The sequence below is a fragment of the Saccoglossus kowalevskii genome, unplaced genomic scaffold (genome assembly GCF_978046115.1).
Source record: "Saccoglossus kowalevskii unplaced genomic scaffold, keSacKowa6.1 SCAFFOLD_89, whole genome shotgun sequence".
In the NCBI taxonomy this organism is placed as follows: domain Eukaryota; kingdom Metazoa; phylum Hemichordata; class Enteropneusta; family Harrimaniidae; genus Saccoglossus; species Saccoglossus kowalevskii.
This window is the reverse complement of record NW_028188634.1, coordinates 101,713-173,801: the sequence shown is the minus strand read 5'-3', so window position 1 is coordinate 173,801 and position 72,089 is coordinate 101,713. Positions and strand designations below refer to the sequence as shown.

Genomic DNA, 72,089 nt, shown 5'->3' with positions numbered 1-72,089 from the left:
GGCCATAGCTCTACAAAGTGACTGAAGCAGATTTTTGAAAAATGGCTTCCTTTGGCAGCCATCTTGGATTTAGTAAAAAGTGAAAGTACGCTATAACTTATGAACAATTTGCCAGATTTAAACCAAAGTTGGCATACAACATCCCTTCAATAAGATGATCATGTGTTCATAAAAATATTTCCCATGATTCAAGTGGTTTTGGCGGCCATATTGAATTTATCAAAAAATTGCAAAAAACCTCAAAAAATTATCTTCTTAAAAACTGCTTGTTTGTTTGACAATCAATTTAGCATATAGTATCTCTGTTGATAGCTCTACAAAGTTACTGTAGCATATTTTCGAAAAATGGCTTCTTTTGGCAGCCATCTTGGATTTAGTAAAAAGTGAAAGTACACTATAACTTATGAACGATTTGCCAGATTTAAACAAAACTTGGCATACAACATCCGCTCAATGAGATGATTATGTGTTCATGGAAATATTTCCCATGATTCAAGTGGTTTTGGCGGCCATGTTGAATTTATCACAAAAATTCAAAAAACCTCAAAAAATTATCTTGTTAAAAACTGCTTCCTTGTTTGAAAAGCAATTCAGCATATAGTATCTCTGTCGATAGCTCTACAAAGTTACTAAAGCAGATTTTCGAAAAATGGCTTCCTTTGGCAGCCATCTTGGATTTAGTAAAAAGTGAAAGTACGCTATAACTCATGAACAATTTGCCAGATTTAAACCAAAGTTGGCATACAACATCCCTTCAATAAGATGATTATGTGTTCATAAAAATATTTCCCATGATTCAAGTGTTTTTGGCGGCCATGTTGAATTTATCACAAAAATGCCAAAAAACTCAAAAAATTATCTTCTTAAAAACTGCTTGCTTGTTTGAAAAACAATTCGGCATATAGTATCTCTGTTGATAGCTTCACAAAGTGACTGAAGCAGATTTTTGAAAAATGGCTTCCTTTGGCAGCCATCTTGGATTTAGTAAAAAGTGAAAGTACGCTATAACTCATGAACAATTTGCCAGATTTAAACCAAAGTTGGCATACAACATCCCTTCAATAAGATGATTATGTGTTCATAAAAATATTTCCCATGATTCAAGTGGTTTTGGGCGGCCATATTGAATTTATCAAAAAATTGCAAAAAACCTCAAAAAATTATCTTCTTAAAAACAGCTTGTTTGTTTGACAATCAATTTAGCATATAGTATCTCTGTTGATAGCTCTACAAAGTTACTGAAGTAGACTTTTAAAAATGGCTTCCTTTGGCAGCCATCTTGGATTTAGTAAAAGAGAAAAAGTTCTATAACTCATGAACTATTTGTCCTTGCATTAAGTTTATCACATTCCTGTGAAATCAAATCCATATGTTGTGTAGTTTGTCTGCTATCTTGCATTCTAGACATGAAACGTTCGTCAAATAATCACATCGAGCAAGTGCAATTTGTCATGAGCCACGCAGGCTCGAAACCCGTCATCGCTGCTATGCAGCTATATTTAGGGTTTCGAGCCCTATGGGGCGAAACCCTATTGTAATTGCTTTGATTATTATTATTATTATTAGGGTTTCGAGCCCTATGGGGCGAAACCCTTTTGTAATTGCTATGTTTATTATTATTATTATTCTTATTATTTTTCCACCGTTTTTTAAAGCACTGTAACTTGAAAAATAATGCTGCAATTCATTTGCTATTTTCCATGTTCATAAAGGGCCATGAGTTGTGGTGCATATCCAAAAACCAGCCATGTAGGTCACATGACCTGGCCGCCATCTTAGGTAGAACACAAACCGGAAGTGCTCAATTGCACCACTTTCTGAGGGTCTAGGAACTTCCGGTTTTTTTGTGTGGCATCATTGGCTCATGTCTAGCAAATATCAGCAATAAAATCTTTAGCGGTCATGTGACCTTGGCCGCCATTTTGGATTTTGTGAAAATTGACAAAAAAATTTTAAAATCTTCTTCTCAAAAATGGCTCGTTCATGTGATTAGACATTCGCTTTGCAGCACCTATGGCCATAGCTCTACAAAGTGACTGAAGCAGATTTTTGAAAAATGGCTTCCTTTGGCAGCCATCTTGGATTTAGTAAAAAGTGAAAGTACGCTATAACTCATGAACAATTTGTCAGATTTAAACCAAAGTTGGCATACAACATCCCTTCGATAAGATGATTATGTATTCATAAAAATATTTCCCATGATTCAAGTGGTTTTGGCGGCCATATTGAATTTATCAAAAAATGCAAAAAACCTCAAAAAATTATCTTCTTAAAAACTGCTTGCTTGGTTGACAATCAATTTAGCATATAGTATCTCTGTTGATAGCTCTACAAAGGTACTGAAGCAGATTTTTGAAAAATGGCTTCCTTTGGCAGCCATCTTGGATTTAGTGAAAAGTGAAATTACGCTATAAATTATGAACAATTTTCCAGATTTTGACAAAACTTGGCATACAACATCCACTCAATAAGATGATTATGTGTTCATAAAAATATTTCCCATGACTCAAGTGGTTTTGGCGGCCATCTTGAATTTATCACAAAAATGCCAAAAACCTCAAGAAATTATTATCTTAAAAACTGCTTGCTTGTTTGACAATCTATTTAGCATATAGTATCTCTGTTGATAGCTCTACAAAGTTACTGAAGCCGATTTTCGAAAAATGGCTTCCTTTGGCAGCCATCTTGGATTTAGTAAAAAAGTGAAAGTACGCTATAACTTATGAACGATTTGCCAGATTTAAACAAAACTTGGCATACAACATCCGCTCAATGAGATGATTATGTGTTCATGAAAATATTTCCCATGATTCAAGTGGTTTTGGCGGCCATGTTGAATTTATCACAAAAATTCAAAAAACCTCAAAAAATTATCTTGTTAAAAACTGCTTCCTTGTTTGAAAAGCAATTTAGCATATAGTATCTCTGTTGATAGCTCTACAAAGTTACTAAAGTAGATTATCGAAAAATGGCTTCCTTTGCCAGCCATCTTGGATTTAGTAAAAGAGAAAAAGTTCTATAACTCATGAACTATTTGTCCTTGCATTAAGTTTATCATATTCCTGTGAAATCAAATCCATATGTTGTGTAGTTTGTCTGCTATCTTTCATTCTAGACATGAAACATTCGTCAAATAATCACATTGAGCAAGTGCAATTTGCCATGAGCCACGCAGGCTCGAAACCCGTCATCGCTGCTATGCAGCTATATTTCTTATTATTATTTTTCCGCCGTTTTTATAAACCACTGTAACTTGAAAAATAATGCTGCGATTGAATAGGCATTTTGCATGCTGATGAAGGGCCATAAGTTGTAGTGCATACCCCAAAACCAGCCATGTAGGTCACATGACCTGGCCGCCATCTTAGGTAGAACACAAACCGGAAGTGCTCAATTGCACCACTTTCTGAGGGTCTAGGAACTTCCGGTTTTTTTGTGTGGCATCATTGGCTCATGTCTAGCAAATATCAGCAATAAAATCTTTAGCGGTCATGTGACCTTGGCCGCCATATTGGATTTTGTGAAAATTGACAAAAAATTTTTAAAATCTTCTTCTCAAAAATGGTTCGTTCATGTGATTAGACATTTGCTTTGCAGCACCTATGGCCATAGCCCTACAAAGTGACTGAAGCAGATTTTTGAAAAATAGCTTCCATTGGCAGCCATCTTGGATTTAGTAAAAAGTGAAAGTACGCTATAACTCATGAACAATTTGCCAGATTTAAACCAAATTTGGCATACAACATCCCTTCGATAAGATGATTATGTGTTCATAAAAATATTTCCCATGATTCAAGTGGTATTGGCGGCCATATTGAATTTATCAAAAAATTGCAAAAAACCTCAAAAAATTATCTTCTTAAAAACTGCTTGCTTGGTTGACAATCAATTTAGCATATAGTATCTCTGTTGATAGCTCTACAAAGGTACTGAAGCCGATTTTTGAAAAATGGCTTCCTTTGGCAGCCATCTTGGATTTAGTAAAAAGTGAAAGTACGCTATAACTCATGAACAATTTGCCAGATTTAAACCAAAGTTGGCATACAACATCCCTTCAATAAGATGATTATGTGTTCATAAAAATATTTCCCATGATTCAAGTGGTTTTGGCGGCCATGTTGAATTTATAACAAAAATGCCAAAAAACTCAAAAAATTATCTTCTAAAAAACTGCTTGCTTGTTTGAAAAACAATTCGGCATATAGTATCTCTGTTGATAGCTTCACAAAGTGACTGAAGCAGATTTTTGAAAAATGGCTTCCTTTGGCAGCCATCTTGGATTTAGTAAAAAGTGAAAGTACACTATAACTTATGAACGATTTGCCAGATTTAAACAAAACTTGGCATACAACATCCGCTCAATGAGATGATTATGTGTTCATGGAAATATTTCCCATGATTCAAGTGGTTTTGGCGGCCATGTTGAATTTATCACAAAAATTCAAAAAACCTCAAAAAAATATCTTGTTAAAAACTGCTTGCTTGTTTGAAAAGCAATTTAGCATATAGTATCTCTGTTGATAGCTCTACAAAGTTACTGAAGTAGATTTTTAAAAATGGCTTCCTTTGGCAGCCATCTTGGATTTAGTAAAAGAGAAAAAGTTCTATAACTCATGAACTATTTGTCCTTGCATTAAGTTTATCATATTCCTGTGAAATCAAATCCATATGTTGTGTAGTTTGTCTGCTATCTTGCATTCTAGACATGAAACGTTCGTCAAATAATCACATCGAGCAAGTGCAATTTGTCATGAGCCACGCAGGCTCGAAACCCGTCATCGCTGCTATGCAGCTATATTTAGGCTTTCAAGTCCCTTCAGGCTTGAAAGCCTATTGTTTTTGTTAAGTTTATTATTATTATTATTATTATTATTATTATTATTATTCCGCCAACTTCAAACGACTTCTTCTCTGAAACGGCTGGACCGTTTTGCCTGAAAATTTGTATATACCTTCTACATGTCATGCCATTAAAAGTGACTGAAACAGATTTTCGATTAGTCACGTGGTTCGGCCGCCATCTTGAAACTCATTAAATATGCATGTCTCTTGTATCTCAAAAACTATTGCATGTACAAACATGGAACGAACGGTATGTTAAAGGCAACGGACAAGAGAATTGGCCAAAATATTCATTGACCGTATATGGTCATAGAACTCATTAAATATGCATGTCTCTTATATCTCAAGCACTATTGCATGTACAAACGTGAAACTAACGCTATATTGAAGGTAATGGTCAAGAGAATGAGCCAACATATTCGTTGACCATATAAGGTCATATACCTCATTAAATATGCATATCTATAATATCTCAGGCACTATTGCACATACAGACATGGAACCATTGCTATATTGAAGGCTTTGGACAAGAGAAATTGTCAACATGTTCAATGGCCATATATGGTCATATAACTCATTAAATATGCATGTCTCCAATATCTCAAGCACTATTGCATGTATAAACATGGCACCAATGCTATATTGAAGGCACTGGGAAAGAAAATTGGCCAACATATCCGTTGACCATATATGGTCATAGAACTCATTTAATATGCATGTCTCTAATATTTCAAGCAGTATTGCATGTACAGATAGGGTACCAACGCCATATTGTAGGCAATGAAAAAGAGTATTGGCCAACATATCCGTTGACCATATATGGTCATACAACTCATTAAATATGCATGTCTATAATATCTCAAGCACTATTCCGTGTACAAACATGGAACAAACACTATATTGAAGGCAATAGAAAAGAGAATTAGCCAACATATCCGTTGACCATATATGGTCATAGAACTCATTAAATATGCATGTCTCTAATATTTCAAGCAGTATTGCATGTACAGATAGGGTACCAACGCTATATTGAAGGCAATGGAAAAGAGAATTGGCCAACATATCTGTTGACCATATATGGTCATCGAACTCATTTAATATGCATGTCTCTAATATCTCAAGCACTATTCCATGTACAAACATGGAACAAACACTATATTGAAGGCAATAGAAAAGAGAATTGGCCAACATATCCGTTGACCATATATGGTCATAGAACTCATTAAATATGCATGTCTCTAATATTTCAAGCAGTATTGCATGTACAGACAGGGTACCAACGCTATATTGAAGGCAATGGAAAAGAGAATTGGCCAACATATCCGTTGACCATATATGGTCATAGAACTCATTAAATATGCATATTTATAATATCTCGAGCACTATTGAAGTTAGAGACATGGAAATAGCGCTATAATGAAGACATTGGGCCAGAACGTTGTGTAACCTACACGTATATACATTGCACAAATCAAATCTTCAAACTTTTTTTTACAAATTTAATGGTGTTATGGCCCTTCAGGCTTGAAAGCCGTTAATAGCTGCTCTGCAGCTATATTTATTATTATTATTTTTCCGCCGTTTTTTGTAACCGCTGTAACTTGAAAAATAATGCTGCGATTGATTTGCTATTTTGCATGCTGATAAAGGGCCATGAGTTGTGGTTCATACCCCAAAACCAGCCATGTAGGTCACATGACCTGGCCGCCATCTTGGGTAGAACACAAACCGGAAGTGCTCAATTGCACCACTTTCTGAGGGTCTAGGAACTTCCGGTTTTTTTGTGTGGCATCATTAGCTCAGGTCTAGCAAATATCAGCAATAAAATCTTTAGCGGTCATGTGACCTTGGCCGCCATATTGGATTTTCCGAAAATTGACAAAAAACTTTTAAAATCTTCTTCTCAAAAATGGCTCATTCATGTGATTATACATTTGCTTTGCAGCACCTATGGCCATAGCTCTACAAAGTGACTGAAGCAGATTTTTGAAAAATGGCTTCCTTTGGCAGCCATCTTGGATTTAATAAAAAGTGAAAGTACGCTATAACTCATGAACAATTTGCCAGATTTAAACCAAAGTTGGCATACAACATCCCTTCAATAAGATGATTATGTGTTCATAAAAATATTTCCCATGATTCAAGTGGTTTTGGCGGCCATATTGAATTTATCAAAAAATTGCAAAAAACCTCAAAAAATTATCTTCTTAAAAACTGCTTGTTTGTTTGACAATCAATTTAGCATATAGTATCTCTGTTGATAGCTCTACAAAGTAACTGTAGCAGATTTTCGAAAAATGGCTTCTTTTGGCAGCCATCTTGGATTTAGTAAAAAGTGAAAGTACACTATAACTTATGAACGATTTGCCAGATTTAAACAAAACTTGGCATACAACATCCGCTCAATGAGATGATTATGCGTTCATGGAAATATTTCCCATGATTCAAGTGGTTTTGGCGGCCATGTTGAATTTATCACAAAAATTCAAAAAACCTCAACAAATTATCTTGTTAAAAACTGATTCCTTGTTTGAAAAGCAATTCAGCATATAGTATCTCTGTCGATAGCTCTACAAAGTTACTGAAGCAGATTTTCGAAAAATGGCTTCCTTTGGCAGCCATCTTGGATTTAGTAAAAAGTGAAAGCACGCTATAACTTGTGAACAATTTGCCAGATTTAAACAAAACTTGGCATACAACATCCGCTCAATGAGATGATTATGTGTTCATGGAAATATTTCCCATGATTCAAGTGGTTTTGGCGGCCATGTTGAATTTATCACAAAAATTCAAAAAACCGCAAAAAAATATCTTGTTAAAAACTGCTTGCTTGTTTGAAAAGCAATTTAGCATATAGTATCTCTGTTGATAGCTCTACAAAGTTACTGAAGTAGATTTTTAAAAATGGCTTCCTTTGGCAGCCATCTTGGATTTAGTAAAAGAGAAAAAGTTCTATAACTCATGAACTATTTGTCCTTGCATTAAGTTTATCATATTCCTGTGAAATCAAATCCATATGTTGTGTAGTTTGTCTGCTATCTTGCATTCTAGACATGAAACGTTCGTCAAATAATCACATCGAGCAAGTGCAATTTGTCATGAGCCACGCAGGCTCGAAACCCGTCATCGCTGCTATGCAGCTATATTTAGGGTTTCGAGCCCTATGGGGCGAAACCCTATTGTAATTGCTATGTTTATTATTATTATTTTTCCGCCGTTTTTTGTAACCACTGTAACTTGAAAAATAATGCAGCGATTGATTTGCCATTTTGCATGCTGATGAAGGGCGATGAGTTGTGGTGCATACCCCAAAACCAGCTATGTAGGTCACATGACCTGGCCGCCATCTTAGGTACAACACAAACCGGAAGTACTCAATTGCACCACTTTCTGAGGGTCTAGGAACTTCCGGTTTTTTTGTGTGGCATCATTGGCTCATGTCTAGCAAATATCAGCAATAAAATCTTTAGCGGTCATGTGACATTGGCCGCCATATTGGATTTTGTGAAAATTGACAAAAAACTTTTAAAATCTTCTTCTCAAAAATGGCTCATTCATGTGATTATACATTTGCTTTGCAGCACATATGGCCATAGCCCTACAAAGTGACTGAAGCCGATTTTTGAAAAATGGCTTCCTTTGGCAGCCATCTTGGATTTAATAAAAAGTGAAAGTACGCTATAACTCATGAACAATTTGCCAGATTTAAACCAAAGTTGGCATACAACATCCCTTCAATAAGATGATTATGTGTTCATAAAAATATTTCCCATGATTCAAGTGGTTTTGGCGGCCATATTGAATTTATCAAAAAATTGCAAAAAACCTCAAAAAATTATCTTCTTAAAAACTGCTTGTTTGTTTGACAATCAATTTAGCATATAGTATCTCTGTTGATAGCTCTACAATGTAACTGTAGCAGATTTTCGAAAAATGGCTTCTTTTGGCAGCCATCTTGGATTTAGTAAAAAGTGAAAGTACACTATAACTTATGAACGATTTGCCAGATTTAAACAAAACTTGGCATACAACATCCGCTCAATGAGATGATTATGTGTTCATGGAAATATTTCCCATGATTCAAGTGGTTTTGGCGGCCATGTTGAATTTATCACAAAAATTCAAAAAACCTCAAAAAAATATCTTGTTAAAAACTGCTTGCTTGTTTGAAAAGCAATTTAGCATATAGTATCTCTGTTGATAGCTCTACAAAGTTACTGAAGTAGATTTTTAAAAATGGCTTCCTTTGACAGCCATCTTGGATTTAGTAAAAGAGAAAAAGTTCTATAACTCATGAATTATTTGTCCTTGCATTAAGTTCATCATATTCCTGTGAAATCAAATCCATATGTTGTGTAGTTTGTCTGCTATCTTGCATTCTAGACATGAAACGTTCGTCAAATAATCACATCGAGCAAGTGCAATTTGTCATGAGCCACGCAGGCTCGAAACCCGTCATCGCTGCTATGCAGCTATATTTAGGGTTTCGAGCCCTATGGGGCGAAACCCTATTGTAATTGCTATGTTTATTATTATTATTATTATTTTTCCGCCGTTTTTTGTAACCACTGTAACTTGAAAAATAATGCTGCGATTGACTTGCCATTTCGCATTCTGATAAAGGGCCATGAGTTGTGGTGCATATCCCAAAACCAGCTATGTAGGTCACCTGACCTGGCCGCCATCTTAGGTAGAACACAGACCGGAAGTACTCAATTGCACCACTTTCTGAGGGTCTAGGAACTTCCGGTTTTTTTGTGTGGCATCATTTGCTCATGTCTAGCAAATATAAGCAATAAAATCTTTAGCGGTCATGTGACCTTGGCCGCCATATTGGATTTTCCGAAAATTGACAAAAAACTTTTAAAATCTTCTTCTCGAAAATGGCTCATTCATGTGATTATACATTTGCTTTGCAGCACCTATGGCCATAGCTCTACAAAGTGACTGAAGCAGATTTTTGAAAAATGGCTTCCTTTGGCAGCCATCTTGGATTTAGTAAAAAGTGAAAGTACGCTATAACTTATGAACAATTTGCCAGATTTAAACCAAAGTTGGCATACAACATCCCTTCAATAAGATGATCATGTGTTCATAAAAATATTTCCCATGATTCAAGTGGTTTTGGCGGCCATATTGAATTTATCAAAAAATTGCAAAAAACCTCAAAAAATTATCTTCTTAAAAACTGCTTGTTTGTTTGACAATCAATTTAGCATATAGTATCTCTGTTGATAGCTCTACAAAGTTACTGTAGCATATTTTCGAAAAATGGCTTCTTTTGGCAGCCATCTTGGATTTAGTAAAAAGTGAAAGTACACTATAACTTATGAACGATTTGCCAGATTTAAACAAAACTTGGCATACAACATCCGCTCAATGAGATGATTATGTGTTCATGGAAATATTTCCCATGATTCAAGTGGTTTTGGCGGCCATGTTGAATTTATCACAAAAATTCAAAAAACCTCAAAAAATTATCTTGTTAAAAACTGCTTCCTTGTTTGAAAAGCAATTCAGCATATAGTATCTCTGTCGATAGCTCTACAAAGTTACTAAAGCAGATTTTCGAAAAATGGCTTCCTTTGGCAGCCATCTTGGATTTAGTAAAAAGTGAAAGTACGCTATAACTCATGAACAATTTGCCAGATTTAAACCAAAGTTGGCATACAACATCCCTTCAATAAGATGATTATGTGTTCATAAAAATATTTCCCATGATTCAAGTGTTTTTGGCGGCCATGTTGAATTTATCACAAAAATGCCAAAAAACTCAAAAAATTATCTTCTTAAAAACTGCTTGCTTGTTTGAAAAACAATTCGGCATATAGTATCTCTGTTGATAGCTTCACAAAGTGACTGAAGCAGATTTTTGAAAAATGGCTTCCTTTGGCAGCCATCTTGGATTTAGTAAAAAGTGAAAGTACGCTATAACTCATGAACAATTTGCCAGATTTAAACCAAAGTTGGCATACAACATCCCTTCAATAAGATGATTATGTGTTCATAAAAATATTTCCCATGATTCAAGTGGTTTTGGGCGGCCATATTGAATTTATCAAAAAATTGCAAAAAACCTCAAAAAATTATCTTCTTAAAAACAGCTTGTTTGTTTGACAATCAATTTAGCATATAGTATCTCTGTTGATAGCTCTACAAAGTTACTGAAGTAGACTTTTAAAAATGGCTTCCTTTGGCAGCCATCTTGGATTTAGTAAAAGAGAAAAAGTTCTATAACTCATGAACTATTTGTCCTTGCATTAAGTTTATCACATTCCTGTGAAATCAAATCCATATGTTGTGTAGTTTGTCTGCTATCTTGCATTCTAGACATGAAACGTTCGTCAAATAATCACATCGAGCAAGTGCAATTTGTCATGAGCCACGCAGGCTCGAAACCCGTCATCGCTGCTATGCAGCTATATTTATTATTATTATTTTTCCGCCGTTTTTTGTAACCACTGTAACTTGAAAAATAATGCTGCGATTGACTTGCCATTTCGCATTCTGATAAAGGACCATGAGTTGTGGTGCATACCCCAAAACCAGCTATGTAGGTCACATGACCTGGCCGCCATCTTAGGTAGAACACAGACCGGAAGTACTCAATTGCACCACTTTCTGAGGGTCTAGGAACTTCCGGTTTTTTTGTGTGGCATCATTGGCTCATGTCTAGCAAATATCAGCAATAAAAACTTTAGCGGTCATGTGACCTTGGCCGCCATATTGGATTTTCCGAAAATTGACAAGAAACTTTTAAAATCTTCTTCTCAAAAATGGCTCATTCATGTGATTATACATTTGCTTTGCAGCACCTATGGCCATAGCTCTACAAAGTGACTGAAGCAGATTTTTGAAAAATGGCTTCCTTTGGCAGCCATCTTGGATTTAATAAAAAGTGAAAGTACGCTATAACTCATGAACAATTTGCCAGATTTAAACCAAAGTTGGCATACAACATCCCTTCAATAAGATGATTATGTGTTCATAAAAATATTTCCCATGATGCAAGTGGTTTTGGCGGCCATATTGAATTTATCAAAAAATTGCAAAAAACATCAAAAAATTATCTTCTTAAAAACTGCTTGTTTGTTTGACAATCAATTTAGCATATAGTATCTCTGTTGATAGCTCTACAAAGTTACTGTAGCATATTTTCGAAAAATGGCTTCTTTTGGCAGCCATCTTGGATTTAGTAAAAAGTGAAAGTACACTATAACTTATGAACGATTTGCCAGATTTAAACAAAACTTGGCATACAACATCTGCTCAATGAGATGATTATGTGTTCATGGAAATATTTCCCATGATTCAAGTGGTTTTGGCGGCCATGTTGAATTTATCACAAAAATTCAAAAAACCTCAAAAAATTATCTTGTTAAAAACTGCTTCCTTGTTTGAAAAGCAATTCAGCATATAGTATCTCTGTCGATAGCTCTACAAAGTTACTAAAGCAGATTTTCGAAAAATGGCTTCCTTTGGCAGCCATCTTGGATTTAGTAAAAAGTGAAAGTACGCTATAACTCATGAACAATTTGCCAGATTTAAACCAAAGTTGGCATACAACATCCCTTCAATAAGATGATTATGTGTTCATAAAAATATTTCCCATGATTCAAGTGTTTTTGGCGGCCATGTTGAATTTATCACAAAAATGCCAAAAAACTCAAAAAATTATCTTCTTAAAAACTGCTTGCTTGTTTGAAAAACAATTCGGCATATAGTATCTCTGTTGATAGCTTCACAAAGTGACTGAAGCAGATTTTTGAAAAATGGCTTCCTTTGGCAGCCATCTTGGATTTAGTAAAAAGTGAAAGTACGCTATAACTCATGAACAATTTGCCAGATTTAAACCAAAGTTGGCATACAACATCCCTTCAATAAGATGATTATGTGTTCATAAAAATATTTCCCATGATTCAAGTGGTTTTGGGCGGCCATATTGAATTTATCAAAAAATTGCAAAAAACCTCAAAAAATTATCTTCTTAAAAACAGCTTGTTTGTTTGACAATCAATTTAGCATATAGTATCTCTGTTGATAGCTCTACAAAGTTACTGAAGTAGACTTTTAAAAATGGCTTCCTTTGGCAGCCATCTTGGATTTAGTAAAAGAGAAAAAGTTCTATAACTCATGAACTATTTGTCCTTGCATTAAGTTTATCACATTCCTGTGAAATCAAATCCATATGTTGTGTAGTTTGTCTGCTATCTTGCATTCTAGACATGAAACGTTCGTCAAATAATCACATCGAGCAAGTGCAATTTGTCATGAGCCACGCAGGCTCGAAACCCGTCATCGCTGCTATGCAGCTATATTTATTATTATTATTATTATTCTTCCGCCAACTTCAAACGACTTCTTCTCTGAAACGGCTGGACCGTTTTGCCTGAAAATTTGTATATACCTTCTACATGTCATGCCATTAAAAGTGACTGAAACAGATTTTCGATTAGTCACGTGGTTCGGCCGCCATCTTGGAACTCATTAAATATGCATGTCTCTTGTATCTCAAAAACTATTGCATGTACAAACATGGAACTAACGGTATGTTGAAGGCAACGCACAAGAGAATTGGCCAAAATATTCGTTGACCATATATGGTCATAGAACTCATTAAATATGCATGTCTCTTATATCTCAAGCACTATTGCATGTACAAACGTGAAACTGATGCTATATTGAAGGAAATGGTCTAGAGAATGAGCCAACATATTCGTTGACCATATAAGGTCATATACCTCATTAAATATGCATACCTATAATATCTCAGGCACTATTGCACATACAGACATGGAACCATTGCTATATTGAAGGCTTTGGACAAGAGAAATTGCCAACATCTTCAATGACCATATATGGTCATATAACTCATTAAATATGCATGTCTCCAATATCTCAAGAACTATTACATGTACAAACATGGAACTAACGGTATACCGAAGGCAATGGACAAGAAAATTGACCAACATATTCGTTGACCATATATGGTCATAGAACACATTAAATATGCATGTCTCCAATATCTCAAGCACCATTGCAAGTATAAACATGGTACCAATGATATATTGAAGGCAATGGACAAGAAAATTGGCCAACACATCCGTTGACCATATATGGTCATAGAACTCATTTAATATGCATGTCTCTAATATCCCAAGCGCTATTCTATGTACAAACATGGAACAAACACTATATTGAAGGCAATAGAAAAGAAAATTGGCCAACATATCCGTTGACCATATATGGTCATAGAACTCATTAAATATGCATGTCTCTAATATTTCAAGCAGTATTGCATGTACAGACAGGGTACCAACGCTATATTGAAGGCAATGGAAACGAGAATTGGCCAAAATATCCGTTGACCATATATGGACATAGAACTCATTAGATATGCATATATATAATATCTCGAGCACTATTGAAGTTAGAGACATGGAAATAGCGCTATAATGAAGGCATTGGGCCAGAACGTCGTGTAACCTACATGTATATACATTACACAAATCAAATCTTCAAACTTTTTCTTCCCAAAAATTAATGGTGTTATGGCCCTTCTTTCTTGAAAGCCGTTAATAGCTGCTCTGCAGCTATATTTATTATTATTATTATTTTTCCGCCGTTTTTTGTAACCACTGTAACTTGAAAAATAATGCTGCGATTGACTTGCCATTTCGCATTCTGATAAAGGGCCATGAGTTGTGGTGCATATCCCAAAACCAGCTATGTAGGTCACCTGACCTGGCCGCCATCTTAGGTAGAACACAGACCGGAAGTACTCAATTGCACCACTTTCTGAGGGTCTAGGAACTTCCGGTTTTTTTGTGTGGCATCATTTGCTCATGTCTAGCAAATATAAGCAATAAAATCTTTAGCGGTCATGTGACCTTGGCCGCCATATTGGATTTTCCGAAAATTGACAAAAAACTTTTAAAATCTTCTTCTCGAAAATGGCTCATTCATGTGATTATACATTTGCTTTGCAGCACCTATGGCCATAGCTCTACAAAGTGACTGAAGCAGATTTTTGAAAAATGGCTTCCTTTGGCAGCCATCTTGGATTTAGTAAAAAGTGAAAGTACGCTATAACTTATGAACAATTTGCCAGATTTAAACCAAAGTTGGCATACAACATCCCTTCAATAAGATGATCATGTGTTCATAAAAATATTTCCCATGATTCAAGTGGTTTTGGCGGCCATATTGAATTTATCAAAAAATTGCAAAAAACCTCAAAAAATTATCTTCTTAAAAACTGCTTGTTTGTTTGACAATCAATTTAGCATATAGTATCTCTGTTGATAGCTCTACAAAGTTACTGTAGCATATTTTCGAAAAATGGCTTCTTTTGGCAGCCATCTTGGATTTAGTAAAAAGTGAAAGTACACTATAACTTATGAACGATTTGCCAGATTTAAACAAAACTTGGCATACAACATCCGCTCAATGAGATGATTATGTGTTCATGGAAATATTTCCCATGATTCAAGTGGTTTTGGCGGCCATGTTGAATTTATCACAAAAATTCAAAAAACCTCAAAAAATTATCTTGTTAAAAACTGCTTCCTTGTTTGAAAAGCAATTCAGCATATAGTATCTCTGTCGATAGCTCTACAAAGTTACTAAAGCAGATTTTCGAAAAATGGCTTCCTTTGGCAGCCATCTTGGATTTAGTAAAAAGTGAAAGTACGCTATAACTCATGAACAATTTGCCAGATTTAAACCAAAGTTGGCATACAACATCCCTTCAATAAGATGATTATGTGTTCATAAAAATATTTCCCATGATTCAAGTGTTTTTGGCGGCCATGTTGAATTTATCACAAAAATGCCAAAAAACTCAAAAAATTATCTTCTTAAAAACTGCTTGCTTGTTTGAAAAACAATTCGGCATATAGTATCTCTGTTGATAGCTTCACAAAGTGACTGAAGCAGATTTTTGAAAAATGGCTTCCTTTGGCAGCCATCTTGGATTTAGTAAAAAGTGAAAGTACGCTATAACTCATGAACAATTTGCCAGATTTAAACCAAAGTTGGCATACAACATCCCTTCAATAAGATGATTATGTGTTCATAAAAATATTTCCCATGATTCAAGTGGTTTTGGGCGGCCATATTGAATTTATCAAAAAATTGCAAAAAACCTCAAAAAATTATCTTCTTAAAAACAGCTTGTTTGTTTGACAATCAATTTAGCATATAGTATCTCTGTTGATAGCTCTACAAAGTTACTGAAGTAGACTTTTAAAAATGGCTTCCTTTGGCAGCCATCTTGGATTTAGTAAAAGAGAAAAAGTTCTATAACTCATGAACTATTTGTCCTTGCATTAAGTTTATCATATTCCTGTGAAATCAAATCCATATGTTGTGTAGTTTGTCTGCTATCTTGCATTCTAGACATGAAACGTTCGTCAAATAATCACATCGAGCAAGTGCAATTTGTCATGAGCCACGCAGGCTCGAAACCCGTCATCGCTGCTATGCAGCTATATTTAGGGTTTCGAGCCCTATGGGGCGAAACCCTATTGTAATTGCTATGTTTATTATTATTATTATTATTTTTCCGCCGTTTTTTGTAACCACTGTAACTTGAAAAATAATGCTGCGATTGACTTGCCATTTCGCATTCTGATAAAGGGCCATGAGTTGTGGTGCATATCCCAAAACCAGCTATGTAGGTCACCTGACCTGGCCGCCATCTTAGGTAGAACACAGACCGGAAGTACTCAATTGCACCACTTTCTGAGGGTCTAGGAACTTCCGGTTTTTTTGTGTGGCATCATTTGCTCATGTCTAGCAAATATAAGCAATAAAATCTTTAGCGGTCATGTGACCTTGGCCGCCATATTGGATTTTCCGAAAATTGACAAAAAACTTTTAAAATCTTCTTCTCGAAAATGGCTCATTCATGTGATTATACATTTGCTTTGCAGCACCTATGGCCATAGCTCTACAAAGTGACTGAAGCAGATTTTTGAAAAATGGCTTCCTTTGGCAGCCATCTTGGATTTAGTAAAAAGTGAAAGTACGCTATAACTTATGAACAATTTGCCAGATTTAAACCAAAGTTGGCATACAACATCCCTTCAATAAGATGATCATGTGTTCATAAAAATATTTCCCATGATTCAAGTGGTTTTGGCGGCCATATTGAATTTATCAAAAAATTGCAAAAAACCTCAAAAAATTATCTTCTTAAAAACTGCTTGTTTGTTTGACAATCAATTTAGCATATAGTATCTCTGTTGATAGCTCTACAAAGTTACTGTAGCATATTTTCGAAAAATGGCTTCTTTTGGCAGCCATCTTGGATTTAGTAAAAAGTGAAAGTACACTATAACTTATGAACGATTTGCCAGATTTAAACAAAACTTGGCATACAACATCCGCTCAATGAGATGATTATGTGTTCATGGAAATATTTCCCATGATTCAAGTGGTTTTGGCGGCCATGTTGAATTTATCACAAAAATTCAAAAAACCTCAAAAAATTATCTTGTTAAAAACTGCTTCCTTGTTTGAAAAGCAATTCAGCATATAGTATCTCTGTCGATAGCTCTACAAAGTTACTAAAGCAGATTTTCGAAAAATGGCTTCCTTTGGCAGCCATCTTGGATTTAGTAAAAAGTGAAAGTACGCTATAACTCATGAACAATTTGCCAGATTTAAACCAAAGTTGGCATACAACATCCCTTCAATAAGATGATTATGTGTTCATAAAAATATTTCCCATGATTCAAGTGGTTTTGGGCGGCCATATTGAATTTATCAAAAAATTGCAAAAAACCTCAAAAAATTATCTTCTTAAAAACAGCTTGTTTGTTTGACAATCAATTTAGCATATAGTATCTCTGTTGATAGCTCTACAAAGTTACTGAAGTAGACTTTTAAAAATGGCTTCCTTTGGCAGCCATCTTGGATTTAGTAAAAGAGAAAAAGTTCTATAACTCATGAACTATTTGTCCTTGCATTAAGTTTATCACATTCCTGTGAAATCAAATCCATATGTTGTGTAGTTTGTCTGCTATCTTGCATTCTAGACATGAAACGTTCGTCAAATAATCACATCGAGCAAGTGCAATTTGTCATGAGCCACGCAGGCTCGAAACCCGTCATCGCTGCTATGCAGCTATATTTAGGGTTTCGAGCCCTATGGGGCGAAACCCTATTGTAATTGCTATGTTTATTATTATTATTTTTCCGCCGTTTTTTGTAACCACTGTAACTTGAAAAATAATGCAGCGATTGATTTGCCATTTTGCATGCTGATAAAGGGCGATGAGTTGTGGTGCATACCCCAAAACCAGCTATGTAGGTCACATGACCTGGCCGCCATCTTAGGTATAACACAAACCGGAAGTGCTCAATTGCACCACTTTCTGAGGGTCTAGGAACTTCCGGTTTTTTTGTGTGGCATCATTGGCTCATGTCTAGCAAATATCAGCAATAAAATCTTTAGCGGTCATGTGACCTTGGCCGCCATATTGGATTTTCCGAAAATTGACAAAAAACTTTTAAAATCTTCTTCTCAAAAATGGCTCATTCATGTAATTAGACATTTGCTTTGCAGCACCTATGGCCATAGCTCTACAAAGTGACTGAAGCAGATTTTTGAAAAATGGCTTCCTTTGGCAGCCATCTTGGATTTAATAAAAAGTGAAAGTACGCTATAACTCATGAACAATTTGCCAGATTTAAACCAAAGTTGGCATACAACATCCCTTCAATAAGATGATTATGTGTTCATAAAAATATTTCCCATGATTCAAGTGGTTTTGGCGGCCATATTGAATTTATCAAAAAATTGCAAAAAACCTCAAAAAATTATCTTCTTAAAAACTGCTTGTTTGTTTGACAATCAATTTAGCATATAGTATCTCTGTTGATAGCTCTACAAAGTTACTGAAGCAGATTTTTGAAAAGTGGCTTTCTTTGGCAGCCATCTTGGATTTAGTGAAAAGTGAAATTACGCTATAACTTATGAACAATTTGCCAGATTTAAACAAAACTTGGCATACAACATCCGTTCAATAAGATAATTATGTGTTCATGAATATATTTCCCATGATTCAAGTGGTTTTGGCGGCCATGTTGAATTTATCACAAAAATGCCAAAAAACTCAAAAAATTATCTTCTTAAAAACTGCTTGCTTGTTTGAAAAACAATTCGGCATATAGTATCTCTGTTGATAGCTTCACAAAGTGACTGAAGCAGATTTTTGAAAAATGGCTTCCTTTGGCAGCCATCTTGGATTTAGTAAAAAGTGAAAGTATGCTATAACTCATGAACAATTTGCCAGATTTAAACAAAACTTGGCATACAACATCCGCTGAATGAGATGATTATGTGTTCATGGAAATATTTCCCATGATTCAAGTGGTTTTGGCGGCCATGTTGAATTTATCACAAAAATTCAAAAAATCTCAAAAAATTATCTTGTTAAAAACTGCTTCCTTGTTTGAAAAGCAATTCAGCATATAGTATCTCTGTCGATAGCTCTACAAAGTTACTAAAGCAGATTTTTGAAAAATGGTTTCCTTTGGCAGCCATCTTGGTTTTAGTAAAAAGTGAAAGCACGCTATAACTTATGAACGATTTGCCAGATTTAAACAAAACTTGGCATACAACATCCGCTCAATGAGATGATTATGTGTTCATGGAAATATTTCCCATGCTTCAAGTGGTTTTGGCGGCCATGTTGAATTTATCACAAAAATTCAAAAAACCTCAAAAAAATATCTTGTTAAAAACTGCTTGCTTGTTTGAAAAGCAATTTAGCATTTAGTATCTCTGTTGATAGCTCTACAAAGTTACTGAAGTAGATTTTTAAAAATGGCTTCCTTTGGCAGCCATCTTGGATTTAGTAAAAGAGAAAAAGTTCTATAACTCATGAACTATTTGTCCTTGCATTAAGTTTATCACATTCCTGTGAAATCAAATCCATATGTTGTGTAGTTTGTCTGCTATCTTGCATTCTAGACATGAAACGTTCGTCAAATAATCACATTAAGCAAGTGCAATTTGTCATGAGCCACGCAGGCTCGAAACCCGTCATCGCTGCTATGCAGCTATATTTATTATTATTATTTTTCCGCCGTTTTTTGTAACCACTGTAACTTGAAAAATAATGCTGCGATTGACTTGCCATTTCGCATTCTGATAAAGGACCATGAGTTGTGGTGCATACCCCAAAACCAGCTATGTAGGTCACATGACCTGGCCGCCATCTTAGGTAGAACACAGACCGGAAGTACTCAATTGCACCACTTTCTGAGGGTCTAGGAACTTCCGGTTTTTTTGTGTGGCATCATTGGCTCATGTCTAGCAAATATCAGCAATAAAAACTTTAGCGGTCATGTGACCTTGGCCGCCATATTGGATTTTCCGAAAATTGACAAGAAACTTTTAAAATCTTCTTCTCAAAAATGGCTCATTCATGTGATTATACATTTGCTTTGCAGCACCTATGGCCATAGCTCTACAAAGTGACTGAAGCAGATTTTTGAAAAATGGCTTCCTTTGGCAGCCATCTTGGATTTAATAAAAAGTGAAAGTACGCTATAACTCATGAACAATTTGCCAGATTTAAACCAAAGTTGGCATACAACATCCCTTCAATAAGATGATTATGTGTTCATAAAAATATTTCCCATGATGCAAGTGGTTTTGGCGGCCATATTGAATTTATCAAAAAATTGCAAAAAACATCAAAAAATTATCTTCTTAAAAACTGCTTGTTTGTTTGACAATCAATTTAGCATATAGTATCTCTGTTGATAGCTCTACAAAGTTACTGTAGCATATTTTCGAAAAATGGCTTCTTTTGGCAGCCATCTTGGATTTAGTAAAAAGTGAAAGTACACTATAACTTATGAACGATTTGCCAGATTTAAACAAAACTTGGCATACAACATCCGCTCAATGAGATGATTATGTGTTCATGGAAATATTTCCCATGATTCAAGTGGTTTTGGCGGCCATGTTGAATTTATCACAAAAATTCAAAAAACCTCAAAAAATTATCTTGTTAAAAACTGCTTCCTTGTTTGAAAAGCAATTCAGCATATAGTATCTCTGTCGATAGCTCTACAAAGTTACTAAAGCAGATTTTCGAAAAATGGCTTCCTTTGGCAGCCATCTTGGATTTAGTAAAAAGTGAAAGTACGCTATAACTCATGAACAATTTGCCAGATTTAAACCAAAGTTGGCATACAACATCCCTTCAATAAGATGATTATGTGTTCATAAAAATATTTCCCATGATTCAAGTGTTTTTGGCGGCCATGTTGAATTTATCACAAAAATGCCAAAAAACTCAAAAAATTATCTTCTTAAAAACTGCTTGCTTGTTTGAAAAACAATTCGGCATATAGTATCTCTGTTGATAGCTTCACAAAGTGACTGAAGCAGATTTTTGAAAAATGGCTTCCTTTGGCAGCCATCTTGGATTTAGTAAAAAGTGAAAGTACGCTATAACTCATGAACAATTTGCCAGATTTAAACCAAAGTTGGCATACAACATCCCTTCAATAAGATGATTATGTGTTCATAAAAATATTTCCCATGATTCAAGTGGTTTTGGGCGGCCATATTGAATTTATCAAAAAATTGCAAAAAACCTCAAAAAATTATCTTCTTAAAAACAGCTTGTTTGTTTGACAATCAATTTAGCATATAGTATCTCTGTTGATAGCTCTACAAAGTTACTGAAGTAGACTTTTAAAAATGGCTTCCTTTGGCAGCCATCTTGGATTTAGTAAAAGAGAAAAAGTTCTATAACTCATGAACTATTTGTCCTTGCATTAAGTTTATCACATTCCTGTGAAATCAAATCCATATGTTGTGTAGTTTGTCTGCTATCTTGCATTCTAGACATGAAACGTTCGTCAAATAATCACATCGAGCAAGTGCAATTTGTCATGAGCCACGCAGGCTCGAAACCCGTCATCGCTGCTATGCAGCTATATTTAGGGTTTCGAGCCCTATGGGGCGAAACCCTATTGTAATTGCTATGTTTATTATTATTATTTTTCCGCCGTTTTTTGTAACCACTGTAACTTGAAAAATAATGCAGCGATTGATTTGCCATTTTGCATGCTGATAAAGGGCGATGAGTTGTGGTGCATACCCCAAAACCAGCTATGTAGGTCACATGACCTGGCCGCCATCTTAGGTACAACACAAACCGGAAGTGCTCAATTGCACCACTTTCTGAGGGTCTAGGAACTTCCGGTTTTTTTGTGTGGCATCATTGGCTCATGTCTAGCAAATATCAGCAATAAAATCTTTAGCGGTCATGTGACCTTGGCCGCCATATTGGATTTTCTGAAAATTGACAAAAAACTTTTAAAATCTTCTTCTCAAAAATGGCTCATTCATGTGATTAGACATTTGCTTTGCAGCATCTATGGCCATAGCTCTACAAAGTGACTGAAGCCGATTTTTGAAAAATGGCTTCCTTTGGCAGCCATTTTGGATTATTTCGAAAGTGAAAGTACGCTAATAACTCATGAACAATTAGCCCGATTGAAATTAAAGTTGGCATAAAACATGTGTTCAATAAGATGATTATGTGTTCATGAAAATATTTCCCATGATTCAAGTGTTTTTGGCGGCCATGTTGAATTTATCACAAAAATGAAAAAAAACCTCAAAAAATTATCTTCTTAAAAACTGCTTGCTTGTTTGAAAAGCAATTCAGCATATAGTATCTCTGTTGAAAGCTCTACAAAGTTACTGAAGCAGATTTTTGAAAAATGGCTTTATTTGGCAGCCATCTTGGATTTAGTAAAAAGTGACATTATGCTATAACTTATGAACAATTTGCCAGATTTAAACAAAACTTGGCATACAACATCCGCTCAATAAGATGATTATGTGTTCATGAAAATATTTCCCATGATTCAAGTGGTTTTGGTGGCCATGTTGAATTTATCACAAAAATGAAAAAACCTCAAAAAATTATCTTCTTAAAAACTGCTTGCTTGTTTGAAAAGCAATTCAGCATATAGTATCTCTGTTGAAAGCTCTACAAAGTTACTGAAGCAGATTTTTGAAAAATGGCTTCCTTTGTCAGCCATCTTGGATTTAGTAAAAGAGAAAAAGTTCTATAACTCATGAACTATTTGCCAGACTGATACAAAATTTGGTATGTGGAATTCTTGCATTAAGTTTAACATATTCCTGTGAAATCAAATCCATATATTGTGTAGTTTGTCTGCCATCTTGCATTTAGTTAAAACAACAAAGCTTCCTAAAACTATTGTTACGACATATAGCATGTAGTGAGTTGATCATGTTCGTGAATTTAATGTCAACTAGAAATGCCCTACAGCATATGAATGAAATACTATTTATACGATATTTTGCATATTTTATCCTTATATATTTATAACGTCTCGAATGTACTTTTAATGATGATGATATGAAAATAACGAAAATAATCATTTTTATTAACCAAAAGTATCACAGAATAAGGACTGTCATTCCCAGTGGATATATAGATATATTTGCAAACATGTTAGTCAACAGTATATTATTCATTAAGTGTGCCTGAACCTAATGTTATGAAAACCATTGTATATAGAGAAGGGAGATTGAAAATAAATATGGCACAATATGTGGGAAACCGATTAGATGGATATGGTTATGTGGTTCGTCAAATATGCACAATTATAATATCCTGAATAGTTTTTAGTATGCATATGCATCTATTGGCATAATTGTGTCATGCATTCATTGTGTTTGTCAAGCCAGGGTACAGTACTATAAGAAACATTTGCTTCGGAGATTCCTTAACATATAACTGAGTAAATCACTTAGTTTTGTTATTTCAATAATGAGTCATTTATTTTGCAACATCAATAACAATATGTACAAAAACTATTACATGTGGTTTAGGGTATATATAATACAGTCATCTAAATAAGCAAATGACATTATATATCAGTAAAGAAGCTCATTAGCTAAGTTCGTAATGTGAAACAAAAAGAAACTGGTTTTCAAAATCTAATGGAACATTAAAATTATAGTGAAATCATGTATATTCAACAACACTAGAATATATCTACAGTTACATGATTATAAAATCAATACAATGCAGATGATGCGGTATTCATTGTCTTTCTTAGATAACTATGTCTATCATGTCAGATTTCATGTTTTTAACGTTCTGATGTATACATACGCACAAATAATTTTTTTACTGACACTATAATAGACGCTCCTAGTACTTCACTAACTATATAATATATGGTTACATATTCAGAATATATATGGCAAATATGAGTGCACAAATTCAGAGAACGCATGCTCGGATTTCTTCTGTGAAAATATGTTTAACATAACATTGAGAAACAACAAGGCTACAGGATTAAAAATGAATCTTTACATTTCGTTGCTTTGAAGACATTGTTCTAACCATATTAAAGTTTCATTTATTTTACCTATATATATTGTGTATTTCTGATAATAATTTGGCTAAAAGAAATAAGGACTAATTTACATCCCAGAAAAACGATAACTAAAGTACTCAAAATAGTTTAGGGGACACTGAAATAGCCTGATTCAAACATGATTTCTTTTTTTCCAGTTACAACTACAATAAATCAGATCAAAATGCATGTTATGATAGCACATTCCACAGGAATGAAAATTATAAAAAATGAATGTATTATAATTGGTGATACAACAATGTACAACACATACACGATAATATGAACAGTTTATCCATCACACGACAGTAAATTCTATGAATAGTTAATTGGGTTCATATTAAATGAATACCAAATTGATCCAATTAGAAAGTTTTGTCCAGTATTCTTGTCGTTGGCCCCCGTCCGTCTAGGAAGATGATGGGTTGCACTGTGGTGGCTGTAGAGCTCAATCCTTGAGTGACAGTCCCCGCAGAATAAAACTGAGTTGTCGAGTGAGCTGGTAGATGCTTCACTCCTCAGTCACTTCTATCACTGTCTTCCGTGTCTGTCCTCCTCCACGCCCTGGATGCCCATGCTGACTGCTTGTCTCCATGCTGAGCAGTCATCGGCTGTTATCTCCCATGACTGTCTGTCTATGTGAGTAGCCTTGGGGTCTCTTTTACAAAACCAAAGGCGTGGCCGACCAACTGGGCATGCTCCTTCTTCTAGTTGACCGTACAGCAAGTTCTTTGAAAGACGTCCCTTGTCCATACGAGCATTTATCTGCATCAAGGGACAGGTTCTGAGAGATGTTTGAGCCCAAGTATCTCAAGTTGTCGACCACAGCCAACTGCGAAACATCGATTTGAATGGAGGGTGGTATTTGAGGGTCCTTTTCCATTACCTCTGTCTTTTTAATGCTGATTGTGAGCGCGAACCCTTTGCAGGCTTTAGAAACGCGATCCATAAGTTGTTGAAGACTGTCGTGGGCGTGACTCGCAAGAGCAGCATCATCAGCAAACAAAATTTCTCTGAGAGGAACACATGTGATCTTGGACTTAGCCCGGAGCCGAGACCAGTTGAAGAGTTTTCCATCGTGCCTGGTGTGGATGTTGACATTGTCAGATGAAGAGTCAAAGGCATAGTACAGAAGGAGAAAGAAGAAGATCCTGAAGAGTCTGGAGCGAGCATGCATCCTTGCTTAACACCGCTGCAAATGTCGAATGGTTCAGATGAATCCTCGTCGAAGCTGACAGTGCCTTTCATGTCTGTATGGAAAGACTTGATGAGGCTTAGAAGCTTTGGTGGGCAGCCTATGCACTGAAGAAGACTGAATAAGCCACAGCGACTTACCAGGTTGAAGGTTGGTAAGGTCAACAAAAGCCAAGTATAAAGGTTGTCGCTTTTCACTGCACTTTTCCTGGAGTTGTCTCCCAGAAAAGGTCATGTCTATGGTGGAGGAACCTGAACTAAAACCACATTGTGATTCTGGATATACTCGTTCTGCAAGGGAACCAGTATTGACATGTGGCTCGGTTTACCATTCTAAACTTCTACAGCATATATTCGTTGTCCAGCAGGCTTATATGTTATATGGAGAGGGGAGACATTAATCAACTTGTATCATAATGCTGTCATCACATTAAGTGATTATACTATTCTACTGTGGTATCGATGAAGTATTCATCAGTCTGTATGAAATGATATTTCGATCACATCATCCATGAGATCATTGACTTGGTTTGGTCATTCACTTTGGTATGATTTATGTTCCAAAGGCGCTGAATTTGACATTGATGGCCATAGTTTGGCTGTTAAAACCTGTGACAAGATGGTATCACTCTCATCTAAAGTTGTTGCAAATGGGTGGCTTAACCTTAGTCATTTCTGTGCTGTTGAAAAGTTTTGAAAAATATAGGTGTCACAGTTATTATTAGTCCACTTCCATGCTCAAATTATTAATGACGAGGTGTCATGCTTATAGAATGTGTGACAACATAACATGCATTTCGAGCAGGTTTATGATAAACTTTTCAATTTCATTGCTATATTAAATTTTCCTATATTGGAACCCAAACCAAACATGTAAGGTTGTGTGAATATAACAGTTACATAACATTAAACAATATATAATTTCAGAAGCTAGTGTTTCCTAGATTGTTTTGAGTAGTATAGATAAATTATATTTGTATTGGGAGGGGGGCACTTGATGGATACTGTGTGAATAATTGAAATTATAAATGATGTTTTAAAGTAAAGTTGCAATTACGTTACTGCTTTCCTGAAATTATTAGACCTCACAATATAGATTATATATTCAAAGTCGTTAATTACATTATATATCTTGCATAACGACCTATACTAAGCACGTTTAAACAATGACATCATGGTGGGCAACATCATTACATTGATCAGCAAAACAATTTAACATAAAATGGATACAATAAATAAATGTCACGTAACTGCAACTATCTCCTCTGTTAAAAAAAACATTCAAAATTATTTTTTGTTATAAAAAATAAGTTAGCGAAATATCCATGTCAGTAAGTGCCCCCTCCCAATCCTATAATGAGTGAAGTGGAGTGGGGTGGGTGGGCGTGTCCCTTAGTTTTACTTTCACGCCCTGTAATGCTATTCGCGCAGTAAACATAGGGAGAGAATCTGAATATCTAAATACATTGGAATATTTTTCCCTATAATAGACTCATCACTTAAGTGTAATTCTAGCATTCCAGTTGTAGCAATGTTGACATCCATATGAAGGTAGGAAATTGGAATTTCAATAATAATAAGTCCAGGTTGAGTGTACCAAAATATTGATACTTTCAGAACTGAATATTCACAGCATCATGGAACCCATAATATGTTTGTATAACTTCAACATTAAGAATGTCAGCGTTTTTAATGTATACATGGTCAATCAACGTTCCACTTTCTGTAGTTGGTAAGGCTACACATTGTTTGAATCCTTGCTTTTCCAAAATGTTCTGCACACTGGAAGACACAAGTATATTTTCGTTGAAATCACCAATAATAATGTTACTTGCAGATATTTTACTCATTTCACTAACCAGACACAATAGGTTTTCTCTAAACACATCAGCTTTATATGACCGCGGTCTATATATAACAGCTACTGACACACATAAGTCTTTCACATAAAAAGCTAAGTACTCCAAATTAGACACATGTAGCTTGAGGAATTCAGTACTTTTATGAATGCTAGAATAAACTGCTACACCTCCATGTGCCTGTTGTTTCAAATCTGATGTTATCTCATTAGATGTATCATAAGATAATGACCGTGGTTTGTGATGAAAATCAAAATCTTTTAATTCTAATTCACTATATAGTTGCCCATCCAGTAGCCAGGTTTCTGTCAAACACATAAAATCAACATTAACAAGTCTTTTATCGCATTTGATGTCTTCAAAATGAGATAATAATCCTTCAACATTGTATAGCAAGATAGTACATTGGCAAACCCTGTCTGACACTGATTTTGACGTCAAGTATTTTGGCATGCTTAATAGAGCTGATTCAATCTTTTCATTGCAATACATACTCGATTCCTTGAAATCTTGAATAATAAGGCCATCTAATGACTTAACTCTACTCAAGGCTACATAAGCTTGCCCTGGAGAAAATATTTTATTCAATGATACTACAGCTTTCTCTACTGTTAATCCTTGTACTTTGTGTATAGTGCATGCATAAGCTAGCTTTAATGGATATTGTCTTCTAATGCCTCCACCATTGTTTACTCTGTCCTCTGATGGTTTTATAGGTGTGCTATTTGGTGATAATACAGAGAAGCTTCCAGATTTACTGCGTAGTTTAGTACCAACCTTCACGTTATCAAACACTACATATATACAGGATGGAAATATGTTATTGTCTTCAAAAGAAATATGTGCAATTTTGCCAAAAACACCATTTACTAGACCATCAGATACATCAATGTTTTTAATTAACATCACACGAGCATTTATAGCCAAAGTAACCGTCTTTGCCAAGTTTGTATTGTAGACTTTGACATAGTTCCTCTCTCTCTGTTCTAGTTTTTTAGTTTTAGTATTTCTAGAAAAGTCTTGAGCATTAATACATATGGGGTTTGAACATGTTAAATGAAGCATGTTTATATTACATAGATCCACATCTTTATTTGTTGCAAATATATGCATACCATTGTACTCTTCACCAGTTTCACACAGACGAAACATGTTCACAACATTTGCTGGTAATTCATCAGATTTTCTTCGTGTTCTGACGCTATTTAATGCCTCAGCAAACTGTTGATCTTGCTGCCTTACTACATCTGTTAATTCAGCAATGGCGAAATAATCATTCCACAGATCCATACCTTCGCTACTAACATATAAAGCTTTTCCTTTTACAGGTGGTAATTGATAAAAATCGCCTACAGCAATCACAGAAACATTTCCAAATGGTGAATAGTCACCAGTCTGTTTGATTTGCCTTAATCTCCCATGTATATAACAAAGCAACTTCTTGTCAACCATTGAAATTTCATCAATAATAAGAATCTGCAGACTACTTAGTTTGGAACGAATGGTGGTTAATGTATCTTGTCCTAGTGGTTGATATGGCAATTTGGCATCAACTGCTATTGAGAAAGTACTATGGACAGTGGTTGCATTTATGTTGAACGCAGCTACACCGGTCGGTGCTGTCAACAGAACAGAAATATCATCTGGATTTGGTAGAATACGAGCAAGAATTCTTGAAGCCTCATAATACACAGCTTTGATAACATGAGATTTTCCTGTTCCTGCTCCTCCACTTAAGAACATGTGAAATGGTGCAACATTCTTGCCATTAGCTTTATCTAAACACCATTGTCGAACAGTGTAGAATATATCACGCTGTTTATCATTAAGTGATCTCATCAATATTTTAGCCTCATCTTTGGACATTCCACACTGACTATATACTTCTTTACAAACGTCTTTTTTATCTTTGTGCAACAAGTCTGGAATTGAATCTTCACTTTCTGATTCATTAGATACCGAATTCGTACTAACTGATTCTAAACATTCTAATCTTTCCTTCTCGGACTCTGGGTGAATTTGTGCCCATGCATCTTCTAAAAGAGGGCATGACTCAAGCATTTGCTCAGCTGCATCAATAACATCAACATCTTTCTCAAACATTGCTTTATTTCTGTCAACTATAGATTTAACTCTTTCAGGCCAATTGTTCTTGTATTTCACAGCACCAGTTTGATAAAACTCTTCAAATGAATGGAATTGTTTAGGTTTCAACTGGCATTCAGCCCTGTATGGTAGAAAAAGTTGCAATATACTTTGATAATGCTTCTCTGGTTGCTTAGTTACTGAAAATCTTGCATATCTAACAACTGCAGGATCAGTTCTTGTTCTCTTTTGCATAAAACCTAGACCATTATTAAGTTTAATAACTTTATTGTTATCAATATTTCTTTTTCTTTCTACCTCTGATGTAGGTACAATTCTGTATTCAGAAGCAAAACTTGCAAGACACATGGTATTAATTTCATTTGGTCTATTCTTATAACGATCAAGCATACTTGTCATCCAAATGTTTTCATTGTTGAGATCTCCGCCTTTACTCATGCTCTTTAAAATTGCTAGTGGAAGACTCATTTTAATTGGAGTATCGCCTGTAGGAATAAATTGTACTTTTCTTGAGCATTCTTTTAACCTTAAATTACAAACTCTGTATACAGCCTCCTGAGCACTCAACTCACGGTTGTGAAGATATACACCTCCAATTTTTTTCATTGCAAGTTTTGCATCCATATTCCCTTCTTTTGATGCTTCCCTCTGTGCATGATCTAACAACAATCCCATTTCTCGTTCTGCTTTTGAAATGTAGCTAATAATGTACACAACACAACTGTAGGCATCCACAATATATTGTATGTCCATATTTGCATTCCAGCATCTCAGAAGATCTTTGTTATATTGATTTACCCAAACATCAGAAGGTTGGCGTTTTAAAACTATGCTTGTTTTCTTTGTCAACACGCTAGACGCTTTCTCGAAGTTTTCTTGGGTTAATTCAATGTACGCAAACAAGGATGAAACAGATGTGAAGTTCTTTTCAGAATTGAGTAGTATATTCCAGATTTTTGTCAGAATTGCCATGGCTGTATCTTTAGTCATCTCATTTTTTTGGTCTGTTTCTTGATATTCTGATTCACTATCAACATAATTCTGTATGACATCATCAGTTTCAATTGTTTTCTCTTCTTTGTCATTAGATTTGTCTCCATCAGTTTGAACAATAAAGGTTTTTCCTGAAGGTGGGCGTGGGAAATTAAATCTACAAGTAGTACCAAGTTTTCTGCAAGTTTTTGAATGTCTTGTACTGTGTTTTTGTACACTATTCACAATCTCATTAAGTTCTTCATCTTGTTCCGGAGATGGCATTTCACAAGTGACATATTTGTCCACAAAAGCTGTTACTTCTTCATCATCATCTTTATCAATAATTGGTGCATCCTTTACCCAGAAAAGACAATGTGTATGAGGAGAACCACGTTGCTGAAATTCAACACGGTAAAAATAATCTACTATTTCGCCAATAGGTGCTGCAGGTGACATTATTACCTGTTTCAAAAAAGAGTGGAATCTGTGTTCAAACATTCGAGCTGCAGTTACAGGGTTGCTTCTTAATACAGAACATTTTTCAGACCAATCAAGCTCTTCAAAACTTCGTGTATCACCTTCTTCTCGAAGAATACATTCAATTATTTCAGGCCATCTCGTGTCAGCAGATGAAAATGAACAAAACCATGTAGGTATACCAAGCTGTCTTAACATTGCAAATAAATCTTTCTGTGCACTTTGCCAAAAAGGGGGTGTTCCACGGATGGGTTTCAAAAACTTGTATCCCTCATTGTGCTTAAGAATGTCAGTCAATGATTGTGAATTTGTTAAAGTTGCAGCTGTTACAGATTGACCACCTGCTTTACCAGAACCTTTGCGTAAGGCAATAGACACATTTGAGACAACTTGTTGTACTTCTGACAAATACTGAGCATAAAATATAAAATCTGTATTTTTTGCAAATCTACCATCTGCATTCATCAAACGAGTATGCAGATATCTTGACAATGTTATTTTTTCACTGCGTTTGTCATGAAATGTTGGTGATCCTTCAGGATACAATACAGGAAAAGACTTTGCTTCATTACCCTCATCCATTAACATTTTAACTGGACTATTTCCTTCAGCAGGGGCAATACAAGATATTTCATCAGAAGGTTGATCAAGAACTTCGGGTCCAACATCAACTGGTTGAAGACATGTATCTAAAAGTAATCCATCTTTTTCTTCTTCATTGTCCTCAAAATCTCTATTTTTTTCTTCAGAATGTTTTGAGGCACTATCTTCGCTATCTGGTGTTTCAATTTCTTCTTCAATTTTTGCTAAAGGATTAACCCAATCTTTGTTAAAACAAACATCACTATACCATTTATTGTTCTTCTGCAGATATACTAATGCATTTTTTATATGAGCCTCATTTACAAAGTGATACTGATAATGGCCCTTGTATGTTAGTTTCCGCTTCAGTTTTACTTTTATCATTTGGTCATCTGATTCACATCTTGGTAAAATGGATGTAGCTTTATCAATGCTAGAAGGGACACATACAACAGGTCCATGAACACCATTCTGTCCACCTTTTGGTAAAGCCAACATTTTCATAAAAGGTATGTGCAATGCCACCAAATGTTGTTCAAGGGAGTTTAAGCATTTTAATTCATCTGGAATAGGCTTCAGATTAAGATTGTTGGTAACTGCTTCACATGGAATTTTACCACTAAGGATTTTTCTTTGACAAGTAAAACAAATCCATAATTTACACTGTCCATTTTTCAAATATAAACATTCACTATCACTAGAACACACACTGCTACATTTGTGTAGATAATCTTCGGTAATACACTTATCTGCAATTAATGCAACATTTCCACCTTTTTTGGTGTACACCTCTTTTTTACAGTGAATAACTTGATTTCTGAAAAGTCGCCGATGGCATACTGCACAGACAAAATCTGGACCATTGGCAATTTCATTTCTAAACATAGCCAATACATTTCTAAAATATTGTTTCTTATTTGATTCTATTAATCTCTTGGTGGTTATTCTATTTAAAAGATCTTTTCTATGCTGTTCATTCTTTTTATATGTTGTAGTACTCCTTTCCTTCACAGCTTCTCTGTGCGACGGATTATATTTATATTTAGCAATGCTTCTAGATTTCACAGAATCCCTGTGTAATTCATCTTCTTTATATTTAGTAATGCTTCTAGTTTTTATAGACTCCCTGTGCATTTCGTCATATTTATATTTTGTAGTGCTTCTTGTCTTCACAGCTTCCCTGTGAGACTTATTATTCGCATAATGTTGAATCATGTTCTTTTTTTTTCTTTGGCAAAAACTGTTATCATTGTAATATCGCTTTTGCTCTTTCTCTAGTTTACGTTTTTTAGCCACATGTTGCCCAGTTTGTTTAGCACTTCGTTTTCTTTGAACATATTCTTTCAAACATTTAAGGTAGGCACGTCTGCCCTGAGATTTTGTAATTTTTGGTTGTTTAGTTAAAGTGTTTGGTGCATCATCTGACTCTATATTGCTATCATTTTTAAATAATTTCATTGTTGCTCCAATATTAGTTTCTGTGCTTTCTAAACGTCTTTTTTTCGTTCCAATTTTTGACACCCTGTCTTGTTCTATAATGTTGCTCTGGGAGCAGTCACACAACACATCACCAGCATGCTTGACACATTCAACCACTTCATAATGTATTTCCATAGCGTGTTTTAAGTATATTGCTTTTCCATTATTGGATACACTCTTGTTAAGCTGATAGTTGGAATATTTAATCCATTTACCTCGGCTAAATGTGCAAATATCTGTTCTTAATAGATCAGCAGCTCCAAGTATTTCAACTTCTGTTGCCCATGTTTGAGCATATTGCATACCTGATGCTATAATGTAATCATCAACAGACACATGGCCTGGTCTTAAAAAGGGGTAAAACACAGGGTTATTCTTCTTTAGATGATTTACAATGGCAAATCTGATTCGCATGTGGTTATCCTCACTTCCAGATAGTACATATGACAAAGCCCGGAAAAAACAATTACCATCCCCTTGGATAGATTTGGTTTTACATGGTTCACCCATTTCAAAAGTTTCAGTATGAAACCCAAATCTTTCTCTTTCATTTTGTAAACTAAGTTCAGTGCACAATCTTTGACGCATCTCAGAGGACAAGGGTTGATATAAAAAAGGTGTATGATCTGATTCAACTAACTCCACTTCATTATCTGACTGAGTTTCAGTGTCAATAACATGACACTTTTCAGCATTAACATTTATACCCGTAACTTCAAACTGTTCATTTTCATGCACATGCATGGATACAGCAAGATCACAACAATGTTTATACACCATCTCAATACTACTGAACTGGATTGCTATGCTTAATCCATCAGGTGCTACCATGCCTTTGGAATTTCTTGAATGTGAATCAAAGATCCAATAAAATCCATCATTCTTGATCACAGCAAATGCTGCTCCACCAAATATGACAAAGCATGAATTATATTCAGTTAATGATATATCAAGAGCATTGTCAAATGGTGTAAGAAATGTGTTCTCATCATCACTTTCACCAATAATACCAAATAATGAGTCACCAACACTCAAAGTAAACTGGGTGTCAAATAAATCAACTGTTTGTGGTAATTCTGTCACTAATAACAGTTCTGAATTAACAGTTGTAGACTGTTGTAAAAAGCCATACAATTCATTACCAGTTTGCAGTATTATATCCAAATCTTCCGAATCCCATGAATCTACACATTTGATTTGACTGAATATCATAGAAACTAAGCTATTTGCAACACACTGTTTTCCACTGTTATCTAGAAATTGATGATGACCTTGATGAAAGCTTCCTTGTACTGAAGTTTTTAGCATGAACTTATTACCTGTTGTCTGATCATTAACATTTCCAACTGAATCATTTAACAAATGAAATTGCTCTAATGAGAAACTCTCTGCAACATTATTTGTTTCTTCATCATGTACTTTATTAAAAATACTTCCAGCACTAATTTGCGACTCGTTCTGATCCCGAAAGATAATACTTACAGATTCATTCTGATCCCGAAGGACAATACTTTCTGATTCATTCTGATCCCGAAGGACAATACTTTCTGATTCATTCTGATCCCGAAGGACAATACTTTCTGATTCATTATGATCCCAAAGGACAGTATTGCTATGATCCCGAAGGACAGTATTGCTATGATCCCGAAGGACATTATTGCTATGATCCCGAAGGACAGTATTGCTATGATCCCGAAGGACAGTATTGCTATGATCCCGAAGGACAGTATTGCTATGATCCCGAAGGACAGTACTTTCTGATTCATTATGATCCCGAAGGACAATACTTTCTGATTTATTATGATCCCGAAGGACAGTATCGCTTTGATCCCGAAGGACAGTATCGCTTTGATCCCGAAGGACAATATCGCTTTGATCCCGAAGGACATTGGTTGGTGGGTTTCTACCCAAGGCCAACCTCTTCTTCAGAGCTTCACCTCTCTTCCATCCTTTCTTTCGAGGCATCTGAAAGATACAATTGTCAAAATACGAGTGATTTATTTAATATATTTGCTAAATTGAGCACTGTTTTTACCTACAAGAGATAGGTACATTGTTATTAAAATACAGATGCTACCTGTGTTAATTTCATTAGCAATACTGCTAATTTGCAAGCAAAACAGTGAGATAAATTGCAAACTTGCATTGTGAGTTTTTTTCCTTCACAGTTAAATACCACACAGCTGTCTTGAATTGCATCATCACACAAATGCATGTACATAGGTCTGATGTCTGTGTTTATGATTTTTGAAGTTTATACAGTTGTTAATAAAGAGCTAAACATACACTCATATCTACCCCTAAACATGTTCAAACATGATCAAAGTGTTTGTGTGAATGAGATCTGGTTGTAAAAAATGGTTGATTTCAAAAATATGCTACCTAAAAATTGTGGACATACAGCTTTCTTGAATTAGAACACTATAGAACTTTATTTACTGCTTAGAATGTCTATTGAATTACTAAACTAAAAACCTGATTGGTCCAGATATGTATGCATAGGCTAGAAAAATTGACACATATATATATCAATTCCCCAGTTGAGTGACAAAATGATCTACATATAGCACTAACTCCCACAAATCATGTGAACTTTGATATATTTTACCATAATGCTGACATGTAGTAATAATGTGTATAAGTATCAATACATACTGAGCAGTATATAAGCATATATCCAGAATTCACACTTCATTATTAACGGCTAAAAAAATGTGCACATGTTTGATACATAATTTTTAACCAAATTATAAAACTATATAAGGTATAGATCATAACAAATTCAACTTTCATGCCTAGACATATCTTACCTTTCAATATACAGGAATAGATTGTTATAGACTGCAAGTGAAATATAGAGAACTGTTAAATTATGCAACATAGTGAATTTACAATTATTATAGTAATGTGACGGTCAACACAGCAATTATTGGTATTAATACAGATAAATGGCAAACCTACACAGGAAAGTGTAACAAACAACTCTTTAATAAACATAATAAAAAATATTCACTGAATCTCTATTCACTAAACTATTCACTCTTCGCTACAAATTATTTAAAAAATTGTTCGCCCTGTTAATTGATTCAGGTTGATTTCAGGAAACATGAAATAGCAAATCATTACAACCAATGATTATTGACAAGGGGTCATTAACTTGACCAGTGGCTGAAACCGCAACATGCAGTTAGTACTATAGGTCAAAGGTCACAATACAAAATAAAACAAGTCATTGTCAATGACACGTCCCCGTTCCGTTCATATTTGAGTGACATATACATTCAAAGCAGCAACAATATGGATGTTGAACTGCATTCAGTAAAACAAAATAGCCACCAGTCAGCCAATTTTAACACAATCCAAACAAAAATTTTAAGTAAATTTGCCCACGCATGACTAAGACTCAGTTCCGGTATGGTGAAAATGTGCAATTTTTGACCTTAAAAGGACTAGCCCAAATGCACAGGCATATGTATGATGTGAAGTTTGAACTTGATCTGTCCAGGCATGTCCAAAATATGGATCGAAAACTAAATTCTTTAAAACAAAATGGCCGCCAGTTGGCCATTTTGAACTTGATCCGAAGAAAAATTGGTATGCATCAAGCTTATATTATGTTTAATATATGCACTAAATCTGAACAAAATCCATCCATGCATGACTGAGATCCGGTTCCGGAATTGTGAAAATACGTGATTTTGATGCATTTTCTGCCTTAAAATGGCCATCATTCAGCTATTGTTAAGCGGATCATGAAACAAATGCACATATCTATTTGTGACATGATTTACCATGTGTGTGTGAAGTTTGAACTTGATCAATCCAGACATGTCTCGGATACGGATCCAGAACTGAAATCTTTAAAACAAAATGGCCGCCAGTCGGCCATTTCGAACTTGATCCGAAAAAAAAATGACGTGCATCAACGTCCTATTATGTTTAATGTATGTACCAAATTTGAACAAAATCTGTCCATGCATAACTGAGATCCGGGTCCGGAATGGTGAAAATGTGCGATTTCAATGCATTTTCAGCCTTAAAGCAGCCGCCATTTGGCTATCGTTAATGAGATCATGAAACAAATGCACATACATATTTGTGACATAATGTACCTTGTGTGTGTGTGAAGTTTGAACTCGATCAATCCAGGCATGTCTCAGATACGGATCCAGAACTGAATTCTTTAAAACAAAATGGCCGCCAGTCGGCCATTTCAAGCCCGATCCCCCCCCCCCCAAAAATGACGTGCATCAAGCTCCTATTATGTTTAATGTATGTAACAAATTTGAACAAAATCCGTCCATGCATAACTGAGATCCGGGTCCGGAATGGTGAAAATGTGCGATTTTGATGCATTTTCGGCCTTAAAATGGCCGCTATTCGGCTATCTTTAATCGGATCATGAAAAAAATGCATGTGCATATGTCCCATATAATGTGTGATGTATGAGTGAAGTTTGAACTTAATCGACCCATGCATGTTCGAGATACAGGTGATCACGGACGCACGGACGCACACAGGGCAAAACATAATTCCCCGTTTTCGGACTACGTCCGAACGGGGACTTACAAGCAGCCTGTCAGCTGAGATAGCCCCGATGTTAGCTGTTCAAAATTAGATATCATCATGAATTGAACAAATCTCAGATAGGTATACCTGAGGTACCTATATGTATGGTATCCAAGCAATAGGCTCAAAATCAACCATTAGATAGTCAAGTACACACAAGATGATTGAAATATCAATGCAACATACCCACAAATAACAAAAATAGCAATTAAGGACCAGCAAGAAAATTTGGTAAAAAACACATGTGCAAAGAACCGGATGACTCCAGGTTTTGAAATTGTTAACACAAACATTGGGGTAACCGTGAATCTCTGGCCCCCGGCCAATGGGTCCCCGGCCAAATTGAATTGGCCCCCTGGCCAATGAGCCATTTACATGTTTTTCTCACATATTTTTATATATTTAACACCACTAGCCAATCTCTGGCTCAGGCCAAATTGAATGGCATACATATAAAATATGTTTTTTGAAATTCAGTCCCTCATCCCCTTGGCTTTTATCGCCAATTTTTTCGTCCCCAGAGTGATTTACCTCATCAATTTTGTTTCACGAGCGTCTCTAATAAATAATCTATCTAACCGCTGGACTGAATTAATGATATTATCAAAAAATCATAGAAGATTTGGCGAAAATCGGTCGTTTTTGACATCAACATATTTTTGCTCAGAAACGCAATGGCGATAAGACTCATTTTCAAGGACGCAGGTAGTTTAGATCGGAATGTTTCCTTTGTTTTGGTTTCGTTGTGAGTCTAGAGACATAACAATGTTATTTTTAGAGAATATAGAAAATGTTCTGTTTCAATACAGGATTTTGATATGCCAATCGGGCAATTTTAACAATTTCCTACTATTTCCAAAAATTGGCAATGGTACTAGCACAGAATGGACTTCCTGTTCTGCGCGTCTTTGATTGTAGCAATGTTCACGCCACTGTACGAAAATATGCACACTCGCGAATTTGACAACATTCACTTGAGCGTTTTAATATGGTGGAGGAATATAAGAAAATAGATGGAAATACCATTTACATCACTCATGCCGATTGATGATTCAATTGCTGGCTGGGATAGATGTATTTAGTGTTTATTTCTATGCTATATGTCTACACTTGCGATTCTCAATTTCGATGTGTAAAATTATATTTTTAGGTTTCTTCTTTTAGTATTCTCACATTTACTTGGTCATATTTTGTATATACCAGTCAGACACTGACAACAAGTAAGTAAATGGGCCTGAACTCGAGGTCCCAGAGAAAGCGTCAACGTACAACATTAATGAACTAAATTTACATTACAATCTCATGCTTACACAATCTGATTAAAATCTGATGTAGTGTACGGGCTTTAATTATTTTGGCTATAAACTTATTTTAATTTTATTTTTTATTACTTTTGTTATTAATGCCCTTTTATTTTATTATTTTACTTTGATTTTGATTTTGTGATTTTTTTTTAATTCCGCCCTACCTACATCTGATCCGACGCCTATGTAACGAGATTTCAATGAGACCCACTATCGACGATTTTAGTCAACGAATCACAGACCTCCTTCTATAGCGCACATGATGACGTCACCGGGCGGAGTCGGGTGGCAAACACACTCAAATAAAATGGCGGATTATACTGACGTTAGCGACCGAGAATAACACGGCTTTTCGGTAAGTTTATCATTGTCAAATGCAACGAAAGTAATTTTTATGTTAAAATTGTGGCTCGAATGGTTCGACTTTAGATCGTTATTTTGCATAGTTATTCTGGGAGTGACGATTTTGTTTCCACCGTTTCGACCGAACACCAGTGTCTTTTTCCAGTCGCCTGCCCTGGAGACGGGTGATGTTTTGTTGACGATCGGGCCAACATCGTCTACGGCATTGAAGCAGAGCTGTAAATATTCATAAAATTGTATCAACATTTTGTACATTATACAATAACTCTTTATTAAAGTAATTGAGCTGATTTGGACTGGAATAACATATTTTTTATTGGAACACAACGCAATTGATCAGGAAATATTTTTTGCTCCAATTTTCTGCGTCGATGCCGTGGGCCGGTGACCGTTATACAATTTAAAATTTGCATTGTTTACTATAACTGTTTACAGTGTTCTAATCATTACGATTTACTTATTTTTTTGCTTCCATTCTAGATAATTATGCTCAGTGATGTAAAATTGAAGCGATGACTGAATGAACGAACCTTGGCTGGCGAAGATGTATCTGGAAGTGTACACATTTGTTGGAAGTGAAAAAAATATTCAATGTAATGACAAAAATTGTAAAATGCTGTGGAATTTCTTTTGCAAATAAAAATATACTAGCAATTTTCTATTAATGGTTTATTCAAGTGGGCAAAATATAATGTACAAAAAGATTGCCCGTAGAGTGTCGCTACACTGAAAAGTAAGCAACCGACAGCCTGTATAAAAGGAGGGCTGTGATTGGCTGTTACTTACGCGAGATTTGAACGGGACTTACATAGGCGTAGGATCAGATGTAGGTAGGGCGGAATTAAAAAAAATCACAAAATCAAAATCAAAGTAAAATAATAAAATAAAAGGGCATTAATAACAAAAATAATAAAAAATAAAATTAAAATAAGTTTATAGCCAAAATAATTAAAGCCCGTACACTACATCAGATTTTAATCAGATTGATGCTTACATTACAATCTGATTTATGCTGGAGAACAAAGCATACAAGTACTGTGTACAATATACTGCAAAGTGGAAATAATATATTTATTTAACCGTTGATTTTTGTACAAAACTCCAAGAACACAAAACAAACAATCTACAACAAAAAACAAAAACAAAACTGCCAAGTATAAAAAAATACAAAATAAATGTAAGTAAACACAATTTTTGTAAACAAAATTGCAGTTTGCGGCCTCTATGGACAAGTTCACAACCTCTAATATTGCAAAACTGTTAGTTGTGAACTGAACATTGAATCTTATTAGGATTTCCACATACAGTTACACAGAACGAAAAAAAATTCAATAAGACAAGGAAAAATATTGCTTTTTTGTCAAGGCTATATACTAAATTCTCTTATCCTGAGGGTATTTTTGAGGGTGTACAAGTAATATGCATTAAAATTATCAACAAATGTAATCATAGTACAATTGTAAAGTAAACAAAATTATCTAGTGATTTTGGATTTGTTGGAAAAGTGGCCGAAAGGCTGTGACATTGTCTATTTGGTGATGAGAACTGCCAAGCCAGTTTTACAAAATATTGAACAAAAATTTTCGTAAACATTACCGACCAAAACTCCAAGAACACAAAACAAACAATCTACAACAAAAAACAAAAAAAAAACTGCCAAGTATAAAAAAATACAAAATAAATGTAAGTAAACACACTTTTTGTAAACAAAATTGCAGTTTGCGGCCTCTATGGACAAGTTCACAACCTCTAATATTGCAAAACTGTTAGTTGTGAACTGAACATTGAATCTTATTAGGATTTCCACATACAGTTACACAGAACGAAAAAAAATTCAATAAGACAAGGAAAAATATTGCTTTTTTGTCAAGGCTATATACTAAATTCTCTTATCCTGAGGGTATTTTTGAGGGTGTACAAGTAATATGCATTAAAATTATCAACAAATGTAATCATAGTACAATTGTAAAGTAAACAAAATTATCTAGTGATTTTGGATTTGTTGGAAAAGTGGCCGAAAGGCTGTGACATTATCTATTTGGTGATGAGAACTGCCAAGCCAGTTTTACCAAATATTGAACAAAAATTTTCGTAAACATTACCGACCACGAAAGACGCCCATCGCGAAATGTCTCTATATTACTGTCGAGTCATGGTAACTTGTCGGCCAATTCACTTCCGCGTTTTACGTACATTGGCTAGTGGCGTTAAATATATAAAAATATGTGAGAAAAACATGTAAATTAATAACTCATTGGCCAGGGGTCGGGCCAGAGATTCGGGTTACCTCATACATTGCTAGTTTTGGGAATTGAGGTTTGACCTTTCTAAATAATCGACACTATAAAATAGCGACATTGTTCAATTATTTCACCCATTAGAGCTGTAAAATAATGTCTTTGTTTGTTTGTGCCGCTCAAATGACACGTCTGTGACTTTCTAAATTTCCAAATTTATTAGACATGTGCAATGCTTTCAGAAGTTGAACACGATGCACGCACTTCCGGTCGACATGACTGGGCGACGCCATGATTGTTTTACACGATAAATGACTAGAAAATGCACAAAATCTATCATATTTAATATCTTAAACCGAAAACTGGACCTGAGAATGCGACTACTAGACCTTTACATTTCGGATACGTTCACTTATAGTAACATATATTGTCATATATTATCAATATTCAACATTTGAATCTCCGATCATAGAATAAACATGTACTCACCAAAACGAAAGCGCAGCATATAAACTTCGACCGTCTGGTGGCGCTATATAGTTTTCACAGTCACGGCCTGAGAAACGGGTCGTTGTCCAAGTCCAACATTCTTAGTTATACCATGGAACTATAAACCAGTTCCATGGTTATACTAGTAATTACTAGTGCAATAACATTTACGAAATCAGATCACACCTAGTTTTTTTCAGATTGATTTGTGGAAATGTTATGCCTTTATTTTAATCGTGTTCAAATGCAAAAATGTGCATATTTTGTACACGAATTAAAGTTATATATACTTGTAGAGGCTGTAAATATAAACGATGTTTTATCGAGTACATGACATGATTTATGTACGGTTTATACTAAGACTATACATGTGTTGTAATTTGATCAAAATTAAAGTACGCGTCTGTCACTGCTAGACCGTCGTTTTTTTTGGTAACTGTTATGATATGACAGTTTATACCGGGCATACTCTGTCCTGGGACTCGCCCACATAGATGTAAACAACATATTATACATATTAATTTTATAACCAGAACTTGACATGACTTAGACGTCTCTGGTATCATACTGACAACATAATTTTACAACATATATATAATAATAATTATAAGTTATTAAACTAAGTACAAGATAGAATGCGAAAACTGGGGCACATGTGCAAGAAAATATTTAAAATGTTTTGTTTATGGTGCGACAATTAACAGTTTAAAAAACGACTGTAGGTCGTGGTTACATGCACTTCTAGTATAATGTGCGCCCTCTATGGCAGCCAGGCCGCAGTAACTTCTTAATACATCTCCGCAATGAAGCCTCATATTCTAAGCTGAATGACATGCGTTATATTTTAGTATTTAAAATGTTTTCAGGCTATTTCAAATGTGAACATCCTGACGGTGAACCTTGTTATTTAAATACACACATTGCCGGATTAGTGAGTCACAAGAAATTAATTCATCCAATAAAGAAAGAAAGTGTATAATGAAATCACTACCATCGCCGCTATGTTAACCAGCCAGAAAACAACATGCTTGATTTAAATTACTATGACAAACAGTAAACTACAGAAAGAGTCATGTCTAGCAAATATCATCAATACAATCTTTAACGGTCATGTGACCTTGGCCGCCATATTGGATTTTCTGAAAATGACAAAAAATATTAAAAATCTACTTTTTAAAAATGGCTCATTTCTATGATTAGAAATTTGCTTTGCAGCACCTATGTTGATAGCTCTAAAGAGGTAATGAAGCAGATTTTTGAAAAATGGCTTTCTTTAGCAGCCATCCTGGATTTAGTAAAAAGTGAAATTACGCTATAAGTCATGAACAATTTGCCAGATTGAAACCAAAGTTGACATACAACATCCGATCAATGCGGTGATTATGTGTTCATGAAAATATTTCCCACGATTCAAGTGGTTTTGGCTGCCATCTTGAATTTATCCAAAAAATGTAAAAAAAAAATCAAAAAATCATTTTCATAAAAACTACCCGCTTGTTTGACATGCAATGTAGCATATAGTATCTCTGTTGATAGCTCTACAAAGTCACTGAAACAGATTTTTGAAAAATGGCTTCCTTTGGCAGCCATCTTAAATTTAGTGAAAAGTGAAATTACGCTATAACTCATGAACAATTTGCCAGATTCAAACCAAAGTTGGCATACAACATCCGTTTAATATGATTATGTGTACATGAAAAAATTCCCCATGATTCAAGTAGTTTAGGCGGCCATCTTGAATTTATCACAAAAATGCAAAATACCTCCAAAAAAATCTTTATTATGAATAACATTGGACAGATGACTATCAATGGTTATGTCTGTTGATTCCAGTGTTGTTCATAAACCAAAATACCAGAGGACTTGTTAAGAACATTGCATTCTAGACATGAAACGTTCGTCAAATAAGCACATCGAGCAAGTGCAATTTGCCATCAGCCATGCAGGCTCGAAACCCGTCATTGCTGCTATGCAGCTATATTTAGGCTTTCAAGTCCCTTCAGGCTTGAAAGCCTATTGTTTTTGTTATGTTTATTAGGCTTTCAAGTCCCTTCAGGCTTGAAAGCCTATTGTTTTTGTTATGTTTATTATTAGGCTTTCAAGTCCCTTCAGGCTTGAAAGCCTATTGTTTTTGTTATGTTTATTATTATTATTATTATTATTCTTCCGCCAACTTCAAACGACTTCTTCTCGGAAACGGCTGCACCATTTTGCCTGAAAATTTGCATATACCTTCTACATGTCATGCCATTAAAAGTGACTGAAACAGATTTTCGATTAGTCACGTGGTTCGGCCGCCATCTTGGAACTCATTAAATATGCATGTCTCTTGTATCTCAAAAACTATTGCATGTACCAACATGGAACTAACGGTATATTAAAGGCAACGGACATGAGAATTGGCCAAAATATTCGTTGACCATATATGGTCATAGAACTCATTAAATATGCATGTCTCTTATATCTCAAGTACTATTGCATGTACAGACGTGAAACTAAGGCTATATTGAAGGTAATGGTCAAGAGAATTGGCCAACATATTCGTTGACCATATAAGGTCATATACCTCATTAAATATGCATATCTATAATATCTCAGGCACTATTGCACATACAGACATGGAACAATTGCTATATTGAAGGCTTTGGACAAGAGAAATTGTCAACATGTTCCATGACCATATATGGTCATATAACTCATTAAATATGCATGTCTCCAATATCTCAAGCACTATTGCATGTATAAACATGGTACCAATGCTATATTGAAGGAACTGAGAAAGAAAATTGGCCAACATATCCGTTGACCATATATGGTCATAGAACTCATTAAATATGCATGTCTCCAATATCTCGAGCGCTATTCCATGTACAAACATGGAACAAACACTATATTGAAGGAAATAGAAAAGAGAATTGGCCAACATATCTGTTGACCATATATGGTCATAGATCTCATTAAATATGCATGTCTCTAATATTTCAAGCAGTATTGCATGTACAGACAGGGTATCAACGCTATATTGAAGGCAATGGAAAAGAGAATTGGCCAACATATCCGTTGACCATATATGGCCATAGAACTCATTAGTTATGCATATATATAATATATCGAGCACTTTTGAGGTTAGAGACATGGAAATAGCGCTATAATGAAGGCATTGAGTCAGAACGTCGTGTAACCTACACGTATATACATTGCACAAATCAAATCTTCAAACTTTTTTTTCCAAATTTAATGGTGTTATGGCCCTTTTTTCTTGAAAGCCGTTAATAGCTGCTCTGCAGCTATATTTATTATTATTATTCTTCCGCCAACTTCAAACGACTTCTTCTCTGAAACGGCTGGACCGTTTTGCCTGAAAATTTGTATATACCTTCTACATGTCATGCCATTAAAAGTGACTGAAACAGATTTTCGATTAGTCACGTGGTTCGGCCGCCATCTTGGAACTCATTAAATATGCATGTCTCTTGTACCTCAAAAACTATTACATGTACAAACATGGAACTAACGGTATATTAAAGGCAACGGACAAGAGAATTGGCCAAAATATTAGTTGACCATATATGGTCATAGAACTCATTAAATATGCATGTCTCTTATATCTCAAGCACTATTGCATGTACAAACGTGAAACTGACGCTATATTGAAGGTAATGGTCAAAAGAATGAGCCAACATATTCGTTGACCATATAAGGTCATATACCTCATTAAATATGCATATCTATAATATCTCAGGCACTATTGCACATACAGACATGGAAACATTGCTATATTGAAGGTTTTGGAGAAGAGAAATTGTCAACATGTTCAATGACCATATATGGTCATATAACTCATTAAATATGCATGTCTTCAATATCTCAAGTACTATTGCATGTACAAACATGGAACTAATGGTATACTGAAGGCAATGGACAAGAAAATTGACCAACATATTCGTTGACCATATATGGTCATAGAACTCATTTAATATGCATGTCTTTAATATCTCAAGCGCTATTCCATGTACAAACATTGAACAAACACTATATTGAAGGCAATAGAAAAGAGAATTTGCCAACATATCCGTTGACCATATATGGTCATAGAACTCATTAAATATGCATGTCTCTAATATTTCAAGCAGTATTGCATGTACAGACAGGGTACCAATGCTATATTGAAGACAATGGAAAAGAGAATTGGCCAACATATCCGTTGACCATATATGGTCAAAGAACTCATTAAATATGCATGTCTCTTATATCTCAAGCACTATTGCATGTACAGACAGGGTACCAACGCTATATTGAAGGCAATGGAAAAGATAATTGGCCAACATATCCGTTGACCACATATGGTCATAGAACTCATTAAATAGGCATATATATAATATCTCGAGCACTATTTAGGTTAGAGACATGGAAATAGCACTATAATGAAGGCATTGGGCCAGACGTCGTGTAACCTACATGTATATACATTGCACAAATCAAATCTTCAAACTTTTTTTTTCAAATTTAATGGTGTTATGGCCCTTCAGGCTTGAAAGCCGTTAATAGCTGCTCTGCAGCTATATTTATTATTATTATTATTCTTCCGCCAACTTCAAACGACTTCTTCTCGGAAACGGCTGCACCATTTTGCCTGAAAATTTGCATATACCTTCTACATGTCATGCCATTAAAAGTGACTGAAACAGATTTTCGATTAGTCACGTGGTTCGGCCGCCATCTTGGAACTCATTAAATATGCATGTCTCTTGTATCTCAAAAACTATTGCATGTACCAACATGGAACTAACGGTATATTAAAGGCAACGGACATGAGAATTGGCCAAAATATTCGTTGACCATATATGGTCATAGAACTCATTAAATATGCATGTCTCTTATATCTCAAGTACTATTGCATGTACAGACGTGAAACTAAGGCTATATTGAAGGTAATGGTCAAGAGAATTGGCCAACATATTCGTTGACCATATAAGGTCATATACCTCATTAAATATGCATATCTATAATATCTCAGGCACTATTGCACATACAGACATGGAACAATTGCTATATTGAAGGCTTTGGACAAGAGAAATTGTCAACATGTTCCATGACCATATATGGTCATATAACTCATTAAATATGCATGTCTCCAATATCTCAAGCACTATTGCATGTATAAACATGGTACCAATGCTATATTGAAGGAACTGAGAAAGAAAATTGGCCAACATATCCGTTGACCATATATGGTCATAGAACTCATTAAATATGCATGTCTCCAATATCTCGAGCGCTATTCCATGTACAAACATGGAACAAACACTATATTGAAGGAAATAGAAAAGAGAATTGGCCAACATATCTGTTGACCATATATGGTCATAGATCTCATTAAATATGCATGTCTCTAATATTTCAAGCAGTATTGCATGTACAGACAGGGTATCAACGCTATATTGAAGGCAATGGAAAAGAGAATTGGCCAACATATCCGTTGACCATATATGGCCATAGAACTCATTAGTTATGCATATATATAATATATCGAGCACTTTTGAGGTTAGAGACATGGAAATAGCGCTATAATGAAGGCATTGAGTCAGAACGTCGTGTAACCTACACGTATATACATTGCACAAATCAAATCTTCAAACTTTTTTTTCCAAATTTAATGGTGTTATGGCCCTTTTTTCTTGAAAGCCGTTAATAGCTGCTCTGCAGCTATATTTATTAGGGTTTCGAGCCCATTTGGTCGAAACCCCTATTGAAATTGTTCCGTTTATTATTATTATTATTATTCTTCCGCCGTTTTTCGGTCACACTTTATGTCAACGCCGTTAGACTGATCAGCTCAGTACTTGCCACATTGGTAAAGCTGGATGAGATCTAGTGCATATCCTAAGTTCAGACACATAGGTCACATGACCAGGCCGCCATCTTGGATTAAATGCGAAATTTTCAATGCCGAATTGCGCACCTTTCTGAGGGTCTGAGTGCTCCAATTTTTTTATGATAGTTGCAGTGCGACAAGGGCTACAAATTTCATCAAAAAAAACTTTAGCGGTCACGTGACTTTTTTTTTTAGAATTTTTTTAAATTTTGTTTTGCATCTCATTTGCATAATTTTCGACAAATCAACTAACCCTGAATAACTTTGAAAGATCATATGACATAGTATTTAATTCCAAAATATGGAAGTCCAGGCGAAAAGCCGTTTTTTATAAGAAGATTTTAGAATGTTTTTTCATATTTTTTTGTTCTTTTATATGGTCACGTGACCTCATTTTATAGACATAATTGCAATATCTCAAGCACTGTTACAGATAGGGACATGCAACCTGTGCAATATCGAAGCTATAAGACACGAGATGTGACTAACTAATGTGATGACCATATATGGTCATGTGACTTCATCAAATATGCATAAATGTAATAACTCAAGGACAGTTACAGACGGGAACATGCAACCAGTGCATTATTGAAGTGATGGTACATGAAATTTTACTAACAAACAAGATGACCATATATGGTCATGTGACCTCATTGAATATGCATAAATGTAATATATCAAGCACTGCAAGAGTTAGGGACATGCAACCTGTGCAATATCGAAGGTATGGTCAAGAGATGTGGCTAACTAATGTGATGACCATATATGGTCATGTGACTTCATTAAATATGCATAATTGAATTATCTCAAGCACTGTTACAGACATGAACATGCAACCTGTGCAAAATAGAAGCTGTGGGACATGAGATGTGAGTAACTAATGTGATGACCGTATATGGTCATGTGACGTCATTAAATATGCATAATTGTAATATCTCAAGCAGAATCACAGATAGAGACATGCAACCTATGCAATATCGAAGCTATGAGACAAGAGATGTGGCTAACTAATGTGATGACCATATATGGTCATGTAATTTCATCAAATATGCGTAAATGTAATAACTCAAGCACTGTTACAGATAGGAACATGCAACCAGTGCAATATTGAAGCTATTGCACAACAGAAGTGACTAATACATCCGATGACCATATATGGTCATGTGACCTCATCAAATATGCATAAATGTTATATCTCAAGCACTGTTACAGATTGGAACATGCAACCAGTGCAATATTGAAGCTATTGCACAACAGAAGTCACTAACATATCCGATGACCATATATGGTCATGTGACCTCATCAAATAAGCATAAATGTAATAACTCAATCACTATTACAGACGGGAACATGCAACCTGTGCAATATCGAATCTATGGAACAAGATATGTGACTAACTAATGTGATGACCATATATGGTCATGTGACCTCATCAAATATGCATAAATGTTATATCTCAAGCACTGTTACAGATAGGAACATGCAACCAATGCAATATTGAAGTTATTGCACAACAGAGCTGACAAAAACATCAGATGACCATATATGGTCATGGGACATAATTAAATATGCGAGATTATAATACCTTAAGCACTGTTACAGACAGGAACATGTAACATGTTTAGTATGAAGGCCATGCAATTTCCTTTAATATATTATTGTCAATGATGCTGATTTTGGAACGCTGCTAATAAGTCAGTGGGCTCGAAACCCGACATTGCTGCAACGCAGCTATATTTATTATTATTATTCTTCCGCCAACTTCAAACGACTTCTTCTCTGAAACGGCTGGACCATTTTGCCTGAAAATTTGTATATACCTTCTAAATGTCATGCCATTAAAAGTGACTGAAACAGATTTTCGATTAGTCACGTGGTTCGGCCGCCATCTTGAAGCTCATTAAATATGCATGTCTCTTGTATCTCAAAAACTATTGCATGTACAAACATGGAACTAACGGTATACTAAAGGCAACGAACAAGAGAATTGGCCAAAATATTCGTTGACCATATATGGTCATAGAACTCATTAAATATGCATGTCTCTTATATCTCCAGCACTATTGCATGTACAAACGTGAAACTAACGCTATATTGAAGGTAATAGTCAAGAGAATGAGACAACATATTCGTTGACCATATAAGGTCATATACCTCATTAAATATGCATATCTATAATATCTCAGGAACTATTGCACATACAGACATGGAACCATTGCTATATTGAAGGCTTTGGACAAGAGAAATTGCCAACATGTTCCATGACCATATATGGTCATATAACTCATTAAATATGCATGTCTCCAACATCTCAAGCACTATTGCATGTATAAACATGGTACCAAGGCTATATTGAAGGAACTGAGAATGAAAATTGGCCAACATATCCGTTGACCATATATGGTCATAGAACTCATTTAATATGCATGTCTCTAATATCTCAAGCGTTATTTCATGTACAAACATGGAACAAACACTATATTGAAGGCAATAGCAAAGAGAATTGGCCAACATATCCGCTGACCATATATGGTCATAGAACTCATTAAATATGCATGTCTTCAATATCTCAAGCACTGTTGCATGTATAAACATGGTACCAATGCTATATTGAAGGCAGTGGAAAAGAGAATTGGCCAACATATCCGTTGACGATATATGGTCATAGAACTCATTAAATATGCATGTCTCTAATATTTCAAGCAGTATTGCATGTACAGACAGGGTACCAACGCTATACTGAAGGCAATGGAAAAGAGAATCGGCCAACATATCCGTTGACCATATATGGTCGTAGAACTCATTTAATATGCATGTCTCTAATATCTCAAGTGCTATTTCATGTACAAACATGGAACAAACACTATATTGAAGGCAATAGAAAAGAGAATTGGCCAACATATCCGTTGACTATATATGGTCATAGAACTCATTAAATATGCATGTCTCTAATATTTCAAGCAGTATTGCATGTACAGACAGGGTACCAACGCTATACTGAAGGCAATGGAAAAGAGAATCGGCCAACATATCCGTTGACCATATATGGTCGTAGAACTCATTTAATATGCATGTCTCTAATATCTCAAGTGCTATTTCATGTACAAACATGGAACAAACACTATATTGAAGGCAATAGAAAAGAGAATTGGCCAACATATCCGTTGACTATATATGGTCATACAACTCATTAAATATGCATATATACAATATCTCGAACATTGGGCCAGAACGTCGTGTAACCTAAACGTATATACATTGCACAAATCAAATCTTCAAACTTTTTTTTCCCAAATTTAATGGTGTTATGGCCCCTTTTTCTTGAAAGCCGTTAATAGCTGCTCTGCAGCTATATTTAGGCTTTCAAGTCCCTTCAGGCTTGAAAGCCTATTGTTTTTGTTATGTTTATTATTATTATTAGGCTTTCAAGTCCCTTCAGGCTTGAAAGCCTATTGTTTTTGTTATGTTTATTATTATTATTATTATTATTATTATTATTATTATTATTATTATTATTATTATTCTTCCGCCAACTTCAAACGACTTCTTCTCTGAAACGGCTGGACCGTTTTGCCTGAAAATTTGTATATACCTTCTACATGTCATGCCATTAAAAGTGACTGAAACAGATTTTCGATTAGTCACGTGGTTCGGCCGCCATCTTGGAACTCATTAAATATGCATGTCTCTTGTATCTCAAAAACTATTGCATGTACAAACATGGAACTAACGGTATATTGAAGGCAACTGACAAGAGAATTGGCCAAAATATTCGTTGACCATATATGGTCATAGAACTCATTTAATATGCATGTCTCTAATATCTCAAGCGCTATTCCATGTACAAACATGGAACAAACACTATATTGAAGACAATAGAAAAGAGAATTGGCCAACATATCCGTTGACCATATAAGGTCATATACCTCATTAAATATGCATACCTATAATATCTCAGGCACTATTGCACATACAGACATGGAACCATTGCTATATTGAAGGCTTTGGACAAGAGAAATTGTCAACATCTTCAATGACCGTATATGGTCATATAACTCATTAAATATGCATGTCTCCAATATCTCAAGCACTATTGCATGTACAAACATGGAACTAACGGTATACCGAAGGCAATGGACAAGATAATTGACCAACATATTCGTTGACCATATATGGTCATAGAACTCATTAAATATGCATGTCTCCAATATCTCAAGCACCATTGCAAGTATAAACATGGTACCAATGATATGCTGAAGGCAATGGACAAAAAAATTGGCCAACATATCTGTTGACCATATATGGTCATAGAACTCATTTAATATGCATGTCTCTAATATCTCAAGCGCTATTCCATGTACAAACATGGAACAAACACTATATTGAAGACAATAGAAAAGAGAATTGGCCAACATATCCGTTGACCATATATGGTCATAGAACTCATTAAATATGCATGTCTCTAATATTTCAAGCAGTATTGCATATACAGACCGAGTACCAATGCTATAATTAAGGCAATGTAAAAGAGAATTGGCCAACATATCCGTTGACCATATATGGTCATAGAACTCATTAAATATGCATATATATAATATCTCGAGCACTATTGGAGTTAGAGACATGGAAATAGCGCTATAATGAATACATTGGGCCTGAACGTCGTGTAACCTACACGTATATACATTGCACAAATCAAATCTTCAAACTTTTTTTTCAAATTTAATGGTGTTATGGCCCTTCAGGCTTGAAAGCCGTTAATAGCTGCTCTGCAGCTATATTTATTATTATTATTATTAGGCTTTCAAGTCCCTTCAGGCTTGAAAGCCTATTGTTTTTGTTATGTTTATTATTATTATTATTATTATTCTTCCGCCAACTTCAAACGACTTCTTCTCTGAAACGGCTGGACCGTTTTGCCTGAAAATTTGTATATACCTTCTACATGTCATGCCATTAAAAGTGACTGAAACAGATTTTCGATTAGTCACGTGGTTCGGCCGCCATCTTGAAACTCATTAAATATGCATGTCTCTTGTATCTCAAAAACTATTGCATGTACAAACATGGAACTAACGGTATATTGAAGGCAACGGACAAGAGAATTGGCCAAAATATTGGATGACCATATATGGTCATGCAACTCATTAAATATGCATGTCTCTAATATCTCAGGCATTATTGCAAGTACAAAGATGGAACCAACGCTATATTGAAGACATTGGACAAAAGAATTGACCAACATAGTGTATGACCATATATGGTCATAGAACTCATTAAATATGCGTGTCTCTAATATCTCAGGCATTATTGCAAGTACAAACATGGAACCAACGCTATATTGAAGACATTGGACAAAAGAATTGACCAACATATTCGATGACCATATATGGTCATAGAACTCATTAAATATGCATATCCATAATATCTCGATAACTTTTAAAGGTATAGACATGTACCCAAACCTATATTGAAGACATTGGACAAGAGAATTGACCAACACATTCGATGGCCATATATGGTCATAGAACTCATTAAATATGCATATCTATAATATCTCAGGCACTATTGCACATACAGACATGGAACCATTGCTATATTGAAGGCTTTGGACAAGAGAAATTGTCAACATGTTCAATTGCCATATATGGTCATATAACTCATTAAATATGCATGTCTCCAATATCTCAAGCACTATTGCATGTATAAACATGGTACCAATGCTATATTGAAGGCAATAGAAAAGAGAATTGGCCAACATATCCGTTGACCATATATGGTCATAGAACTCATTAAATATGCATATCTATAATATATCAGGCACTATTGCACATACAGACATGGAACCATTGCTATATTGAAGGCTTTGGACAAGAGAAATTGTCAACATGTTCAATGCCCATATATGGTCATATAACTCATTAAATATGCATGTCTCCAATATCTCAAGCACTATTGCATATATAAACATGGTACCAATGCTATTTTGAAGGCACTGGGAAAGAAAATTGGCCAACATATCTGTTGACCATATATGGTCATAGAACTCATTTAATATGCATGTCTCTAATATCTCAAGCGTTATTCCATGTACAAAAATGGAACAAACACTATATTGAAGGAAATAGAAAAAGAGAATTGGCCAACATATCCGTTGACCATATATGGTCATAGATCTCATTAAATATGCATGTCTCTAATATTTCAAGCAGTATTGAAGTTAGAGACATGAAAATAGCGCTATAATGAAGGCATTGGGCCAGAACGTCGTGTAACCTACACTTATATACATTGCACAAATCAAATCTTCAAACTTTTTTTTCCAAATTTAATGGTGTTATGGCCCTTTTTTCTTGAAAGCCGTTAATAGCTGCTCTGCAGCTATATTTATTATTATTATTATTATTATTATTATTCTTCCGCCAACTTCAAACGACTTCTTCTCTGAAACGGCTGGACCGTTTTGCCTGAAAATTTGTATATACCTTCTACATGTCATGCCATTAAAAGTGACTGAAACAGATTTTCGATTAGTCACGTGGTTCGGCCGCCATCTTGAAACTCATTAATTATGCATGTCTCTTGTATCTCAAAAACTATTGCATGTACAAACATGGAACTAACGGTATATTGAAGGCAACGGACAAGAGAATTGGCCAAAATATTCGTTGACCATATATGGTCATAGAACTCATTAAATATGCATGTCTCTTATATCTCAAGCACTATTGCATGTACAAACGTGAAACTGACGCTATATTGAAGGAAATGGTCACGAGAATGAGCCAACATATTCGTTGACCATATAAGGGTATATACCTCATTAAATATGCATACCTATAATATCTCAGGCACTATTGCACATACAGACATGGAACCATTGCTATATTGAAGGCTTTGGACAAGAGAAATTGTCAACGTGTTTCATGACCATATATGGTCATATAACTCATTAAATATGCATGTCTCCAATATCTCAAGCACTATTGCATGTACAAACATGGAACTAACAGTATACCGAAGGCAATGGACAAGAAAATTGACCAACATATTCGTTGACCATATATGGTCACAGAACTCATTAAATATGCATGTCTCCAGTGTCTCAAGCACCATTGCAAGTATAAACATGGTACCAATGATATATTGAAGGCAATGGACAAGAAAATTGGCCAACATATCCGTTGACCATATATGGTCATAGAACTCATTAAATATGCATGTCTCGAATATCTCAAGCGCTATTCCATGTACAAACATGGAACAAACACTATATTGAAGGAAATAGAAAAGAGAATTGGCAAACATATCCGTTGACCATATATGGTCATAGATCTCATTAAATATGCATGTCTCTAATATTTCAAGCAGTATTGCATGTACAGACAGGGTACCAACGCTATATTGAAGGCAATGGAAAGAGAATTGGCCAACATATCCGTTGACCATATATGGTCATAGAACTCATTCAATATGCATATATACAATATCTTGAGCACTATTGAAGTTAGAGACATAGAAATAGCGCTATAATGAAGGCATTGGGCCAGAACGTCATGTAACCTACACGTATATACATTGCACAAATCAAATCTTCAAACTTTTTTTTCCAAATTTAATAGTGTTATGGTCCCTTTTCTTGAAAGCCGTTAATAGCTGCTCTGCAGCTATATTTATTATTATTATTATTATTATTATTATTCCGCCAACTTCAAACGACTTCTTCTCTGAAACGGCTGTACCATTTTGCCTGAAAATTTGTATATACCTTCTACATGTCATGCCATTAAAAGTGACTGAAACAGATTTTCGATTAGTCACGTGGTTCGGCCGCCATCTTGGAACTCATTAAATATGCATGTCTCTTGTATCTCAAAAACTATTGCATGTACAAACATGGAACGAACGGTATGTTAAAGGCAACGGACAAGAGAATTGGCCAAAATATTCGTTGACCATATATGGTCATAGAACTCATTAAATATGCATGTCTCTTATATCTCAAGCACTATTGCATGTACAAACGTGAAACTAACGCTATATTGAAGGTAATGGTCAAGAGAATGAGCCAACATATTCGTTGACCATATAAGGTCATATACCTCATTAAATATGCATATCTATAATATCTCAGGCACTATTGCACATACAGACATGGAACCATTGCTATATTGAAGGCTTTGGACAAGAGAAATTGTCAACATGTTCAATGGCCATATATGGTCATATAACTCATTAAATATGCATGTCTCCAATATCTCAAGCACTATTGCATGTACAAACATGGAACTAACGGTATACCGAAGGCAATGGACAAGAAAATTGACCAACATATACGTTGACCATATATGGTCATAGAACTCATTAAATATGCATGTCTCCAATATCTCAAGCACCATTGCAAGTATAAACATGGTACCAATGATATATTGAAGGCAATGGACAAGAAAATTGGCCAACATATCTGTTGACCATATATGGTCATAGAACTCATTTAATATGCATGTCTCTAATTTCTCAAGCGCTATTCCATGTACAAACATGGAACAAATACTATATTGAAGGCAATAGAAAAGAGAATTGGCCAACATATCCATTGACCATATATGGTCATGGAACTCATTAAATATGCATGTCTCTAATATTTCAAGCAGTATTGCATGTACAGACAGGGTACCAACGCTATAATGAAGGTAATGGAAAAGAGAATTGGCCAACATATCTGTTGACCATATATGGTCATAGAACTCATTAAATATGCATATATATAATATATCGAGCACTATTGAAGTTAGAGACATGGAAATAGCGCTATAATGAAGACATTGGGCCAGAACGTCGTGTAACCTACACGTATATACATTGCACAAATCAAATCTTCAAACTTTTTTTTTCAAATTGAATGGTGTTATGGCCCTTCAGGCTTGAAAGCCGTTAATAGCTGCTATGCAGCTATATTTATTATTATTATTTTTCCGCCGTTTTTTGTAACCACTGTAACTTGAAAAATAATGCTGCGATTGACTTGCCATTTCGCATTCTGATAAAGGGCCATGAGTTGTGGTGCATATCCCAAAACCAGCTATGTAGGTCACCTGACCTGGCCGCCATCTTAGGTAGAACACAGACCGGAAGTACTCAATTGCACCACTTTCTGAGGGTCTAGGAACTTCCGGTTTTTTTGTGTGGCATCATTTGCTCATGTCTAGCAAATATAAGCAATAAAATCTTTAGCGGTCATGTGACCTTGGCCGCCATATTGGATTTTCCGAAAATTGACAAAAAACTTTTAAAATCTTCTTCTCGAAAATGGCTCATTCATGTGATTATACATTTGCTTTGCAGCACCTATGGCCATAGCTCTACAAAGTGACTGAAGCAGATTTTTGAAAAATGGCTTCCTTTGGCAGCCATCTTGGATTTAGTAAAAAGTGAAAGTACGCTATAACTTATGAACAATTTGCCAGATTTAAACCAAAGTTGGCATACAACATCCCTTCAATAAGATGATCATGTGTTCATAAAAATATTTCCCATGATTCAAGTGGTTTTGGCGGCCATATTGAATTTATCAAAAAATTGCAAAAAACCTCAAAAAATTATCTTCTTAAAAACTGCTTGATTGTTTGACAATCAATTTAGCATATAGTATCTCTGTTGATAGCTCTACAAAGTAACTGTAGCAGATTTTCGAAAAATGGCTTCTTTTGGCAGCCATCTTGGATTTAGTAAAAAGTGAAAGTACACTATAACTTATGAACGATTTGCCAGATTTAAACAAAACTTGGAATACAACATCCGCTCAATGAGATGATTATGTGTTCATGGAAATATTTCCCATGATTCAAGTGGTTTTGGCGGCCATGTTGAATTTATCACAAAAATTCAAAAAACCTCAAAAAATTATCTTGTTAAAAACTGCTTCCTTGTTTGAAAAGCAATTCAGCATATAGTATCTCTGTCGATAGCTCTACAAAGTTACTGAAGCAGATTTTCGAAAAATGGCTTCCTTTGGCAGCCATCTTGGATTTAGTAAAAAGTGAAAGCATGCTATAACTTATGAACAATTTGCCAGATTTAAACAAAACTTGGCATACAACATCCGCTCAATGAGATGATTATGTGTTCATGGAAATATTTCCCATGATTCAAGTGGTTTTTGCGGCCATGATGAATTTATCACAAAAATTCAAAAAACCTCAAAAAAATATTTTGTTAAAAACTGCTTGCTTGTTTGAAAAGTAATTTAGCATATAGTATCTCTGTTGATAGCTCTACAAAGTTACTGAAGTAGATTTTTAAAAATGGCTTCCTTTGGCAGCCATCTTGGATTTAGTAAAAGAGAAAAAGTTCTATAACTCATGAACTATTTGTCCTTGCATTAAGTTTATCATATTCCTGTGAAATCAAATCCATATGTTGTGTAGTTTGTCTGCTATCTTGCATTCTAGACATGAAACGTTCGTCAAATAATCACATCGAGCAAGTGCAATTTGTCATGAGCCACGCAGGCTCGAAACCCGTCATCGCTGCTATGCAGCTATATTTAGGGTTTCGAGCCCTATGGGGCGAAACCCTATTGTAATTGCTATGTTTATTATTAGGGTTTCGAGCCCTATGGGGCGAAACCCTATTGTAATTGCTATGTTTATTATTAGGGTTTCGAGCCCTATGGGTCGGAAACCCTTTTGTAATTGCTATGTTTATTATTCTTATTATTATTATTTTTCCGCCGTTTTTATAAATCACTGTAACTTGAAAAATAATGCTGCGATTGATTAGGCATTTTGCATGCTGATGAAGGGCCATGAGTTGTGGTGCATATACCAAAACCAGCCATGTAGGTCACATGACCTGGCAGCCATCTTAGGTAGAACACAAACCGGAAGTGCTCAATTGCATCACTTTCTGAGGGTCTAGGAACTTCCGGTTTTTTTGTGTGGCATCATTGGCTCATGTCTAACAAATATCAGCAATAAAATCTTTAGCGGTCATGTGACCTTGGCCGCCATATTGGATTTTGTGAAAATTGACAAAAAACTTTTAAAATCTTCTTCTCAAAAATGGCTCGTTCATTTGATTAGACATTTGCTTTGCAGCACCTATGGCCATTGCTCTACAAAGTGACTGAAGCAGATTTTTGAAAAATGGCTTCCTTTGGCAGCCATCTTGGATTTAGTAAAAAGTGAAAGTACGCTATAACTCATGAACAATTTGCCAGATTTAAACCAAAGTTGGCATACAACATCCCTTCAATAAGATGATTATGTGTTCATAAAAATATTTCCCATGATTCAAGTGGTTTTGGCGGCCATATTGAATTTATCAAAAAATTGCAAAAAACCTCAAAAAATTATCTTCTTAAAAACTGCTTGCTTGGTTAACATTCAATTTAGCATATAGTATCTCTGTTGATAGCTCTACAAAGGTACTGAAGCAGATTTTTGAAAAATGGCTTCCTTTGGCAGCCATCTTAGATTTAGTGAAAAGTGAAATTACGCTATAAATTATGAACAATTTTCCAGATTTCGACAAAACTTGGCATACAACATCCACTCAATAAAATGATTATGTGTTCATAAAAATATTTCCCATGACTCAAGTGGTTTTGGCGGCCATCTTGAATTTATCACAAAAATGCCAAAAACCTCAAGAAATTATTATCTTAAAAACTGCTTGCTTGTTTGACAATCTATTTAGCATATAGTATCTCTGTTGATAGCTCTACAAAGTTACTGTAGCAGTTTTTCGAAAAATGGCTTCCTTTGGCAGCCATCTTGGATTTAGTAAAAAGTGAAAGTACGCTATAACTTATGAACGATTTGCCAGATTTAAACAAAACTTGGCATACAACATCCCTTCAATAAGTTGATTATGTGTTCATAAAAATATTTCCCATGATTCAAGTGGTTTTGGCCGCCATCTTGAATTTATCAAAAAAATGCAAAAAATCTCAAAAAAATATCTTCTTAAAAACTGCTTGCTTGTTTGACAATCAATTTAGCATATATTATCTCTCTTGATAGCTCTACAAAATTACTGAATCAGATTTTTGAAAAATGACTTTTTTTGGCAGCCATCTTGGATTTAGTAAAAAGTGAAATTACGCTATAACTCATGAACAATTTGCCAGATTGAAACCAAAGTTGGCATACAACATCCCTTCAATAAGATGATTATGTGTTCATAAAAATATTTCCCATGATTCAAGTGGTTTTGGCGGCCATATTGAATTTATCAAAAAAATGCAAAAAAACTCAAAAAATTATCTTTTAAAAATTGCTCGCTTGTTTGACAAGCAGTTTAGAATATGGCACCTATGTTGATAGGTCTACAAAGCTTTTGAAGCAGATTTTTGAAAAATGCCTTTTTTTGGCAGGCAATGTGGATTTAGTAAAAAGTGAAATTATGCTATAACTCATGACCAATTTGCCGAACATTAGACAGATGACTATGAATGGTTATGTCTGTTGATTCCAGTGTCATTCATAATAGCAAAATACCAGAGGACTTGTTAAGAACATTGCATTTTAGACATGAAACGTTCGTCAAATAATCACATCAAGCAAGTGCAATTTGCCATGAGCCATGCAGGCTCGAAACCCGTCATCGCTGCTATGCAGCTATATTTCTTATTATTATTATTCCGCCGTTTTTTTTAAGCGCTGTAACTTAAAAAATAATGCTGCGATTGAAGTACTATTTTGCATGCTGATAAAGGGCAATGAGTTGTGGTGCATACCCCAATTCAGGGCTCATACCACTAATTGAATTTCCATAGACGACAATGTTAACATATGACGAGATTGCTATATGAAAATGACGAAGAAAGTTGAAAATATGGCTCAAAAATGGGAAATCAACATGCCAGTAATCAACCATATGAAAAAAACTAACATGTTGGCCAGCTCAAACTCTTGCAAATCTCAGGTAAACAAGACACACCTACTGTATTTGGATTGCACCAAGAGAAATCACTGGAAAAACACCAAGATTAGAACATCCATTAACACACAGAATAAACCCACAGGTACACAGCCGCTAAGTAGTAAACAAAAGACCACATGTTGGTCGCACCTCTGACCCAGGTGATTACGCCCTCAAACAGGGAGCACCTGAGAAAAATAATATTTAAAAAATTTCATTGGTTCTTGCTGGGCATTTAAATTGAGGGCTACGAGCAGCCATTGGTTAATTAGTGGCATGAGACCTTCAGAGAAATAAGAAGGTTTAATAAAGTTCTTGTTGATCTTATATATGATGGAATATCATTAGACGAGTAATTTCCCATGCAAAAAAAATCCCCAAAATTTAAACCCTGGGAGTTATTTATCAAAATCTACCACTTGGTGGCGCCCTATACCCAGACAATTAGTTGTAGAAAGTGGCAACATACACACTCAGCATAACACCAAAATAGATGGTAGGCAATGAATATAAGCCTGATTATTAGATGCAGTACTGTAAAATATAATGTTCTCATTCACCACAAACAAGTACAGACCAACGTTTGGCATGATTAGTAATTTTAATTAATTTCTAGAAATAATACATAGAATAATGACAATTAAAAGTAGTTTATCACTATAATTTAAAAAAAAAAAAATTCTACTGAATCAAAAGTCTCAATTCATCAGCTCATTATTTCTCCAATTAATTAAAAACAAAAAAACAATTCCACGGTATCTGCATTTAGGCCGGAGACCTGTGACGGGCAACCTTGGATATACCAAAACACAACAGTGGTTTGATTTACCATGGCCACACATAGAATTTGCTCAACATAAAATACTTAATCAAATCTTATGTGAAAAAAAGTAGTTCAACGAAACAATTTTATGATTTAAAAAGAAATAAAAATAAAAATATACAAACAAGAAAAGGATCTAAATATAAAATACTTGTATTACACATCCCAGATCAAATTAAATTCAAATCAACAGGATTTCTGATTAATTGGGGGGGGGGGGTACATGCACTGTTCAATAATAAACTCAAGATGGGATTAATTAGCTAAAAATTCACAAAAATTCTGAGAAAAGAGCAATAATTGTGAAATTGAAAGAGTTGTACTACTTGGCTAATATACTGACAGTATGCAAATCTCTTGTCAGTGACAAGATACACAACACAATTTTGAGAATTTATTTAAATATTTGGGATTTTGACCTCATTAAACTTTGAATACGGTACATTAGAAATGACCGCACTACAAATTGTTAAGTTTGTCTGCCATAATGTGAAAATAAGACAAAAAACCCATAAAATGGGGTTAAGCATTTTTCTCAGAATTCCTAGAGCCATTGAAATTAGTGGTGACATGAATAATTCATTGATGAATGAATAAAATTTTTGGACCAGTTTAATAAAAACATTTATATTTACAGACCACAGCCCAACCACAGCCAATTAATAAGATTAGGGCAAAAAATATACCGAATTACAAATTTTCAAAATCTTCAACCAAGATATAAGAGATTGACAGAAATGGGTGAAACGCATAGCAAAATATAACATTTCTGGATAAAAAATTACTCCATTGTGTCTAAATAGTTGAATACAAAGCAAGAAAAGTGGTAAAATAAAAATAAAAAAGATTCCCAGTTACTTTGCACTATACCTGCCAAATCAATGGAGCTGATCTCATGAAATGTGTGCTTGAACACACAACCTCATAATTATCAGATCTATGCAAGGTCAGGAGAGGTCAAAAATTATAATAATTAGGTCAAAGTAAACTTTGGTTATGTAAGATGAGATCTGCCAAAAATGACTAAATTCCAGTGAATAGAGCCATAATTATGATTAAAACAACAACCTCAGGTGGTCCTAGGCAAACTGTTACTTCAGGGCTCATACCACTAATTGAATTTCCATAGACGACAATGTTAACATATGACGAGATTGCTATATGAAAATGACGAAGAAAGTTGAAAATATGGCTCAAAAATGGGAAATCAACATGCCAGTAATCAACCATATGAAAAAAACTAACATGTTGGCCAGCTCAAACTCTTGCAAATCTCAGGTAAACAAGACACACCTACTGTATTTGGATTGCACCAAGAGAAATCACTGGAAAAACACCAAGATTAGAACATCCATTAACACACAGAATAAACCCACAGGTACACAGCCGCTAAGTAGTAAACAAAAGACCACATGTTGGTCGCACCTCTGACCCAGGTGATTACGCCCTCAAACAGGGAGCACCTGAGAAAAATAATATTTAAAAAATTTCATTGGTTCTTGCTGGGCATTTAAATTGAGGGGCTACGAGCAGCCATTGGTTAATTAGTGGCATGAGACCAAAACCAGCTATGTAGGTCACATGACCTGGCCGCCATCTTAGGTACAACACAAACCGGAAGTGCTCAATTGCACCACTTTCTGAGGGTCTAGGAACTTCCGGTTTTTTTGTGTGGCATCATTGGCTCATGTCTAGCAAATATCAGCAATAAAATCTTTAGCGGTCATGTGACCTTGGCCGCCATATTGGATTTTCCGAAAATTGACAAAAAACTTTTAAAATCTTCTTCTCAAAAATGGCTCATTCATGTGATTATACATTTGCTTTGCAGCACCTATGCCCATAGCCCTACAAAGTGACTGAAGCAGATTTTTGAAAAATGGCTTCCTTTGGCAGCCATCTTGGATTTAATAAAAAGTGAAAGTACGCTATAACTCATGAACAATTTGCCAGATTTAAACCAAAGTTGGCATACAACATCCCTTCAATAAGATGATTATGTGTTCATAAAAATATTTCCCATGATTCAAGTGGTTTTGGCGGCCATATTGAATTTATCAAAAAATTGCAAAAAACCTCAAAAAATTATCTTCTTAAAAACTGCTTGATTGTTTGACAATCAATTTAGCATATAATATCTCTGTTGATAGCTCTACAAAGTAACTGTAGCAGATTTTCGAAAAATGGCTTCTTTTGGCAGCCATCTTGGATTTAGTAAAAAGTGAAAGTACACTATAACTTATGAACGATTTGCCAGATTTAAACTAAACTTGGCATACAACATCCGCTCAATGAGATGATTATGTGTTCATGGAAATATTTCCCATGATTCAGGTGGTTTTGGCGGCCATGTTGAATTTATCACAAAAATTCAAAAAACCTCAAAAAATTATCTTGTTAAAAACTGCTTCCTTGTTTGAAAAGCAATTCAGCATATAGTATCTCTGTCGATAGCTCTACAAAGTTACTGAAGCAGATTTTCGAAAAATGGCTTCCTTTGGCAGCCATCTTGGATTTAGTAAAAAGTGAAAGCACGCTATAACTTATGAACAATTTGCCAGATTTAAACAAAACTTGGCATACAACATCTGCTCAATAAGATGATTATGTGTTCATGAAAATATTTCTCATGATTCAAGTGGTTTTGGCGGCCATGTTGGATTTATCACAAAAATGCAAAAAAACCTCAAAAAATCAACTTCTTAAAAACTGTCGGCTTGTTTGACAAGCAGTTCTGAATATGGCATCTATGTTGATAGCTATACAAAGTTTTTGAAGCAGATTTTTGAAAAATGGCTTCCTTTGGCAGCCATCTTGGATTTAGTAAAAAGTGAAATTACGCTATAACTCATGAAAAATTTGCCAGACATTAGACAGATGACTATAAATGGTTATGTCTGTTGATTCCAGGGTGGTTCATAATAGCAAAATACCAGAGGACTTATTAAGAACATTGCATTTTAGACATGAAACGTTCGTCAAATAATCACATCAAGCAAGTGCAATTTGCCATGAGCCACGCAGGCTCGAAACCCGTCATCGCTGCTATGCAGCTATATTTATTATTATTATTTTTCCGCCGTTTTTTGTAACCACTGTAACTTGAAAAATAATGCTGCGATTGACTTGCCATTTCGCATTCTGATAAAGGGCCATGAGTTGTGGTGCATATCCCAAAACCAGCTATGTAGGTCACCTGACCTGGCCGCCATCTTAGGTAGAACACAGACCGGAAGTACTCAATTGCACCACTTTCTGAGGGTCTAGGAACTTCCGGTTTTTTTGTGTGGCATCATTTGCTCATGTCTAGCAAATATAAGCAATAAAATCTTTAGCGGTCATGTGACCTTGGCCGCCATATTGGATTTTCCGAAAATTGACAAAAAACTTTTAAAATCTTCTTCTCGAAAATGGCTCATTCATGTGATTATACATTTGCTTTGCAGCACCTATGGCCATAGCTCTACAAAGTGACTGAAGCAGATTTTTGAAAAATGGCTTCCTTTGGCAGCCATCTTGGATTTAGTAAAAAGTGAAAGTACGCTATAACTTATGAACAATTTGCCAGATTTAAACCAAAGTTGGCATACAACATCCCTTCAATAAGATGATCATGTGTTCATAAAAATATTTCCCATGATTCAAGTGGTTTTGGCGGCCATATTGAATTTATCAAAAAATTGCAAAAAACCTCAAAAAATTATCTTCTTAAAAACTGCTTGTTTGTTTGACAATCAATTTAGCATATAGTATCTCTGTTGATAGCTCTACAAAGTTACTGTAGCATATTTTCGAAAAATGGCTTCTTTTGGCAGCCATCTTGGATTTAGTAAAAAGTGAAAGTACACTATAACTTATGAACGATTTGCCAGATTTAAACAAAACTTGGCATACAACATCCGCTCAATGAGATGATTATGTGTTCATGGAAATATTTCCCATGATTCAAGTGGTTTTGGCGGCCATGTTGAATTTATCACAAAAATTCAAAAAACCTCAAAAAATTATCTTGTTAAAAACTGCTTCCTTGTTTGAAAAGCAATTCAGCATATAGTATCTCTGTCGATAGCTCTACAAAGTTACTAAAGCAGATTTTCGAAAAATGGCTTCCTTTGGCAGCCATCTTGGATTTAGTAAAAAGTGAAAGTACGCTATAACTCATGAACAATTTGCCAGATTTAAACCAAAGTTGGCATACAACATCCCTTCAATAAGATGATTATGTGTTCATAAAAATATTTCCCATGATTCAAGTGTTTTTGGCGGCCATGTTGAATTTATCACAAAAATGCCAAAAAACTCAAAAAATTATCTTCTTAAAAACTGCTTGCTTGTTTGAAAAACAATTCGGCATATAGTATCTCTGTTGATAGCTTCACAAAGTGACTGAAGCAGATTTTTGAAAAATGGCTTCCTTTGGCAGCCATCTTGGATTTAGTAAAAAGTGAAAGTACGCTATAACTCATGAACAATTTGCCAGATTTAAACCAAAGTTGGCATACAACATCCCTTCAATAAGATGATTATGTGTTCATAAAAATATTTCCCATGATTCAAGTGGTTTTGGGCGGCCATATTGAATTTATCAAAAAATTGCAAAAAACCTCAAAAAATTATCTTCTTAAAAACAGCTTGTTTGTTTGACAATCAATTTAGCATATAGTATCTCTGTTGATAGCTCTACAAAGTTACTGAAGTAGACTTTTAAAAATGGCTTCCTTTGGCAGCCATCTTGGATTTAGTAAAAGAGAAAAAGTTCTATAACTCATGAACTATTTGTCCTTGCATTAAGTTTATCATATTCCTGTGAAATCAAATCCATATGTTGTGTAGTTTGTCTGCTATCTTGCATTCTAGACATGAAACGTTCGTCAAATAATCACATCGAGCAAGTGCAATTTGTCATGAGCCACGCAGGCTCGAAACCCGTCATCGCTGCTATGCAGCTATATTTAGGGTTTCGAGCCCTATGGGGCGAAACCCTATTGTAATTGCTATGTTTATTATTATTATTATTATTTTTCCGCCGTTTTTTGTAACCACTGTAACTTGAAAAATAATGCTGCGATTGACTTGCCATTTCGCATTCTGATAAAGGGCCATGAGTTGTGGTGCATATCCCAAAACCAGCTATGTAGGTCACCTGACCTGGCCGCCATCTTAGGTAGAACACAGACCGGAAGTACTCAATTGCACCACTTTCTGAGGGTCTAGGAACTTCCGGTTTTTTTGTGTGGCATCATTTGCTCATGTCTAGCAAATATAAGCAATAAAATCTTTAGCGGTCATGTGACCTTGGCCGCCATATTGGATTTTCCGAAAATTGACAAAAAACTTTTAAAATCTTCTTCTCGAAAATGGCTCATTCATGTGATTATACATTTGCTTTGCAGCACCTATGGCCATAGCTCTACAAAGTGACTGAAGCAGATTTTTGAAAAATGGCTTCCTTTGGCAGCCATCTTGGATTTAGTAAAAAGTGAAAGTACGCTATAACTTATGAACAATTTGCCAGATTTAAACCAAAGTTGGCATACAACATCCCTTCAATAAGATGATCATGTGTTCATAAAAATATTTCCCATGATTCAAGTGGTTTTGGCGGCCATATTGAATTTATCAAAAAATTGCAAAAAACCTCAAAAAATTATCTTCTTAAAAACTGCTTGTTTGTTTGACAATCAATTTAGCATATAGTATCTCTGTTGATAGCTCTACAAAGTTACTGTAGCATATTTTCGAAAAATGGCTTCTTTTGGCAGCCATCTTGGATTTAGTAAAAAGTGAAAGTACACTATAACTTATGAACGATTTGCCAGATTTAAACAAAACTTGGCATACAACATCCGCTCAATGAGATGATTATGTGTTCATGGAAATATTTCCCATGATTCAAGTGGTTTTGGCGGCCATGTTGAATTTATCACAAAAATTCAAAAAACCTCAAAAAATTATCTTGTTAAAAACTGCTTCCTTGTTTGAAAAGCAATTCAGCATATAGTATCTCTGTCGATAGCTCTACAAAGTTACTAAAGCAGATTTTCGAAAAATGGCTTCCTTTGGCAGCCATCTTGGATTTAGTAAAAAGTGAAAGTACGCTATAACTCATGAACAATTTGCCAGATTTAAACCAAAGTTGGCATACAACATCCCTTCAATAAGATGATTATGTGTTCATAAAAATATTTCCCATGATTCAAGTGTTTTTGGCGGCCATGTTGAATTTATCACAAAAATGCCAAAAAACTCAAAAAATTATCTTCTTAAAAACTGCTTGCTTGTTTGAAAAACAATTCGGCATATAGTATCTCTGTTGATAGCTTCACAAAGTGACTGAAGCAGATTTTTGAAAAATGGCTTCCTTTGGCAGCCATCTTGGATTTAGTAAAAAGTGAAAGTACGCTATAACTCATGAACAATTTGCCAGATTTAAACCAAAGTTGGCATACAACATCCCTTCAATAAGATGATTATGTGTTCATAAAAATATTTCCCATGATTCAAGTGGTTTTGGGCGGCCATATTGAATTTATCAAAAAATTGCAAAAAACCTCAAAAAATTATCTTCTTAAAAACAGCTTGTTTGTTTGACAATCAATTTAGCATATAGTATCTCTGTTGATAGCTCTACAAAGTTACTGAAGTAGACTTTTAAAAATGGCTTCCTTTGGCAGCCATCTTGGATTTAGTAAAAGAGAAAAAGTTCTATAACTCATGAACTATTTGTCCTTGCATTAAGTTTATCACATTCCTGTGAAATCAAATCCATATGTTGTGTAGTTTGTCTGCTATCTTGCATTCTAGACATGAAACGTTCGTCAAATAATCACATCGAGCAAGTGCAATTTGTCATGAGCCACGCAGGCTCGAAACCCGTCATCGCTGCTATGCAGCTATATTTAGGGTTTCGAGCCCTATGGGGCGAAACCCTATTGTAATTGCTTTGATTATTATTAGGGTTTCGAGCCCTATGGGGCGAAACCCTTTTGTAATTGCTATGTTTATTATTATTATTCTTATTATTTTTCCACCGTTTTTTAAAGCACTGTAACTTGAAAAATAATGCTGCAATTCATTTGCTATTTTCCATGTTCATAAACGGCCATGAGTTGTGGTGCATACCCCAAAATCAGCCATGTAGGTCACATGACCTGGCCGCCATCTTAGGTAGAACACAAACCGGAAGTGCTCAATTGCACCACTTTCTGAGGGTCTAGGAACTTCCGCTTTTTTTGTGTGGCATCATTGGCTCATGTCTAGCAAATATCAGCAATAAAATCTTTAGCGGTCATGTGACCTTGGCCGCCATATTGGATTTTGTGAAAATTGACAAAAAAATTTTAAAATCTTCTTCTCAAAAATGGCTCGTTCATGTGATTAGACATTTGCTTTGCAGCACCTATTGCCATAGCTCTACAAAGTGACTGAAGCAGATTTTTGAAAAATGGCTTCCTTTGGCAGCCATCTTGGATTTAGTAAAAAGTGAAAGTACGCTATAACTTATGAACAATTTGCCAGATTTAAACCAAAGTTGGCATACAACATCCCTTCGATAAGATGATTATGTGTTCATAAAAATATTTCCCATGATTCAAGTGGTATTGGCGGCCATATTGAATTTATCAAAAAATTGCAAAAAACCTCAAAAAATTATCTTCTTAAAAACTGCTTGCTTGGTTGACAATCAATTTAGCATATAGTATCTCTGTTGATAGCTCTACAAAGGTACTGAAGCAGATTTTTGAAAAATGGCTTCCTTTGGCAGCCATCTTGGATTTAGTGAAAAGTGAAATTACGCTATAAATTATGAACAATTTTCCAGATATCGACAAAACTTGGCATACAACATCCACTCAATAAGATGATTATGTGTTCATAAAAATATTTCCCATGACTCAAGTGGTTTTGGCGGCCATCTTGAATTTATCACAAAAATGCCAAAAACCTCAAGAAATTATTATCTTAAAAACTGCTTGCTTGTTTGACAATCTATTTAGCATATAGTATCTCTGTTGATAGCTCTACAAAGTTACTGAAGCCGATTTTCAAAAATGGCTTCCTTTGGCAGCCATCTTGGATTTAGTAAAAAAGTGAAAGTATGCTATAACTTATGAACGATTTGCCAGATTTAAACAAAACTTGGCATACAACATCCGCTCAATGAGATGATTATGTGTTCATGAAAATATTTCCCATGATTCAAGTGGTTTTGGCGGCCATGTTGAATTTATCACAAAAATTCAAAAAACCTCAAAAAATTATCTTGTTAAAAACTGCTTCCTTGTTTGAAAAGCAATTCAGCATATAGTATCTCTGTCGATAGCTCTACAAACTTACTGAAGCAGATTTTCGAAAAATGGCTTCCTTTGGCAGCCATCTTGGATTGATTAAAACGTGAAAGCACGCTATAACTTATGAACAATTTGCCAGATTTAAACAAATCTTGGCATGCAACATCCGCTCAATGAGATGATTATGTGTTCATGGAAATATTTCCCATGATTCAAGTGGTTTTGGCGGCCATGTTGAATTTATCACAAAAATTCAAAAAACCTCAAAAAAATATCTTGTTAAAAACTGCTTGCTTGTTTGAAAAGCAATTTAGCATATAGTATCTCTGTTGATAGCTCTACAAAGTTACTGAAGTAGATTTTTAAAAATGGCTTCCTTTGGCAGCCATCTTGGATTTAGTGAAAGAGAAAAAGTTCTATAACTCATGAACTATCTGTCCTTGCATTAAGTTTATCATATTCCTGTGAAATCAAATCCATATGTTGTGTAGTTTGTCTGCTATCTTTCATTCTAGACATGAAACATTCGTCAAATAATCACATCGAGCAAGTGCAATTTGCCATGAGCCACGCAGGCTCGAAACCCGTCATCGCTGCTATGCAGCTATATTTATTATTATTATTTTTCCGCCGTTTTTTGTAACCACTGTAACTTGAAAAATAATGCTGCGATTGACTTGCCATTTCGCATTCTGATAAAGGGCCATGAGTTGTGGTGCATATCCCAAAACCAGCTATGTAGGTCACCTGACCTGGCCGCCATCTTAGGTAGAACACAGACCGGAAGTACTCAATTGCACCACTTTCTGAGGGTCTAGGAACTTCCGGTTTTTTTGTGTGGCATCATTTGCTCATGTCTAGCAAATATAAGCAATAAAATCTTTAGCGGTCATGTGACCTTGGCCGCCATATTGGATTTTCCGAAAATTGACAAAAAACTTTTAAAATCTTCTTCTCGAAAATGGCTCATTCATGTGATTATACATTTGCTTTGCAGCACCTATGGCCATAGCTCTACAAAGTGACTGAAGCAGATTTTTGAAAAATGGCTTCCTTTGGCAGCCATCTTGGATTTAGTAAAAAGTGAAAGTACGCTATAACTTATGAACAATTTGCCAGATTTAAACCAAAGTTGGCATACAACATCCCTTCAATAAGATGATCATGTGTTCATAAAAATATTTCCCATGATTCAAGTGGTTTTGGCGGCCATATTGAATTTATCAAAAAATTGCAAAAAACCTCAAAAAATTATCTTCTTAAAAACTGCTTGTTTGTTTGACAATCAATTTAGCATATAGTATCTCTGTTGATAGCTCTACAAAGTTACTGTAGCATATTTTCGAAAAATGGCTTCTTTTGGCAGCCATCTTGAATTTAGTAAAAAGTGAAAGTACACTATAACTTATGAACGATTTGCCAGATTTAAACAAAACTTGGCATACAACATCCGCTCAATGAGATGATTATGTGTTCATGGAAATATTTCCCATGATTCAAGTGGTTTTGGCGGCCATGTTGAATTTATCACAAAAATTCAAAAAACCTCAAAAAATTATCTTGTTAAAAACTGCTTCCTTGTTTGAAAAGCAATTCAGCATATAGTATCTCTGTCGATAGCTCTACAAAGTTACTAAAGCAGATTTTCGAAAAATGGCTTCCTTTGGCAGCCATCTTGGATTTAGTAAAAAGTGAAAGTACGCTATAACTCATGAACAATTTGCCAGATTTAAACCAAAGTTGGCATACAACATCCCTTCAATAAGATGATTATGTGTTCATAAAAATATTTCCCATGATTCAAGTGTTTTTGGCGGCCATGTTGAATTTATCACAAAAATGCCAAAAAACTCAAAAAATTATCTTCTTAAAAACTGCTTGCTTGTTTGAAAAACAATTCGGCATATAGTATCTCTGTTGATAGCTTCACAAAGTGACTGAAGCAGATTTTTGAAAAATGGCTTCCTTTGGCAGCCATCTTGGATTTAGTAAAAAGTGAAAGTACGCTATAACTCATGAACAATTTGCCAGATTTAAACCAAAGTTGGCATACAACATCCCTTCAATAAGATGATTATGTGTTCATAAAAATATTTCCCATGATTCAAGTGGTTTTGGGCGGCCATATTGAATTTATCAAAAAATTGCAAAAAACCTCAAAAAATTATCTTCTTAAAAACAGCTTGTTTGTTTGACAATCAATTTAGCATATAGTATCTCTGTTGATAGCTCTACAAAGTTACTGAAGTAGACTTTTAAA

At 35.1% G+C, this 72,089-nt stretch overlaps 1 protein-coding gene and 1 long non-coding RNA gene across 2 annotated transcripts; both read right to left on the bottom strand.

Moving 5' to 3' along the window:
- Positions 1–27,086: 27,086 nt before the first annotated feature.
- Positions 27,087–34,259, bottom strand: LOC144348540 (uncharacterized). Its single transcript, XM_078007806.2, has one exon. It carries the CDS (start codon positions 34,257–34,259, stop codon positions 27,087–27,089), a length of 7,173 nt encoding a protein of 2,390 aa, XP_077863932.2.
- An 88-nt stretch (positions 34,260–34,347) lies between these two features.
- Positions 34,348–41,936, bottom strand: LOC146726066 (uncharacterized). The gene is made up of 3 exons (XR_014928665.1): positions 41,914–41,936; positions 35,762–35,792; positions 34,348–34,916 (listed from the first exon to the last, which is right to left on the bottom strand). It is a non-coding gene; the product is annotated as an uncharacterized LOC146726066 (long non-coding RNA).
- Positions 41,937–72,089: the final 30,153 nt, after the last annotated feature.

Bases quoted from the DNA above. Each gene is read 5' to 3' on its own strand.
- LOC144348540 (XM_078007806.2), bottom strand. From the start codon at position 34,259: ATGCTAAAAACTTCAGTACAAGGAAGCTTTCATCAAGGTCATCATCAA.